Here is a 72,089-nt window from a genome sequence, read left to right as displayed (position 1 = left end):
TTTTGGCCAATTTTAGTGTTTGTAGTTGTTTTTATGGTTTTTGGCCTATTTTAGGGTCGTTTATATAGTGTTTGGCTAATTTTAGTGTTTGTAGTCGTTTTTATGGTTTTTGGCCTATTTTAAGTCGTTTATATGGTTTTTGGCCTATTTTAGTGTTTGTAGTCGTTTTTATGGGTTTTGGCCTATTTTAGTGTTTGTAGTGGTTTTTAATGTTTTTGGCCTATTTTAGGGTCGTTCATATAGTTTTTGGCCAATTTTAGTGTTTGTAGTCGACTTTTTATGGGTTTTGGCCAATTTTAGTGTTTGTGGTGGTTTTTTATGGGTTTTGGCCAATTTTAGTGTTTGTAGTCGTTTTTATGGTTTTTGGCCTATTTTAGTGTTTGTAGTGGTTTTTAATGTTTTTGGCCTATTTTAGGGTCGATATTTGGGATTTCGGCCAATTGTAGTGTTTGTAGTTGTTTTTATGGTTTTTGGCCAAATTATGGGTTTTGATCTATTTTAGGTCGTTTATATGGTTTTTGGCCAATTTTGGTGTTTGTAGTCGTTTTTATGGTTTTTGGCCTATTTTAGGGTCGATATTTTGGATTTTGGCCAATTTTAGTGTTTGTAGTCGTTTTTATGGTTTTTGGCCTATTTTAGTGTTGGTAGTGGTTTTTAATGTTTTTGGCCTATTTTAGGGTCGATATTTGGGATTTTGGCGAATTTTAGTGTTTGTAGTCGTTTTTATGATTTTTGACCTATTTTAGGTCGTTTATATGCTTTTTTGGCCAATTTTAGTGTTTGTAGTCGTTTATATGGATTTTGGCCAATTTTGGTGTTTGTATTCGTTTTTATGGTTTTTGCCCTATTTTAATGTTTGTAGTCGTTTTTATGGTTTTTGGCCTATTTTAGGGTCGATATTTGGGATTTTGGCCAATTTTAGTTTTTGTAGTCGTTTTTATGATTTTTGGCATATTTTAGTTTTGTAGTCGTTTTTATGGTTTTTAGCCTATTTTAGGGTTTTTGGCCAATTTTAGTGTTTGTAGTCATTTTTATAGTTTTTGGCCAATTTTAGTGTTTGTAGTTGTTTTTATGGTTTTTGGCCTATTTTAGGGTCGTTTATATAGTGTTTGGCTAATTTTAGTGTTTGTAGTCGTTTTTATGGTTTTTGGCCTATTTTAGGTCGTTTATATGGTTTTTGGCCTATTTTAGTGTTTGTAGTCGTTTTTATGGGTTTTGGCCTATTTTAGTGTTTGTAGTGGTTTTTAATGTTTTTGGCCTATTTTAGGGTCGTTCATATAGTTTTTGGCCAATTTTAGTGTTTGTAGTCGACTTTTTATGGGTTTTGGCCAATTTTAGAGTTTGTGGTGGTTTTTTATGGGTTTTGGCCAATTTTAGTGTTTGTAGTCGTTTTTATGGTTTTTGGCCTATTTTAGTGTTGGTAGTGGTTTTTAATGTTTTTGGCCTATTTTAGGGTCGATATTTGGGATTTTGGCGAATTTTAGTGTTTGTAGTCGTTTTTATGGTTTTTGACCTATTTTAGGTCGTTTATATGCTTTTTTGGCCAATTTTAGTGTTTGTAGTCGTTTATATGGATTTTGGCCAATTTTGGTGTTTGTATTCGTTTTTATGGTTTTTGGCCTATTTTAATGTTTGTAGTCGTTTTTATGGTTTTTGGCCTATTTTAGGGTCGATATTTGGGATTTTGGCCTATTTTAGTTTTTGTAGTCGTTTTTATGATTTTTGGCATATTTTAGTGTTTGTAGTCGTTTTTAATGTTTTGGGCCTATTTTAGGGTCGATATTTGGGATTTTGGCCAATTTTAGTGTTTGTAGTCGTTTTTATGGTTTTTGCCCTATTTTAGGGTCGATATTTGGGATTTTGGCCAATTTTAGTGTTTGTAGTCGTTTTTTATGGTTTTTAGACTATTTTATTGTTTGTAGTTGTTTTTAGTCTTTTTGGCCTATTTTACGGTCGATATTTGGGATTTTGGCAAATTTTAGTGTTTGTAGTCGTTTTTATGGTTTTTGGCTAATTTTGGTGTTTGTAATCGTTTTTATGGTTTTTGGCCTATTTTAGGGTCGTTTTTATAGTTTTTGGCCAATTTTAGTGTTTGTTGTCATTTTTATGGTTTTTGGCCAAATTTAGTATTTGTAGTCGTTTTTATGGTTTTTGGGCTATTTTAGTGTTTGTAGTGGTTTTTAATGTTTTTGGCCTATTTTAGTGTTTGTAGTCGACTTTTTATGGGTTTTGGCCAATTTTAGTGTTTGTAGTGGTTTTTTATGGGTTTTGGTCAATTTTAGTGTTTGTAGTGGTTTTTTATGGGTTTTGGCCAATTTTAGTGTTTGTAGTCGTTTTTATGGTTTTTGGCCTATTTTAGTGTTGGTAGTGGTTTTTAATGTTTTTGGCCTATTTTAGGGTCGATATTTGGGATTTTGGCGAATTTTAGTGTTTGTAGTCGTTTTTATGGTTTTTGACCTATTTTAGGTCGTTTATATGCTTTTTTGGCCAATTTTAGTGTTTGTAGTCGTTTATATGGATTTTGGCTAATTTTGGTGTTTGTATTCGTTTTTATGGTTTTTGGCCTATTTTAATGTTTGTAGTCGTTTTTATGGTTTTTGGCCTATTTTAGGGTCGATATTTGGGATTTTGGCCTATTTTAGTTTTTGTAGTCGTTTTTATGATTTTTGGCATATTTTAGTGTTTGTAGTCGTTTTTATGGTTTTTAGCCTATTTTAGGGTTTTTGGCCAATTTTAGTGTTTGTAGTCATTTTTATAGTTTTTGGCCAATTTTAGTGTTTTTAGTGGTTTTTATGGTTTTTGGCCTATTTTAGGGTCGTTTATATAGTGTTTGGCTAATTTTAGTGTTTGTAGTAGTTTTTTTATGGTTTTTGGCCTATTTTATTGTTTGTAGTCGTTTTTATGGTTTTTGGCCTATTTTATTGTTTGTCGTTGTTTTTATGGTTTTTGGCCTATTTTACGGTCGATATTTGGTATTTTGGCCAATTTTGGTGTTTGTAATCGTTCTTATGGTTTTTGGCCTATTTTAGTGTTTGTAATCGTTTTTATGGTTTTTGGCCTATTTTAATGTATGTAGTCGTTTTTATTGTTTTTGGCCTATTTTAGGGTCGATATTTGGGATTTTGGCCAATTTTAGTTTTTGTAGTCGTTTTTATGATTTTTGGCATATTTTAGTATTTGTAATCGTTTTTATGGTTTTTTGCCAATTTTAGTGTTTGTGGTCATTTTTATAGTTTTTGGCCAATTTTAGTGTTTGTAGACATTTTTATGGTTTTTGGCCAATTATAGTGTTTGTAGTCGTTTTTATGTTTTTTTGCCTATTTTAGGGCCGTTTATAGTTTTTGGGCAATTTTAGTGTTTGTAGTTGTTTTTTATGGGTTTTGGCCTATTTTAGTGTTTGTAGTGATTTTTAATGTTTTTGGCCTATTTTAGGGTCGTTCATATTTGGCCAATTTTAGTGTTTGTAGTCGTTTTGGCCAATTTTAGTGTTTGTAGTCGTTTTTTATGGTTTTTGGCCTATTTTATTGTTTTTAGTCGTTTTTATGGTTTTTGGCCTATTTTAGGACGTTTATATGGATTTTGGCCAATTTTAGTATTTGTAGTCGTTTTTATGGTTTTTGGGCTATTTTAGTGTTTGTAGTGGTTTTTAATGTTTTTGGCCAATTTTAGTGTTTGTAGTCATTTTTATGGATTTTTGCCCATTTAATTGTTTGTAGTCGTTTTTATGTTTTTTGGCCTATTTTAGGGTCGTTTTTATAGTTTTTGGGCAATTTTAGTGTTTGTAGTCGTTTTGGGCAATTTTAGTGTTTGTAGTCGTTTTTATGGTTTTTGGCCTATTTTAGGGTCGATATTTGGGATTTTGGCCATTTTTAGTTTTTGTAGTCGTTTTTATGATTTTTGGCATATTTTCGTGTTTGTAGTCGTTTTTATGGGTTTTGGCCTATTTTAGTGTTTGTAGTGGTTTTTAATGTTTTTGGCCTATTTTAGGGTCGTTTATATAGTGTTTGGCCAATTTTAGTGTTTGTAGTCGTTTTTATGGTTTTTGGCGTATTTTAGTGTTTGTAGTCGTTTTTATGGGTTTTGGCCTATTTTAGTGTTTGTAGTGGTTTTTATGGGTTTTGGCCTATTTTAGGGTCGTTTATATAGTGTTTGGCCAATTTTAGTGTTTGTAGTCGTTTTTATGGTTTTTGGCCTATTTTAGGGTCAATATTTGGGATTTTGGCCAATTTTAGTTTTGTAGTCGTTTTTTATGATTTTTGGCATATTTTAGTGTTTGCAGTTGTTTTTATAGTTTTTGGCTAATTTTGGTGTTTGGAATCGTTTTTATGGTTTTTGGCTAATTTTAGTGTGTTGTAATCGTTTTTATGGTATTTGAACTATTTTAGGTCGTTTATATGGTTTTTGGCCAATTTTGGTGTTTGTAGTCGTTTTTATGGTTTTTTGGCCTATTTTAGGGTCGTTTATATAGTTTTTGGCCAATTTTAGTGTTTGTAATCATTTTTATGCTTTTTGGCCAATTTTAGTATTTGTTGTCGTTTTTATGTTTTTTCGGCTATTTTAGTGTTTGCAGTGGTTTTTAATGTTTTTGGCCTATTTTAGTGTTTGTAGTCGACTTTTTAGGGGTTTTGGCCAATTTTAGTGTTTGTAGTGGTTTTTTTATGGGTTTTGGCCAATTTTAATGTTTGTAGTCGTTTTTATGGTTTTTGGCCTATTTTAGTGTTTGTAGTGGTTTTTAATGTTTTTGGCCTATTTTAGGGTCGATATTTGGGATTTTGGCCAATTGTAGTGTTTGTAGTCGTTTTTATGGTTTTTGGCCAAATTATGGGTTTTGACCTATTTTAGGTCGTTTATATGGTTTTTGGCCAATTTTGGTGTTTGTAGTCGTTTTTATGGTTTTTGGCCTATTGTAGGGTCGATATTTGGGATTTTGGCCAATTTTAGTGTTTGTAGTCGTTTTATGGTTTTTGGCCTATTTTATTGTTTATAGTCATTTTTATGGTTTTTGGCCTATTTTAGGGTCGATATTTGGGATTTTGGCCAATTTTAGTTTTTGTAGTTGTTTTTTTATGGTTTTTGGCCTATTTTATTGTTTGTAGTTGTTTTTAGTCTTTTTGGCCTATTTTACGGCCGATATTTGAGATTTTGGCAAATTTTAGTGTTTGTAGTCGTTTTTATGGTTATTTTTTTTTTAATTTTGGTGTTTGTAATCATTTTTATGGTTTTTGGCCTATTTTAGAGTCGTTTTTATAGTTTTTGGCCAATTTTAGTGTTTGTTGTCATTTTTATGGTTTTTGGCCAATTTTAGTATTTGTAGTCGTTTTTATGGTTTTTGGGCTATTTTAGTGTTTGTAGTGGTTTTTAATGTTTTTGGCCTATTTTAGTGTTTGTAGTCGACTTTTTATGGGTTTTGGCCAATTTTAGTGTTTGTAGTGGTTTTTTATGGGTTTTGGCCAATTTTAGTTTTTGTAGTCGTTTTTATGGTTTTTGGCCTATTTTAGTGTTTGTAGTGGTTTTTAATACTCTAAAAAAAATTGATAAAGCTATCCTTCAGGGATGCATGTATATGTATTTTGAATTCTTCTGGAATTCATAAGAAATAATTTATAAGAAGTTCTTCAAGAACTATATAACATCATTATAATGTAAAATTAATCATTTATGCAATTCTTCAGGAATGCATACAACATCGAGTTCTTCAGGAACTGTATAACATATATTATAATGTAATAGGAATACATATATTGGTGCAATCCTTCAGGGATGCAGAAATATATTGAATTATTCACGAGTTCTTCAAAAACTCTATAAATATAATAGATCTTATCAATTATTTTGTACATCCTTCAGGGATGTGTCCCAATTGAATTCATCAAGATTTCATGGAGAACAAAATTTGGAATTTTTAAGTTCTTTAAGAACTATATAATAGATCAAATCAGTTATTTTTTTCAATCCTTCAGGGATTGATATTTTAGAAGCGTAGGTTTATGAATCTTCAGGATTCATATTTTAAAATTTCATCATACTATGAATCTTCAGGATTCATATTTTAAAAATTTCACTACGATACTTCTGGATCGTAGGCTGTGAATCAATATGAAAAAAAACGAAAAAAATAGAATAAAAAATACAAGAAATAAAATTATCACCTTTCATGGTTGCTATACCTTTCTAGAGAGGGGAGAGAGACTATCGTGCTGATAACGTGTTATGAACTATTTCTAGAGAATAACTAGAATAGAGAAGAAGGAGAGAAAGGGAGAAGAGAAAGGAATAGACTATTGTATTGTTCTATTCAAGGTGTGTGTTTTACATTGTGAGATAGTCATATATATAGGAGATTACATGGGCCAAGAATATGGGCATAGACAAATGGACATCCACATTTATACTATTCATAACAATATATTTGTTTTTAATGAGTTTAATTGCACATGCCCATTTTTTTCTCTATAAATATGATCTTTGTGTGAGCATTTCATCTCATTCATTTTCTAACTCTTTTCTCTTTCTAACTCATATTTGTTGTGTTTACTTTTATTTTCTTCTTTCTTTTATTTTTTTCAATCTTTTGATGATTTTTTCTTCATCTATTTTTTCGGGAATATCAAGAACATCTTGGGATGAGTCACAAAATTGAAAACAATAATGACATACTGTTAATCTAGATTTTTTGTAGAAAAATATTTCTTATGTAGATGTTAGTGGAAAAAGTGGTTATGAGAAGATGAACAATCAAGCCTTTTGATTGATAATATATTGTTTACTGCACTATAAACTAACCATTTTGTTGCTAAATATTAATTAATAAAATAATTTATGTATTATGTATTTTTCTTTTTTAAAAAATAGAATAAAATAATATATACAGTTTCTATTTACTAATTTCTAATAAAATAAAACAGGTTTTGTGCTAATGTTGAGTGTTTTTTCATTTTAATATAATAATATGTTCCTCGGTTGAATAAAAAAAGAGTTAAATCTATTGACACTAAATGTTTAACCAACCTCAAAAGAGTTTTGTGTGCTGAAACATAAAAATTGAGACATGGAATTAAAATTGACAGAATTCAAGTGAAGTTATTCCCATTTTACTTGCAAAAAAACTATAAGTACAACGATAATAAGAAAAAAGAAAATGCATCACCAATAAAATAAGGAAATATTTAAAAGAAAATATTTGAAATTGAGGTGATGTGTATAACGAGAAATAAAATTGGTAACAAAAAAATTGAGATGATTTAGCAAATTATTAATGTGAAGAATTATATACGACATAAAAAAAATACTATGCTATATATAGTATATATAAATATGGTATTGTAGGTGATCATATATAATTGAAAAAAAATAAATTGAATATCATAAACATATTAAATTGGAAAATAGATGACAACGAATTAAATTAAAATATATTATTATATTATTTGGGACCATTTTTTCAAAGAAATTTGTACACATGACATTGTAAAAATGATTCTCTTCTCTTGTGCATTTTACAATTAATTCTCACTTAGTCAAAAACAAAACAATTAATTATCATATTAAATTAATTTCATCCAATGAATTATTTTCGGTTTTAACAATTATTTTTTGGTTTACAATTAAGGTATGTTTTAATTAGAATATGTCTGAAAATTCTTTAAAAAAAAAAGTATGTAATTTAAATTCAAGGAAGAGCGATGTTAATAATTAGTGTATTAACTAGACTATTACCCGTGCAATGCACGGGTCTTATGTAATGTTTTATACCGTAACATCAAACAATTATTTGTATAGATAGTAAATTTAAATCCAAACAATAGGTATTATCAAAATAATAATAACAATAGCAGTTATATAAATGTGATATAGATATCAAATATTGGTTTATACATTTGAAAAAACTTATTTATACACCACATTGAAAGTTACCTTTAATCCATTGGTTACCTTATCTAAATGTGATCTAGGTATATTCTTTATTAACATTGGTTAGCAATATCTTTAATCAATTATTTAATATAACTATATAATTGACCATGAGAAAAAGTTGATGTTGAAACATAATAATTTTTTTGTATTATAAATTTCATTGGAGGATTCTGAGTTGGATAAACTACTTCATTATTGAATTTGTCATTTATATTAATTTTGAAACATATCGGGACAAATATAAATCAATTTAACCCATACTCAAAATCGAATATGATAAAAATCACGCAGAGCATGCAAACCATCAGTGATTTTTTTTTACTAACACTTCAAATTGAATTTTATTTGGATCAACCAAAAAAACGTGACAATGAATTTGCATACCAAAATCATCGGTAAATAGTCCTGACAATTGACCAACTCCCTATATACACAAAGATTGGACAAAAGATTATTAACAAAAACATTAACTATTTTAAACCAAAAATAATAAAATGAACAAAAAAATAATTAAAATGAATAGTAACCCAAAATCCAAAACAACAAATAATAATAATAATAATATAATATTAATGTTAATAATAATAATAATAATTAGTACCACACATTAAATGAATGTAAGTGGATGATGTGGCTAAATGAAAGGTTTTCATTGATTTAAGTGAGTGATGTGGATTAGGGTTTAGATAGTCAATTGGATAACTATCTAGAATTTATATATATAGATAGATAGATAGATATTCTTCTCTTCTACCACATGGCATGCTTGCAGTAATCCTCTCTTCTCCTTGATTTGATAATTAGTGTAATAATATTCACAATTATTACATGTTGACCGACCTAGCATTCCACCATATCTCAACTCCTTAATTTATGCTATCAGTAAAAAATGATTTATTGATTGCATATTTTTAAATTTTAAATTTTAAATTGGTAAACATTTATATCAATTATAAATCACATTTATGTCAATTTTTTTTGTTAATTATAAATCGCATTGATGCACAATGAAAACTGTATCACATGTAATTGTAAAAAAAATTGATTCGATCCCTTCTCATCATGATATATATATATATATATACATATATTACCTGAGTGCAGTTCCCTATTGTAAAGGTTCAATATCCATTGGATTTATTTTTGTAGGAGTTATAGGATTATCTATGTGATTTAGTTTCTTTTTTACAATTATGTAATGTAGTTTATTATAGGATTATTTATGTAATGTAGTTTTTTTTTTCCTACCAATTATGTAAAGTTTATGGATATATATAATTGATAATTTTATAATTGATAATTTGGTTCTCTATTCAGAATTTTGTTTGGATTTGTCCCTACAGTTTTTAATGAGGTTGATGATAAAATAACTAGACAAAAACCAAACGTCCCATAATAGATATCATGTAAAAAAATTATTGGTCAACACATAATTTGGCCCCAGCAGTACAATTTGAAAATCTTAAAGTTTATTAGGGTGGACTTTGGTTATTTCTTATTACCATAGCTCCTTAGAGCCATTTGTATAAGCAAGAACCATTTATTTTTACGTTAAAAAAAACCATTTATTTTTCTTTTTTCGCAAAATTGGTGCTGATTGATATCAATTAATTGATTCACTCATCAATACATTTTTTTTTTATTTCAATTAAAATCATATATGGCAATAATTCAAAGAATTTTTTTTTGGGTACATATAATTCAAAGAATTCTAATTCTAATAAATGTTTACTAGCTCATTTTTTTTCAGCAAATAAAATAATGAAATTGAAATATATTAATATATTTGGGCGTAAATTAGCCACACGTTTTGTTTAATAAAAATGGAAATATCAATCTATATAATTATAGCAAATTCGAATTAAAAGTATGAATAAAAGAAAATCCTCTAAAAATAATTTTATATTAATCTTTGGCATAAAATAAAAAGCTAATTGAAAGAAGTATTTATCTAAATGATTTTTTTATATTTTAAGGAAAAGGATTTTAATTTTTGTATTGTAAATAAAAGCTTTTTAATAATTTTTATTTTTTAAAAACTATAGGTACATTAAAACGAAATAAATTTTTTTAAAATGAAATATTTTTTATAAATAATTATAGCTACACTAATTTCTTTTTATGAATACATTAAAAAAAAATTAACTGTAGTATATATATTTATTGACTGTAGTATATACATTAAATGATTTTTTTTATATTTTAAGGAAAAAGATTTTAATTTTTATATTGTAAATAAAAGCTTTTTAATAATTTTTATTTTTTAAAAACTATAGGTACATTAAAACGAAATAAATTTTTTTAAAATGAATTTTTTTTTATAAATAATTATAGCTACACTAATTTCTTTTTATGAATACATTAAAAAAAAATTGACTATAGTATATATATTTATTGATTGTAGTATATTTAAAATAGTTGGAAAACATATGGTAATGCAATATATTTTTGGAAATGTCAAATATTGGATGAACCCCATAAATTAAGGCAATTTCAAAAATTAAGGGATTAGTAAAAGCTTGTGGTGGTAAACAATTTCTCTATCATAAATTCATATTACTTTTTTTCATCAATGGTTGAGATGTAGAAAACCTTGCATTTATACATTTTTTCTTTGCCCGGGGGCTTTATTTTAACACGTTTATACATGATTTTATACTTTTACTCATATATTCATATATTGACCTATTTTTTTGTATTTTTTTATGGGGCTCGTGTTCATTTTTTTTTGTTATTTATATATGACTTTTTTTTTTGTTGTTGATTTACATGAAGACTATAAATTTATATTCATATATTAAGACAATAATCTATTTTTATTCTATAATTTATGTGAGACTTTTGTATTTATAATTTATATGGGCATATATTTTTGCACATGTATTATTTTGGGGCTATACTTACGTGGCGGTCGAACTCTGGATTATCAGATAATTCTTCCATGAGAAGAAGAGGGTTAATATCAAAAAAATATATTACTATAAGGACTATATCTGTACTTATATATTAACACAAAGACAATTTTTTTTTTTTAATTTATACTATATTCTATATTTATTTTATTTGGAGGATATTGATGTGAAAATTAACTAATATAAGATATATTCAGATAACCTTTTTAGGGTATTTTTGTTTCATATTTATTTTACTATGGATATTATGACTTTAGTTTAACTTTTTTTGTTTGTTTGGCGGGCGATTTTTTTTTAAAGTTTACACACAAGTCTATATTTTTTTTGTCTTAGATGAAGTGATAATCCACTGAAATTAAACTCTCATATAATTGTGAGATCCCGGATTCGAACCCGGGTCACGACGTCCGACGTAACAATTTTGACATTTTGTCAGTTGAGCTAGCTAGGACTTATGGGACCACAAGTCTATATTTTTACGTATAAGAGAAATGATTTATTTTTTTGTAATTTATACGGGGCCAACTTTTTTTTTGTGATTTACACAGGAACTATATTTATATATTAATACAGGATCATATTTTATTTAACTTTTGACAAATACAGGATCCTATTTTTTTATTTTATTTATTTATTTATTTTTTTATGTTATAGCTTTTCATTTTTCATTCTTTTTATTTGAGAATTATGAAAATTTTAATATTAAAGTGTTAAATTTTTGTTTCATTTTACCCGTGCTTGGCACGGGTCCAGATACTAGTTTAAGTTAAATGTGATGAAAATTGAAAATGAATACACATTGCAAACTTGCAATTAATCTCTTAAATTATTAAATAAATAAATAAAAGCATACGGGTTATTAAGAGAAAATGGTATGTGAGCTATAAAAAAAAGAACAAAAATGGTACGTGAGCTTAGTTCAATTAACAAACATTATATTGTATACATAGGGGTCAAAGTTCGAACTTCAATCATCCCATTTATTAAAAAAAATAAATGAAACACATATATATATATATATATATATATATATATATATATATATATATATATATATATATTTTGGGTAATATTGGTGAAGAGTAATCGACGAGATCAGAACTGGTTGTTTCTAAATCGAAATTAGGGAGAAAAAAAAAAGCTAAGAACAAAAACCCTAAACATGCGAATCAATTGTTGCCATTTTTCTTTAGCTTTCGTTCTCAAGTTTCTGAATTTTCTTCAAGCATTTGTTGGTGCTTCAATTCTTCTCTATTCCATATGGATGCTCAATCATTGGGATCATTACATTCCTCAACCACCACCTCTTCCCCATTTTTACATCTCTCTCCCTCGTTCCTTTTCCCCTCTTCTCACTTCCAATATCAACCTTCCCGCTCCCTGGTTCGTTTCTTTCTTTTTCACTAACAATTCAATCAAATTTCTTTTATTTATTGTTTTTATTTTATAGATAGATAGATAGATAGATTTAGTGTACTAATTGTAATATTTATTTATTTATTTATTTATTTTTGTCAATTAGCCTCGTGGTTATAATTTTGCACTAGTGAATAAGTGGAGAATCCATGTTCAAATCCCAATCCCCTGCATATATAGTACGGTGTTTCTACCAATTGAGTTATATTGACGTCGCTAGTAATACTATAGTAATCAGTGAAATGTTTTTTTGTATTGTCAGGTGTATTAAATGCTTTATTATTAAATGGTTCCTTACTATCAACTACTTTGACCCTTGGAGTAAATTCTCAAAAGTGAATTCACATTTAAGTTTCTATTATTAATTTTTCTTTTAATTCTATTTTGTGAATTGGGTGATCATGGAAGTTTTATAATAAATCTTGGTTACTACCAATTGAGGTTGGTCTAGTTAGTAATGAGTTGATTCATGCCCCGCAGAGACGTGGGATCAACTCCCACTGTCACTGTCGGCGGATGTATCTCAAGCAGTGGTAGGGGATCGGATCGTTTAAGCAAGAGGTTCAGAGTTCAGTTCCTGATGCTTATGAATAGAGAAAAGTATGTTGAAAGAGGTCCCCATTGTTCTTGATGGTACTTCGAGGGATTAGTCTCCAAAGTTGAGGGTGGAGAATACCGTAGTTTATCAATTAAAGAAATGTTGCTATAGTTATAATTAGATTGCAGTATCCCTAGTGAAATGGGGTTTGTTTTTGAGGTTTTGAAGGTTATTTGGTATTTAATTTTTTATTCTTTGCTAACCATGTTTTTCACTTGATGTTGATAGGTTCATCTATGGTTTCATGTGTGTGGGCATATTGGTGTGCTGCATTGCTTTCTTTGGTTGCATTGCAGCTGAGATTATTAATGGTTGCTGCTTGTGTTTTGTATCCCACTTAAAACTGAGTTATATTTATTTCTATACCTTGGTTTGGTTTCGATAATCTATTGTTGTTTGAAGAGTTAATGCGTGTTGAATACTTGGAAGTAAATCCACTTTTGTTCCAATTTTCCTTTTCATTCCTTAACCTTTTGAAAATGCTAGTACACTCTACTCATCACGGTACTTGTTTTACTTGAGGCTGCTTTAGTGGTATTCATTGCAATTGACCGTCAATGGCAAGAGGTTTGTCATGTCCACTCTTTATAAACACGGTTGTATCAGTTAACATCTATGCTTTTTTCTAATGACAATATTATGTTGATTATTACCTTTACAGGATCTTCCAGTTGATCCAACTGGTCAAATTGAGAGCCTTCGATCTTTCATTGAAGATAATCAAGATATATGTCGATGGGTTGGCATTGTTGTTCTTATGGTTCAGGTATATTAATTTCTGTTGCCTTTTGGTCTTGGCATTAGGCCGTTTTTTGTGACCTCTCACTGGTGAACGAGTAAGTTATAGACTATTGTTTATACATAGGACTGATAAGGGGGCTTGGTGGTTTGAGGGGAAGGACATATGGGTTGGAGTGATAATGGTCATGATACAACTCTCCCTAGTAACCAATTAATTTTGTTGTTAAAATTTTTATTTTTTATAGGCATTACAGTCATACTTTGGTTGTGGTCTTCATGTAATAGTTATAGCTATTCGAAATAAAAGAGGGTAAGCAACGGTTCAGAGTATATCCAATGGCTATTTTAGTGATCCTTCTTACATATTAGAGGCAACATAGATCAGTGTAGTGTGAGCTATGGATGTACATGGATTTTTCTCCCTAGGAAATTTGTTCATCTCAACCTTTTCTTGCCCCCCCTCTCCCTTTCATTTGGATTGATTTATTGTACGGGAAAATTAGTTTGAGTTGTGGAGGTTTTGATACGTTCTGCTTTGATTTCTAATTTTAATACTTTGGTGCAACATAGTAGTATTTGTGAAGTATGGGGAACAGACCAGAAATAGATTATGCTGTTCTGTTTACTTATTTTTTTGACAGGTCTGCCCTGTTTTTTTTTTTTTAACTTTGTTTACTTATTTCTTTTTTTTTGCCAACCAAACGAACAAAATAAGTAAAAAGACCAAGAGTTTAAAACCAACTATAAAGACACAATATTAAAGACCAAGAGTTCGCACAATAGATAAATCCAGCATAAAACCCCAAAAAAAACTATGACAAAATATAAAGATAAAATCAAAACCAAAATAGCGACTCTGAAAACTTAAAACCAACTAAATCACCCGCACTTTACTCATAGAAAGTAAAGCGCAGAAATCTAACGGGCACTGATAGGGAAATCTCTGGCGAAGTGACTAGATTCTCCACAGCTGTAGCAGCTTCCACCACCGCCTACCTGCCTCCACCAAGACCACCGCTGCTGCAATCCCTAGACATGTGGCCAGATTCACCACAGTTATAGCAGCCACCGCCGCCTCCACCATGTCCACCTCCTCGTCCACCACCATAGCCTCTGCCGTCGCCACTTCCATATCCACCTCCGCCGCTGTATCCTCCACCGCCATAACTGCCTCCACCTCGCTTGTAACCACCGCCGCTGCTAGCACGTCTGGCTCCCTGAACAGAAGCACCATTAGGTCCGGTAACACTAACAGTCTTCAAACGTCCATCATTATCAGATTCAATCTGATACTCAACAGTCTCTCCTTCAGCCAGGCTACGGAAACCATCAGCCTGGATCTGAGATTGGTGAATGAAAAGCTCCTCGGAACCATCATCAGGGGTAATGAAACCAAACCCCTTCTGAACGTTGAACCATTTCACCTTCCCAGTTGATCTCGAACTCATGATTTCCACTGAAACCTTGAAACCCTAATTCTCAATTCAAAGCTGCGCTTAAACCCTAGAATAGACTCTCCCTCCGGTCTTATTTATAAGCAACAAATAAAAAATGTACTGTACCCCTTAAGAAAGTGGGTTGACTGCATTTAAGTGATGCCAATAATAATAATATTTCCTATTTTGCCCTTAACTTTATCTTCAGTTAAATTAAACAATAAAATCTGCAATTTTTGGCATTCTTCCTTAATTTTTTGGATTTCTTATTAATCCACTTTGGAGAGTGATAACTCACGTCACGCCTATACAATCCTCTCTCATGATCATAGAAGTTCTGACGCTGTAGTAACTCACGCCTCTCCATGAAAATGTGTTGGAAAATGAACGTTTTTGAGACTTGCCAATTGCTTTTGTAAAAAAAAGACTTGCCAATTGCAAGAATGTTAAAAAATTGGAAAAATGAATATAAACTTTAATCAAGGGTAAATATGGAATAACTGCATTAATTATATTAATGAGATTTGAATTTTGCTTATATTTGAGACTAACAATTTGAGAGTTTTTGTTGTTATATACGAGACTGGAAAAAGTAAGGTTGAAATACGAAAACAGGCCAAAAATCTACGTAAGATTAGATGCGGTGCCTGGCATATTTCATCTGTGTGTGTGTTCTTGCGTGTGTTGTTACATGTTACAAGGACACCATGAGATTGCTATGAGAATATTGTTTGTATCATCATGACAATAGTATTATTAAGAACACAAAATTAAGAACACAAAGTATCATATAATAACTGCACTGCATGAATTTACATCATTTTCCGGGTTTCCTTTTTCATCCCTTGTTTTATTGCTACTTTTTTCCAACCTTAGGCATTATCTCTACTGGTAGCATTAATTTTACGAGCCACGGTTTCTACTCGAAGACAAGATTTTGATGATGAGGAGGAATATGATGCTAGGAGTAGATGTAGGGAGCCCCTACTAAATCCTCAGTCTGGCCAAACAGCTGGGTCAAGCAAAGGTGATATCAGAGGAAACCACTCTGACGTTTGGAGCTCACGGATGAGAGAGAAGGTATGATATGGTCTAAAGTGTAGTTTTCTGGATAATCATGAATGGATTTTGATGATACTAAAATAATTCCTAATTTTGTAAAGAGTTTGTCAAAAGAGAGGCTCAACTTTTATATCAACTATAAATAAACTACCAAAACTTTTGTTTTGACATCTTTGAATATCAACTATTCTATCATGATTCATAACAGAATGGATAGACAAATCTTTTGCACAGATCAAACTACTTTTTCACATACTAATATTTGTGTAAATAGGTTATTATCGAGTCCACTCGATACATTGATGTCCAATAATATTAGTAACGGAGGTATTGCCATTTCATGTTTTTTGCAGTACGGATTGAACAATGGTGATAAGCACAGTTACGAAGCATGAGTTCCAGGCAATGAGTGCAACTAGCCATCAAGTAATTCAGCGTGGTGTTAATATCTGAGTACATATGTATATCTTTTGTTTAAATGTTTTATTTTGTTTCATTTACTTCAAAAACAAACCTCTCCTTCCTTTGGTTTGTGGTTTGGGGCTTTGTGCTGATGATATTAAACATTAATTCATAGTCTTCAGTTTTTGTTTTTCCCTCAAGAAAATCCCAGTTTTGGACAGATTCTGGAAAAGCTTGACTGGCGTGTTGAATGTTGCAGTGTGGATAGCGAAATTTCTAAAGAATTCAAATACTTAGTTACATGTTTCTGGATTGTAAAAATATGCGCTGTTGTCTGCACTTGTTTTGTGCATGACATCTCTACATATTTTGAGATATGTAACTTGGTAGAATTAAGGAGTGCAGTTTTAGTTTTTTGGGGCGAGGGTGTATAACTGTAATGTATCTGTGTATTGTTGCTTTTCTCAATTGGATATGCACACTAAGTTATTGATACATCCGTGACTTGAATACTAAATTGGCTGTGTTGTTCATTGAGATGCCTTGAATTATGTTAATGGGTTGTTCCATATTGTAATCCACCTGATATTTTGTAGCTCAGTTTAATCATTTAATGAAAAATGTGTGTTGTTGCTTTGGATCATCTACTTCCTTGTAATTTGAACTGGTTTATTGGATTGTGGTAGGGATGTTTATTGCATCATTGGTTTTGAAAACTCTATTTGCTCTCTGATAGAAACCCTTAGACTATCTGTGAATATAGATTACATTTATTGAATTTTTGTTTTTGACAACATTACATTTATCGAATTAATCATGCATAATATATGCTATTTTGTATTTTCTGTTTATTCTGCTCCTTGTGTAACAGATCTCATCGTTGGATTTACTAAATAGACCATGATAACCTGTCATTGAACATGCCCCCTTTTATTTAAAGGGTGCTTCTAATATGATTCTTTTTTTTTTCTTTTTTTTTAAATGTTTAAAGTGCGACCCTTAAGGTTAACCTAGTAGTATGTTTCAAAAAAAAAAAAAAAGGTTAACCTAGTATAATAGGTTAATTTTTTGGGAAAATTACATTGACCTCCCCTAAGATCACTTAAAATGTCACTCACCCCCTTTATTTTTTAACTTGAGTCTAACCTCCCTCTTTTAACACTGTTAATGTGCCGTTAATTAAGAAAAGGGAAATAAGTCAAATAACTCTAGATTCTACAGAACAATAAATTCTCCCTTGTCAAATAACAACAACCAAAAAACTAGGGAGTGGATTCTCTCCCGTGGATAAAAAACTGGAGGAATTAATGTGCAATCTCATCCCTCTATTTTTTTTAATGTAAAATTAATGGTCATGATTAAAACACAAAGTCTAATGTCATTATGGGTCCACTTCTCTTCTCTTTCCTGATTTTTCTTCAACGCCCAAATTCCTCCCACCATTTGTGCGGTTGCCGGATCTTTGTAACACCATGCCTACAACATATTTGCAGCACGGTGGAGAGAATCTGCACAGCCACAATGACAGATGCCAGCAACACAATGGATTATGTGTTCATTCTTTCTTGTTTCTTCTTTCTAGCTCTAAATAATTGATTTTTTATTTATTTCTATTATTGCATTCTTCTACTACGTCTACATATGAACCTCTAAAATCAAAATGTATTTTTCTTCTTTGAATTTTGTTACAAGTTCCATAAACATTTTCTGTTTAATTTTTACAAACAGTTAATGAAAAACCCAATTTTTGAAAACATACTTGTGCAGTTCTTCATTCAATTAATAAAAATTCAATTTTTACAAGTTTCATAACCTCACTCATTCTCTATTAAATTTATGTTTGTTTCTGCAATTGTGATTTTTGGGGGTGATTATGATGGTGATTGAAGAACTGAAAAATGGTTGTTGAAGTCTTGAAGAAGATGGAAGCCTAGGGAGAAGAGACAAAACATGTTATGCTCTTTGTAATCCTGACCATTGATTTCTCATTGAAAGAAATGAAGAGTTGAGATTTATCAACATTATTTCCTCCAGTTTTTGGCCCACGAGAGTTGGTTCAGTGGTGATTGGCGCCAAACTTGGTAGGGAGAACCACGATTCGATCCCCCGCAACTGTGATCGGGAGGAGGCTGAAACCCCTTGATGCTAGAACTGACCCCCGAACCAGATTCAACCGTTAGTAAAAACAAAAAAAAAAATTATGGTAGTTTTCTCTACAACAATCATTCATATGTTGCAAATCTGTTTTTCTCATGCACAAATCTCAAATTTCTGTTGCTTCATATCAACTCTAATATCTGTTATGTCTTTTATTTGTTTCCTTTCAAAAGCAATGTATCGTGTTCATGAAATTGAACTTAGTAGTTAGTAGTGTTTGAAAAAAAATACATATCCCCATTATCAACCCACGTGGTACGCCTGCAATTTAGGATCTCAAAGATGCTGAACTGAAGTCACGGATCTTGACTTGCTGTGGAACACAAGTGTGTTGTCACAGGAATTTATTGTGCCTCAATCTTTAAGATATATATATATATATATATATATATATATATATATATATATATATATATATATATATATATATATATATATATATATATATATATACCATAGGATGAGATTGTAGTGATTTTTTTTACAGCAAGATTTATAGTGGTTGGAGATTTGAAGAATGGAGAGAGAAAAGAGTATCATAATTTTTATCTTTAAAAAAATTAGGAATTTATAAGATATCTTTCAAACATGAAAAGCTTAATCTTCAATTCTTTCCTAAGGATTTACAAACATTGCAAGTTTTGAATTTGTCAATGAATTGTTGAATGAAACAGTAAATCAAGAAAAAGTTTTGTTGAATATGGAGAGAAGAGTAATGCTATATGGCACGACACATTTGTCGCACCATATGCACGAACGCCTTTTATTCCTTGCATTTGCTTCATAAGAATCATAACTATTGGCCTTGTGAATCTCAAATTACCCTCTCACATGTTGTTAAGTGAAACGTGATTTTCTCACCTGTTCTCACCCAAATAATTTTATTTTTGATGAGGACACATAAGAAAAAATTGTTCGGAACACGAGTTTGATTTTTGAATGAAATATTAATTAGCATAAATTTTACTTATTTTTTAGTGGAACTCAAAATTATCATCAGAATTCACTTTTCTATAAATCAAAGGATTTCATCTAAATCTAACAATTAAAAAAATCATGCTTCATTTCACCTGAGAGGGAGGAATATGACAGAAGCACCACACCCCCTAATCAATTAACTAATACAGTATGAAGCAAAATGTGAGCGATAAAGCGGTCGTGCATATGGTGCGACAAATGTGTCGTGCCATTTATCATATTCATGGAGAGAAATGTTTTCTGGAAGTGGAAATTGGTGTGGGGAAAGAGAAAGAGTGGGAGAGTACGTAATTATGTGTGGATGGACTATTATATAATCTGTGAACTTTATTTAATCAATGTTTCAAATTGATAAGTCCATGTTGGACCAATACAAGTTTAGTTCCATGATATACAGACCCTATACCATAATTTTGGCTTATAGCGCGGTTAGAATTTTCCTATACCACCAAATTGCTGTTTGGGGAATATTCTTATACTTTTATGCAATTGGAATTCATCCTTCAGGTTGCAAAGAGACCACATGTCAGGAATCAGATTCCTGCCCCGGCTGCGTGATACTATACGATATGAATTTCAATAGTCCGATCTAAATAAATGACAAAAATTATTTAAAGTTAATTTTGTGAATGTGTAATATGAACCGTTCAAGCTCAAATTAATGACTATATTATTTATTTTCATGCAGTTACAGTATTGAATTAATATCCCTATATGTCACGGCCAGCATTATATGTGTAATATTCTCATTTCTCTCTCTCTCTCTCTCTCTCTCTCTCTCTCTCTCTCTCTCTCTCTCTCTCTCTCAATGTTATATTCTACAAGTTATGTAGTGTAATCAAAATCATCAAATAGTATCAGTTGACACATCCAACCATGTGATTATTTTTCTGGGCGTCCCTTTAGCCTTTGTAATCATAATCACAAATAATCTCTTTCTAGATATATGATATATATGACAGGAGATCAAAGAAAATTGTACAAGTATCATCAGTGTATTTGATTCCTTGGACAGCAATCTTATCATTTCTTTGACAGACACTCCATGTGTGGTTTGGTTGATGAATCTTGAACATGTCGCGGTTAGCCGGTTAGGTTACTAGTAGCTACCACCATAAATATGGCTTTGACCACCTGTCATTCTAATCTTCATGACTTGAAAATCATGGTTTATTGCTAGCCTACAAGATGTTGCAAGAGACAAGAGTACAACAATTCTGTTAAACTCCTGGTGCATGCTGCATATTAATTGTATTGAAAATGGTTATGGATAAATTAGTGTAGTAGCACCAACAATGACTGTGACTTATGATAAATGTTAGTATACAGTATTGTGATCTCACAGCATATGGATGAAATAATTTGCTGTGTTGATGTACCAATGTACATTGATTTTTTGCATAAATAATGTAAATCAGAGTCATTATAATAGATAGTATCAAATATGTACAAGTTGTTTCTGTAGCACTTAATAAATTAGGTGCATAGGGTCATGTCATGTGGATATATAATCAAATGCAACAATAATATAGTTACTACTACATTACAACGATATTTATTAAATTGTTATTTTTAAAATTAAAAGCAGAAAATTTGAATGCTGTTTAGTTTAAAATGCTGTAAAGTAACAGTTATAGCGGTGCTATAGCATTGTAGCGTAACCAAATTTGAATGAACTGCTATTTTTTTGCGAGAAAACCCTCATCTTCTTCCTGTAAAATCAAGCACAACATTTTCCACTAGTTCTTCTATTATCTTTCCTTCTATTTCCCTCCCCAAAGCATCAATCTCCATTTTCATAACCTCAACCAACCCAATCTGAACAACAACTTCTTTTCTAACAACATTTTCTACAACCAGGCTGTGACTGTCCCCACCCCAAACAAACCTCATCCCATTTGCTATTAATTCCTTCATTTGGGTCACAATGTGGTCCATCAAACATGAACCCTCTTGAACTAGGGCCTTCCTGTGGGTCCCACAGTACATCTTGAAGTAATTCTCTGACCCCCCATAACCAACAACTTCCAATAGTGCAGCATTAACACAATCAAATACAAGCTTCTGATTTGATCTCATTTTCCTTCTCTTGGCCTCATTTAGTGGCTGAGTACAATCCTTATTGTCCCTTAATGATGGATCCAATGGGCTTTCAAGGGAATGGAATCTTGTGTGAAATGAGTCATGTTGTTGTTCTTGATCATCATCTAGTCCAGACGCTGATAGTAGCTTTTGGACCAAGAGAAGCCAATCATGTTCCTCTAACTTGGTGTCTAAGGAAGAAGCCCTTGTTAACTCTGCAAAAGAATCTTCATCCCATGATAGTGTCCTAGCTACTGATTCTATTGGTGGTGATTTGTCAATTAAATTGGACTTCAGTCGCACCAATGATCCTATACATATAGAATGAATATGTTACACTCGGTTAAAAATAATGATAAAAGAGTTTAATTTTGATACATTGCCTGTGTAAAAAATTACGCTGTGAATCACCACTAATCACACGTGACTTTAAAAATAATTATGATTGGTGGTGTAAATATTTTTAACAGTGAAGGTATATATGACCTCTTGAAATGGAAAGACACTGATAAAGAAAGATGTAAGGCCTAATCATTACCCATGTGACCACCCTTCATGCATTCCAAGGACTCATGAGCTGTATTATAATCTTCAAATGGAGATTCTAATACTGAGATTGGACTTGGCCGATCCTGTTTTTCATTTGGAATCTCTAGCACCATAGACTTTGATTCAGTCAATCCAGGCTGTGAAAACAAACAAATCAAAGATTTCATTTGTATGTTTCTGGAAATGATACCATTACTATAATAAGTTTTCATGAAAAACACTTTGGAAAATATAATTATTTTTCTGATTGCACCGGAAAAAGAGGAAGTAGAGAAGTAGTGCACTAGCCTTTAGGCCTATGTGCTGACTATGAAAAGTTTTTATGAAGTTAAAGAGGTTCTATTAACTATTAACAAGTACACAACATGTTTATTAAAACAAGTTAAATTTGTTTCACCATTGCAACACACTCCAATATAGTTAGGAAAGAAGGGACAGAGATAGTAAAACTCAAGATTTCACAATTACGGACTGTTAGTTGATGGCTTGATGCTATTTATTCACCACAAACATAAAAGTTCACAAAAGACTTAGAAATACTAATACTGTATTTCCATTTGTTTTTTGTTTATTTCCTGATAAATTCTTGCATTTGGTTGGTGTATAATATGAAGCCAATTAGTGAAAACTCAAGCTACATTGAAATCCTTACTGAATATATCTTAATGCTATGATTGTTGCCTATACTCATTCGTTTTCAATGTTTTGTCCATTTTTCATTCCACTCTCTTCTAAAATTTTAAATAGATCCTAAAAAGTAATCACTAAAAGAAAGAAAACTTGCATAATGAACTAAAAGAATAATATGGAGAAATTTGCAGAGCAATTGTAGCTAGATATTACCTCTAGTGTAATCATGTCTTCTTGTTGTCCACAAGAAAATGAATCTGTTGATGTTTTACATGAAGAGTCACACAAAGCTGCAAGAGACTCTTCAAATCCACCAACGTTTGAGCTTTGAGACACATGATCTCCAGGTGAATTTACTGATGGAACCGATGTTTCGGTGACAATAGTTTCAGATTCATCTTTAGATTGAGATGAACTATATTTTTTCTTGGTTGATTTTTTACTCATTGAAAAGAAGAAACTTGCCACTTTCCCTTTAAATGATGATTTCTTACTCTTTGACTTTGCCCCCACCTTGGAGTCATCATGTTCTATGCTAGCATCAACACAGAGGCCGGGTTCATCGACAGTAGACGATGCAGGAACAGGATTTGCTGAAGAAACATTTTGAGATGAATCATCAGTGCTCATTTCTTCATCGAGAGATTGACTGCAAGAAATGGATTTACTTGGTTCTTCTTGGTGTTTATTAGCACTCTCAACCACAGAAGTTACAGATTTCTTTACAAGGGAAAGAGAAAGCATTTCACCTAAGGTAGAGTTTCTCGCTACACGCCTTTGTTCTTGATGATGTTTTTCTTTAGCTGTAACTGTATTCCATCTTTCAGAAAGCCGTTTCTTTGCCTCTATGCACACCGATGACTCGGGAGAACATGTTGCACGACCCATAGATTGCGTAGAATAAGGACTTCCACATACATTGATACAATCCCATGAATGCCTTGGCATTGGTGACATAGCTTCCAAATCATGATATGATTTGTTATATGAGCTATCATCACTAGAATAACCATTGGAAAATGCTGAGGAAAGTAATAACGTTTTATCCTTTTGATAGCTTCTTAGACCTTCTTGCATCTGCATTTGCATTCGAATCTCTTTAGCCACTTTTATGGATTCAAGTACATTATCATTTGCATTTCCCCGATAGAAACTTTGAGGTGATGGATTTGTTGGAGAAACTAAAGCCTTAAGTTCATTTGTCCTCCCAGGACTAGGTTTCAATACTACTATTCGAGTAGATTCCGGAGAGTATCCACGATTCATGTTCTCCCATACAGCCGTCTGATCAGAATCTGCTGGTTTCTTAAGCAATCTATCATTCTTCCTACCCTTTCCGGAAGATTTGTCATTTCCAAACATCTTCAAAGGTTTGATAAGGGTAATGCAGTTCGAATCGTCCGGTGGAGTAGAGGGAAGTTGATAAAGCTTTTGTGAATCCAAAAACCTGACTAAGAGATCATTGTTTGAGCTTAAAATATCCAATGCATCTTGAAATTGCTTGGATTGACGCAACGTCTTATCTGTCGACAGATACTTTGCTTCAATGAATTTTTTACGGACAAGAGCCATCTTCCCCTCATCAAAATCTTCTCTCCACCATCCTCTCTGAGATTGCAGCCATGGTTCATATCCATCTTTGTGGCCAATCTGTTCTGTGCTTGGATGATGAACTCCAAGAAGCATATCCTTATTATCCATCATAAACTTATCTTCCACCTTCCAATGTTTCAATGGCCATCCTAAATGAGCATACATGTCTTGAGAATAATCTTTTGTTTGGCTTCTAATCACAGATAAATTAGGCTCTCCCTTTGAAAGGGTTTCAAGCCCCATTAATTTGGCTACTACATTTGATGGATTGTGCTTGGACTTCATTTCTTTAGACATTTCTTGGTCTATTCTATATGCATCTTGATGATAAGTGCTCCATCATTTTTCTGATTGAGATTTTGAATGTGAAGAAGCTGCATGGCAATGCCAATTAGGTACTACAATTTAGTAATTTATGATTATCGGAATAATATAATAGCATAGCAATATTTAAACACAGAAATCACAAAGTACAAGTATTAGAGACAGCTTGGAAATAAATAAAAATAAAAATGAAGACAATTCAGAAACCTCCAACTTGGTAGCACAATGCTACTTATGAGACATGGAGATACAGATCAGCTAGAGAGAGAGAGAGATGTGGGGGTCTTGTTGTCCTTCCACTTCCTCTGTCTCTGCCTCTCTGCCTTTGTTTAAAACTCTGTGTTTTGTCCTCCATCCTCACTCTCTTTGTAAACAGTTTTCATCAAACTACCATTGATTTACCTTAATTTCTCTACTAATTTTGGATAGAGTTGGTTACAGGTTAAATTGTGCATGTTTGATATCAGAATTAGGCATTGAAACAAAAAACAAGTTGTTGTTATAAATTTATAGGCAAATAATATGATAAAATATCCAGTCACCTAACCTTTGGCCAAAGAGTATTGGTAAGGAAAGATAACATAAATGTTGAGTAAGTGATGATATATAGAAAAAAGAAAACTAATGAAATAAGGCAAATGTTAACATGCATATCTAAGACACATGTTAAGAATACAAATATAAAAATATTTTCTCGAAATATGTGTATTATATCTTTTAAGCATTAAATTCATTTATAATATTAAATGCAAATTAATAATTATAAAAACCTTAACATGTGTCCTATATGCACATGTTAACAGCACTCATGAAATAATATAACTTTTTTGGAATAGATTGACAAAATAAGTTACTTGACTTAATAACAGGCAACTTGTGACATTTTGTCTAGCTCTTTTCAAATATAAATGATTACCAATTAGATAGTGCCATAAGAAAATGAGATCCTTTTAAAGCAGATCCCTTAAAAAGGAGTAAAGACAACAAGAAAGGTATATAAACAAGTAAACAGAAAAGAAAAAAAATGTAAAATCGGTTGAGGCCCAACAAATTTTCCTCATTTTGTTAGCTTGACTTGGCAATAATTATTTGTTTGAGCTACCTTTAATGTGACAAGCTACACAAAACTTTGGGATTTATTGGTGAGTAAATACAAAAGATTTGTATCATAAGGTAGCCTTTAATCCGGGGAAAGAAAATATTGAATTGGGTCATGTATCGTTTTCTAATTTATGAGTGACGTACAAGTTGCACATGCAATTGAAAGTGACCCGTTAAATAGAACATACTAGTAAATCTAAATCTCACTTATGATGTTTGGTTTGTTTAATCATTGCATTAGAAAAGCCAAATAATTATAATAACCTCCTTAATTAATCACGTGCAACATACCCCACCCTCGTGCATCTTGCCTTCCAACTCCAACATAGAGTAGTTAAGAAGAGTGTAATAAAATAAATTCAAATGTTGAGTAGCATGAAGATCACTCCAAAGGATCCCCACAGTAAGAAGAATTTAGGGGTAGTTTTGAGTTCAAGTTTGGGGTTTACTTAAGTCGAGGGTCTTTCACGTGATAATGCTAAAAACTAGTAATAGTTTTTCCTACGGGAAAGTTTATTAGATATGTGACAATTATACATAATTAAAAATATAAGGAAAATTGTAAGCGTTTGAGTACTCATTTGTACAAATTGTACTCTCTTATAATAATAAAGTTTTGCTTATAAAAAAAATAATATAAGACTTAAATGCATTTTTAGTCCTCATATTTTGATATTTTTGAACTTTTAATCCCCTATTTAAAAAACTAACTTTTTGGTTTTATATTTTAAAATTCAACGTAATTTTGATGTGGCGCTGAGTTGGTGTGACTACGTTGAAATTACCTTTTTCCATGTCAGATTTATTTAATTAAAAAATATATTTAATTATATTATTAATTCATAGTAGTAATAATTAAAAAAACAAAATCACATGAATCTTCATCATTTTGCAGAAGCAAATTTGACAGAAGAAAATTTCTAAAATCCATGTCTAACACACATGGCCGGTTCCGAGATTTTGGAGGCCCGGGACAAATAATAAAAATAGACCCCTAATAAAATAAAAAATTAAAAAGAACGTCATTTATTTAAATTGTAAATAGTATCAACAACATCAAAAATAATTATTTATCCATGTAAGTAACATAAAGGAAAGGTCATTCCACAACATTGAAATTGAGCCGATAAATAAAAAATTAAGTGATATATCATTAAAAATGAACCGATAATTTTTAAAAACAAGTAATCTTTTATTTAAAGAAATAAAATGTAGTTTTTTTGGAACAATTGCGAAGTTTTTTTTTTTGGTCAAGGGAACAATAGCGAAATTATTTATAAGCTAATAAAGATATTCTTTTTTATAGAAAATTCATCATTTCTTAAAAAAATTGAAATAATTTGTGTAATGTTTGGACCGACATAGTTGGTTGTAAATGGTTTCAATTCTCTCCAACAACATTTCTTTCAATTTTTAGATTTCTTAAAATGAAATGAAATAATACACAAAAATAGACAAAATGACACCAAGCGGGACTTGAACTAGCTACCACAAGATGTTACAAACTTAGGGACAAGGCATGAACCACTACACCAACTAATATTAGATGTTAAAACATCTCTAGAAAAATACTTAACTCATTCTTTTAGTTGTGGGCTTCCAAAAAAAAATTGAGGCCCCAAAAAAATTGAGGCCCCGGGCTGTGGGCCTGCTTGCCTACCCTCAAAACCGGGCCTGCTAACACAATCAACTATATTGCTATTTCCTTTCGTTGGACTATACAGATCTAATAGAAGATAAGAAAAGAACAAAGAACGGTCGGTGGCCTGAGAAAGTCGATGGAGAACGGACGGTGGCCGTCGGAGTTGCAGAGGATCGCGTAAGTGATGGAACAAAGAAGAAAATGGGTCTACTGTAATGAAAGGCCAAAATTTTGGTGTTGACAAGCATATATCTAGGTATATTGATATTGGGGTTTATGCTTTTTTAAATCTATGGGTTTGAATTTGGACGGGATTGTGATGAGGTTATTGAGATGGGGTGAGTATTATTGAAAAGAAGTGTATAGGGGTGCTCAAATCCAAACAAATCCAAATAAAAATCGTAAATTGATTAAAAAAAATCGAAAACCGCAAAAAACCGAATATTTTTGGATGTGTTTGGATGTCCTTTTGTGAAAATCGTTGGATCGGATTGGATTTCGGATTAATTTTTCAAAACCAATCAAAACCGAACTAAACCGCATATATATATTTTAATATTTATTTATCTTTTTATTAGTATGAATATATATTGCATTAACCTATTTTTTGTTTATTTTAAATTTTGTTAATACTATTTGTTAGTTTAATTTAATTAATTTTTCACCTTTTGATATGTTTCAAATATAATTGACAATTTAGAATTCAAAAAAAAAAATATAATTGACAATTTTTGTAAAAAATAAATAAAATATAATTGACAATTGTCATTCCAAAATATTAACTTTTAATATATTATATGTTATTTCTTACATCAAACTAAATATTTATTTTGTCAAAAATGTCAAACTATTATTTTATAGTGTTTTTTATAATATTAATATTTAATAAAAAAAATTACATTTTATAATTTGGATATCCAAAAACCGATCCAAATTAAACCGCATAAAATTGGATCGGATTGAATTTTTTTGTTTGTCATCCAAAACCGAACCGAACCACAAATAAATTTATTTTTGGATCGGATCAGTTTTTACCTCAAAACCGATTCAAATCGAACCGCGAGCACCCTAGAAGTGTATGTGGATTAATGAGTGAGTGATGAATTGGAGATTTCTGTTCTAAGATTTTGTTTTTTTGGATGAGTTTGATAAGGTGCAGGTTAAGGTGGGAAGGTCCACTAATTTTCCCATGATGGGAAAGACAATTTGAACCATTGATATACTCTTTAAATATTTGATGGTTGAGATTTTAAGATGACTACTTTTATACAAATTACCTTCTTCATCTTCATATATTTATGAATATGGCCCTATACTTTTGTAGAACTTTACATTCTTACCAAAGATATTTATGCATTTATATTTATTATTTGAACAAAGGGATAAGGAGCAGGAGGTCCAGGGTTCAAGTCCTAGCAAATGAGAAAAAAATTAACATAACATTGTAATACTAACAACTAATATTACTTATAAAAAAATATTTATTATTTGAGCTAACTTCATCCAGTTTCCATCGTTCTTCCTCATTACTTTTTTATTGTTAAAATTGAACTTATTTAAATTCATTCAAATCATTTTAGACGAACAAAACGATATGTAATTATTTAAATTTGGTCCACATGAGATCAGCACATTTTATTTGGTTCATAATATTTTTATCTAATAAAAAAATGGCTTAACTATACATTTGGTCCCTTACGTTTATTTTAGGTTTTAATTTGGTCCCTTACGTTTAAAAAATATCAATTTGGTCCCTTACGTTTATTTTAGGTTTCAAGTTGGTCCTTTCCGTCAATTTTGTCACATGTGGCAGTCAATTTGCATACGTGGACTGACACGTGGCACTTGGACACGCTGACACGTGTACTGTTCAAACGGTGTTAGTGACAAAATTAACGGAAAGGACTAATTTGAAACTTAAAATAAACGTAAGGGACCAAATTGATACTTTTTAAACGTAAGGGACCAAATTGAAACCTAAAATAAACGTAAGGGACCAAATGTGTAGTTAAGCCTAAAAAAATATAACTCTTTGTCCACACATCCTAGCTCAACTGAGCGAAATGTCTTGCTAGTGTCGGACGACATGATCGGAGTTTGAACTACGGTCCCTCCACTTTGTGTTTGTGAGTTTTCAATAACTTTGTCATTCCGCCTATTACCGAAAAAAAAATCTAACTATTTTTTTAGGTAAAATTTTAGATATCTTGGTGTGTGATTGAATACCGTTACTTCCTAACAAAATTCATTTAAAATTTAAATTTGTTTTAAAATGAAGGTTAAATTGCAGTTTTGGCTCCCTATGTTTCGGAAACTTGCGATTTTGGCCCCCTATGTTTCAAAATAGCACTTCTAGCCCCCTATGTTTGCCCCATTTTGCAAAAGGTCAATTTTGATCAAGTCAATGCTGATGTGGCAAGTCACTTAAGTGACTCAGCTGCCACATCAATTTTTTTGTCACTTATAATTTTTAAAAAAATATAAAAAAGACTATATTCCCATATATTATTTATTTACAAAATCAGTAAAAAATAAAAAAATAACAAGTAAAACCTTGTTTCTTCTCTCTTCTCAATCGCAAAAATTTATCTCTTCTCAATCGTAAATCTCAAAACAATTATGTTGTTCGATTTCAACTGTGAATCAATCGTAAGGTCTGCTGTTCGATTTCTATCATGAATCAATTGCAAGTTTTGTTGTTCAATTCTCTCTTCCTATTGTTTTGAACCCCAAAGTGCCTTTATTGGAGATGAAGACCGTAAGTACGGCAGCGCCTTTGTTCTATTTTAAGTCATGTACTCTTGTTATTGTTATGTTTTTGTTCCTGTTATATCGTATGTTAAAATTCAACTCAAGACCTATACATCCTATTATATGTTTTGTTGAGAAATCTTTGGGATTGAGAAGAGAGAAGAAACAAAGTGTTATGTTTTTTTTTGTTACGTGACTTCTTCCTTTCTTATTTTTTTTATTTTTATTTTTTAAATTATAAGTGACAAAAAAATTGATGTGGCAGCTGGGTCACTTAAGTGACTTGCCACATCAGCGTTGACTTGATCAAAATTGACCTTTTGCAAAAGGGGGCAAACATAGGAGGCTAGAAGTGCTATTTTGAAACATAGGGGGTCAAAAGTGCAATTTAACCTAAAATGAATTAATATTAAAATGTAACGTAGTATATAATTTTTAGGGATGACAATGGGTAGGGTACTATAGTACCCATCCCCATACCCGCGGATTGAAAAAATACCCGTATCCATCCCCATACCTAGGTACCCAAACCCGTACCCGTTACCCGCATTTTTACTAAAAATAAATTGATCAATTATAAAATATCATATAATTTTAATAGAATTAAAAAAATTTCAAAGATTTTAATATTGACTAATGAAAATTAAAAACAAAATTATTACCAACCTTATGTTAAAGTTCATATTTATGTTAAATATTCACATTATTTTTATATTATGTTATAAATAAACATTTTTATTAAAAATATGTAATAGTTTATTAGAGTTGTATTGTTTTAAATTGATTTGCATATATTATAATATAATAATAGAAATAAAATAAATAAATATATATATATTATGCGAGTATGGGGCGGGGTGGGTACTAAGGTACCCGTACCCGCACCCATACCCGTTCCTTTTTACGGGTAATTACCCGCGTGTCCGTACCGAAAATGCGGGTTTTTACCATACCCGTTGTGGGTGATTTTTGCGGGTACCAGATGACATGCGTCATTACATGAAAATAAGACCAATTTCAAGTGTTTTTAGAAGAATTGTAACCCATTTCATGGAAGAATAATGCACTAGTTTGAAGATATTTGCAAAGGAAGAAAGTAGCTGAAGAATGAAGAAAAATCATCCAATATTCTGTTTTCACGCCCCAGGCAAAATTGTTGGTGCTCAGGCGAAAAATTTCTGCAGAAAGGCTCTCCTGCTTCTGTTTTCATGCCTGAGGCGAAATTGTTGGTGCCTCAGGCAAAAATCCTGCAGCCTGGGGCGAAAATGCTTGTGCCTGAGGTGAAATTCTCATTTATTGACCCCGGTTATAAAAGGAAAACGCATATCTGAGTGCCAGGATCGAAAAATTGGCATTGGAAACATCATTTTGAGGAACATTTGAAGATCTAGGAGCTTGGAGGCAAGGATTCAAGTGTGGAAACACATCAAGATCATCTTGTAATCATGCTTTCTTTCATTTCTTTGATTGTAATGTCTTTTATCACTATGTGTAACTAAATTTCCATGATTGATCCTTAGGGGATTCTTATTATTATTTCTCTTGAACTATTTCTCTTGAACTATGTGATTATCATATGTTATGATTAATGAATTACGAAGTTAGTTTCTTCAATCATTCCTTGTTCTTAATGCTTTGCATAACTTGATCAATTGTGTAATGTTTTCAATTATTTGTTTTACTATGACAATAGGAATGAATGATCGATCTAGGAACGATTGATCAATTAACTTTCACTTAAGACATTTCGGATCGTTAATTGAGATTAAAGGATTAAAGGATTAAAGGTTGTAAACCTCAATTGATCATAGATTACCTAATACATTAGGGATCGATGATCAAGAGAGAGGATTATGTTACCAAGACATTTGGCATAATCATTTTTGATTTAATCTAATCGTGAAACTAAATTGAGTAAATTCGTAATCATACATGAAATTACCAAGAGAAGTAGTAATTAGGTGAACCGAAAGGATCAATCGATTTTCTTCATTTGATTTAAAACCTAAATTATTTTGTCAGTTTATGATCAAACTTGAACCAAACAACCCCCCCCCCCCCCCCTTTATTATATTTAAAATTATATGTTTAAGTATGAATTCAATTCGTGTTTGAACTACAACAATCCATGTGGAAAGAACGATTTTTTATACTACTTGACGGCTATTTAGTACACTTGCTAAATTTCTATCAGTATCCTCTAGGTATGGGTCAAATTGCCATCCTTAATAATTTTATCTACATGATTCATGTATCCAAAGTCCAAACAAACTCTTAGTACTAGAGTGTTCGCAATTTTTAATATCAAAATCTTGCAATTTTAGTCATAGAAAAAAAAACTTGGACTACTTATTGTCCACCTAAATTAATTAGTATAAAAAATTGATAATTTAATCTCTAACAATAATAAAGAACGCGGTTCGATTCTCTGCGATACAAAGGGAACTAAAAATATTTGATACTAGAATTGACCCCCAAATCACAATAAACTGGTGGTGAAAATAAAATAAAAAATAAAAAAAGTAAAGAAAGAAATAACTCTACAATAATCAGAAAGTAAATATATCATCATAACTATAGATTAACTGATTATTTTATTTCTTTTACAATATTATTATATGTACCATGGAAAAAATACCACTATTTATAATTAGCTTAGATATGCAATATATTACTAATTTATTCTCAAATATCACTATTTTTAATCAGTGTGAGAATTTCTATTTCATCACTATAAAAATAAATGTGCAAAACGGTTTTAAAATTTTAAAAAATTATTCATTTATGAATAATTCTCTTTGATATAAATATACAATTGTACAATAGTCCAAGGGTACATTCATAAATAAGTATAAATTAACAAAGTAGTTGGTAGAAAAGATATCCACTCTTAAATCCAAGCCATTGAATATTTTAACAATATATCAATGGTAGATTTGAGTTTTTCCCATCATGGGAAAATTAAAAGACCCTCCCACCTTAACCTACACTGTTTGATAAATAAAGAACTAAAGGGAATCGAAGAAGATGAAAATTAGAGAAAATTGATTTTCAATAAATTTTTAATTATTTTAATATATTGTAAAATGACTAATAGAATTAATAAACAAAATAATGACATGGAAAAAAGTAATGCCAACACAGTCATGCCATCTCAGCACCACATCTCAATAAAGGAGTCGTGTCATTAAAATTGATATGATTTTGGGAGACCAAAAAATTGATTTTTGAAATAAAGGGGACCAAAACTTCAAAAATATTAAAATAAGGGGATCAAAAATGTAGTTAAGCCAAAATATAAATACTCGTGCAACCATTTGTTTTTCCAATTGACTTGTAGACGGAGTCCTTAATAATTAGGGATGACAAAAAAACCCAAACCCGAGAGACCCACCCGAACCCAAACCCAAGTCAACGGGCGAAACCCGATTTGACTGGGTTTGGGTTTGGGTGACACCCGATAATATGGGTGTGGGTTTGGTATCAGTCAAACCCACACCCGAAACCTATACACCCACCCGAAATATTTTATAATTACCTAATTACCCCCATAGTCTCTCTCAATTTCCTTGGAAGACCTTAAATTTTAGTTGTAATTTAATTTCTTGAAAGTCTATGTTGTAATTTCTTGAAAGTCTATGTTTGAATTTCCTTGGAAGACCTTAATTTTAGTTGTAATTTAATTCAAAGTCTATGTTGAAATTTAATTTCTTAAATTTGCAAATTATTTTCAAATGTGTTGCGGGTTTGGGTTTGGGTTTGGGTGGAAAAAACCCGAACCCAATGGGTGTGGGTGTAGTTTTGTCACCCGAACAGCCTTTGGGTTTGGGTTTGGGTTTGGGTGATGATTTCGGGTGTGGGTTTGGTAAGTGTCAAACCCGCACCCATGGGCGCCCGTTGCCATCCCTATTAATAATCCAAATTCGCAAAAGATCATATTCTAAAAACAATATTCCCAGAAAAGGCACACTAATATGGACAGTTCATCATGTAAACTATTGTCAAAAGGCTATCATGTAAACAAAATTAACCAAAAACATGTGATTAAGCACACCAGAGAATGTTAGACTCTAGAGGAGCATCTCATGCCTTTGCTCTTGGTCATTGATATTGTCACTGTCATCTAGAGAAAATGGGCATCCGTTGTCTCTTTGATTGGACATATGAAGAAATGAAGAGTTATATATTTCAACAAAGGCTTCACTTAAATGATAAAGAACTTCTCCCTGATCTCCATCGTTGATCTTGGGCTTGTAATTATCATCAATATGAAAAAGTGAAGACATATTCTCGCTTTCGGGTAGCTGTAAATTTCTAGTAATTGAACTCTGGTAATTTGAGTGGGAACTGGTTAAGGATAAACACCTAGGTGAAGACGAAAGCCAGGGTTCTTTATCAGGGTGATGATGGTAGTCACTGGAAACTGTTTCTCTAACCCAATGATGGTAAGGTGGAAGGTATATGCTGTCTTGAATAAATGAAGCATCGTCCTTGCAATTTTCTGACAATTTAAAGTAGTGATTATTGTGTGAAAAGGACAATGCTGTGTGGTTGAAATTCGTGTCCATTTCTTCATCCCATTTGTAAACATACTCTCCAAACGGGGAATTTTGATATCTGAATAAACCAGAATCCATTACTGAATTGAAGTCCTTTGGTAGTAATAAGGATGAGGGACGAAAGTGGAATTCATCTAATGAATCATTTGATATCTGCTCTTGGCCGTGGTCTAAAATTGACAATGCAGGGGCCATATATGGTTTTGCATACTTACAAGTGATAGGCAACTTTATCTCGTCTTTTTTGCAGTCAAAATCTTTTTCCATAAGAAGAGGAATTGGTTCTCTCTCAAGTTTCCCTGGCTCTTTGAAATGATCGAATGTGAAGGTTTCGTGATTTTTCTCATCATTACACTTACACAGAAATCCATAACTTGCATCATTCTTGTCAAGGTAAATTGGAGTTCCACCGAACTTTCTTTCAGCTTCTGTTCTGAACACAGGTCGAAACTTGTGAGGATCGATTGGAAAGTCAGTGTATGGAGTAATTGACTCGACTGATCGAAGGAACATAGGAGGCAACAAGTGATCAATGAAAGATGAGCTTGATTTGAGTTCAAGGAGTTTCCTCCTAGGTATTTGATGGAGTTCTGTACATTGAAAATCCAACTCTTGATAATCAAGCAAACTATATTCGGCAGCGTTTTCTACTTCGTTAAACAGAGGTCCAAGAGTTATGTCATCTTTGACAGAGGCACTGAAATTCGGAGTTCCACTCAGTTTGCACTCAGGTGCTGTTATATTGTACCGAGGTTGAAAGTTCCGAGAGTGATAGGTTGGAAACTCAGCATATGGAGTAATTCCCTCACCTGATTCGAAAAACGTAGGAGACAACATCTGATCATTTAAGTATGACCCTGATTTAAGTTCAAGGGGTTTCCTCTTAGGTTGGAGTTCTGTGCATTGAAAACCTAACTCTCGAGAATCAAGCAAACTATATTTGGGAGCATTTTTTACCTCGTTAAACAGAGACCCAGGAGTTATGTCATTGTCACCCTTGACAGAGGCACTGAAACTTGGAGTTCCACTCAGTTTGCACTTAGGTGCTGTTATACTGTACCGAGGTTCAAAGTTCTGAAAATGATAAGTTGGAAGCTCGGCATGTGGAGTAATCCTCTCACCCGATTCGAGAAACATAGGAGACAACATCTGATCATTGAAGTATGAGCCTGATTCAAGTTCAAGAAGCTTCCTCTTAGGTATCAGATAGTGCTCCTTAAATTGAACACCTAACTCTCGAGAATCCAGTAAATCATATATGGTAGACTTCTTTATCTTTCCTGGATTTGGATCCTCGTATTTCTGAACAAATAATCACTTTGGTCAAGGAAGGGAAGTCATTGGAAGGATTTATAGCATTACAAAGGGCTGCTAAAATAACATACATTTGTTACAGTGCTGTCAGTGGTCATTGGAAACAGCCGACTAAGGAGCAAAGAAACAATATCAAACCTGAAAAATCCCGATTTTATTCAAAATGGCAAGGACAGAAACATTTAATATTACTGGAAAAAAATTTCTAACCCTTTTGAACATGGTTTCTCTGTATCAGGAAATAAGGTATCTGCAGCACACTGTCGTAGTTTCTGTCTCTTTCTAGAGAAGATTTCTCCATGCGCATACTGGTTTCCTGAAGTAGCACAAAGAAAATTGTTTCACACAGACTGTATCAATACATTCTCAAATATAACCAGTAAATGGGACACCTTCAGCTGCATAATACACATTTTCCCTAAAATGATGAATTGAACATGTGAAGATTAATTAACAAATGAGTGGTACCCACTTAAAGATTGGCACTGAATACCCAGTAACATAAACTATATATATTCTAAGTTCTAATTGTTCTACACATTGTTTTCCCCTATAAATCCCTAGAACCGCAGCAGTAAACAATTAGAAGAAAATCAAACCTGCATGTGAAAATCCCTGGGGTTTGACGGTGTCGCCACATTCTTGGGAGTTTTTCAGCATTCTGCTCATAGAGTACATGTCTGCATACACCACCAGGAGGAAACAGATCTTTTGATACTTGATTATTATTGTTTAGCAGGAATCTGAAAACTGAAATTATGGAGGGAGGGAACAGTTTCCAACATTTAACACCTAGATCACATGATTTAAGTCTTCCCAATTCAACTGAAACACTGGTAAGCTTTATATTTTAATTTATGAAACAAGCATGTGCTGATTGATTAGAAAGCAACTAAAAAAACACATGAATAAATAGTAAATTGCAGAAGACATTGATAATTTAAGAAGACAGAAACAAAGTCACAAAGGAACACTATGAGTATCACATTTCCTATGTATTTGTATCATGATAGTAAGTATCAGTTTATCTCTGTGGATAGTGTAGTACAAAATTCTCTTCTAATACAGACCTGACTTGTTCCAATCTCCAACAGAAGGTGAAAGAAATGAATCCATCTTAAAAGTTGACACGTCCTGATTGATCCTTGAAGAGTTGCATTCCTTAGTGCCAACCCTAACATCATCAGTCCCCTCTGCATAACATAAAAGATACCCGACTGTTTCAATACATGTACAATTTGTGTTCCTTATTTTATTTAGTTGGTCCTTGCCATCATCATAAATTCTTAAAGTCCAAGAATGTATCAACCAAATTCCAACTTCTTATTAAAAGTGACGCATTAACCTGTAGCAAATGTAATGATGATAAAGGGAGTAGCTGATGACATTTTTAAACAAAAAGTTCCGGGACTTGTTTGGATAGACTTATTTGAGCTTGTTTACTGACATAAGCACTCATGAGACTATGAGCCTGTTTGGATTGACTTATTTGAGCTTATCTACTTACATAAGTTTTGTGAGACTGTTTGAGAGAACTTATGAAAACAGCTTATGACAATTTTCATAAGTTTGTTTCAGCTTATTTCATAAGTTCTCCAATATAGCCTATAAAAACAGTTTGTAGCATATACAAAATCAATTTATCTTTACTTTATATTTTGCTTTAAAAATAGCTTATGTAAGCTAATATACATAAGCGCGTATCATGATAAGAGCTTGTACTATAAGCTGCAAATAAGTTGTTTATCCAAACAGGCCCTATATCAGAGAGCTTATGAAAACAACATGTTTTCAGCTTATTTCCATAAGCTCTACAATATAATTTATGAAAACAAATATATAATATAAAAACATAAACACTTGTATGATAAGGGTTTAATAAAATTGTTTACCCGAACAGATACATAATTCAAGTCGAACCAACCTTTGGAACAGTCACCAGATTCAGGCTTCTTGGACGACCAGGAATCATCCTTTTTGACTGGACCTGAAGAAAACCTGAGACTTGCATCCTTCTTCAATTTCTTAAAGAAAGCATACTCAGAAGTTTTGGGATCACCTAAATTCACAATCACAAAATTCAATTTAATTAATTCTAATTCTAACACTCGTTATGAAATAATGAAGCAATGAATGAATTAGGTTAAATTAGAATCTTACATGTTGTAACAATTTCTCTCTGTAATGGAAGTTGAGAATGATCTGATTCTTCCAATCTGGAAGTTGATTTTTCATGATCGGCAATGAATTTAGCTTTCTTGTGACGAAGATAAGATGGATCATTGGGGTTAATTCGGGAAATTCCCTTTTTCTTCATTGCAAATTGCAATGCGGTTTCAGTCTGTCTAAGGGAACGAATGAAGGAACAGATCGTTACATTACATTACATACATGGTTGAGTGGCGGCGGCCATGGCGTTTGTCGATACACAACATTTCGCGCCTTTTTTTTTTTGGTAGATCGATCACTCCTGCACTTCATCTATCAAATCAAATTGTTCTTTTCTTTTCTTTTCTTTTCAAAAACAAAAATAATTTATTTAGTTGGATTTAATTTTAGTATTCTTTTTCAAAGGACAATTCTGACTTATGCTCTACAATTTCAGCAATGAATATATTTGTGAATTTGTAAATATCTAGGAACTATCATTTGAATTTTTTAAGGAGATAGTAAATGTATTATGTTCACACTCTCTATCTGGCAGGTAGGGGCGCTAATCCCTTATGCGTGCGTGCATCGTTACTTCCACGCACCATTCTATTTTAGCCTTTGATTCTTGATCAAACAGCCTTAGTGTTTCCACTCTCCTGATCAAGCATGAGTCGTCTGATTAATCAAACAGCCCAGATCATCCCCTTATTTTTTTTTGTTGCTACGCAGGGCCTTCTTGTGGGTTGGGCCTCTATTCTTTCATGCTACATGCACATCTCCTGCTTACTTTATCCACCGTTGTGATGTTATTTGTTTGTTTATTTATTTATTATCTAATTTATTTAATTTAAACCAAAAAATCAAAAAAATGATAAAAACCTACAAAATAAATTGTAATTAAATAATTTGGATTTAAAATGGGACCGGCGGGTTTACATCCGCTAAACCCTCGAATGACCGAACGTTGACCGTGCGCTTTGCTTACCGGTTGTTTGTCTTCCGCAAATAAAATTAATAAATAAAATTGGATTAAAAAGGGGACCGACGGGTTTACATCCGCTCATCCCTCGCTCATCCCTCGAATAATCGAACGATAAAGATAGACAAACTAATATTAATCCTATTTGGTATGTTAAATGGTTTCAAGATATTATACACTGAAACCATTAGTATTGTTAAATGGTTTTATATAAATAATAAGGTGGGAGAAACATATATATATATATATATATATATATATATATATATATATATATATATATATATATATATATACTATTTATGAAATATTATTCTGGAAACCATTATGCTTGTTAAATGGTTTCAGAGAGTTAAAAAGTGAAACCATTTGTATTGTAAAATGGTTTTATGTGTTTACCGAAACCAATATTGTGTTTTTATGGTTTTAAAAATCCTGGAAACCATTATGCTGGTTAAATGGTTTCAGATAGTTATACACTAAAACCATTTGTATTGTAAAATGGTTTTACACTGAAATTCTGGTACACAGTAGACAAGTGTTGTCCACGATGTTCGGACACTTGTCGTAACACTTGTCTTAGCAGTAAGAACAATAAAGCAGAGCATTAAAAACAGATACTAAAAAGCATAAACAACACACATAATTGTTAACCCAGTTCAGCCTAACAGCCTAATCTGGGGGATACCAATCCAGGAGGAAATTCACTATCAGCAGTATTAATTCAGAGCTAAACTCCCCCGTTTACAACTCCTCACTTAATCCCTACCCAATGCAACTTCTACCTTGGAACTCCTAGATATGAGACCCCGTCTCACTCCCCTCAACCTTACAACCAGTAAGGATTTCAATAACAACAGAATGGAGACACTCTCCTTGACAAAGATGAAGACACACTTCAATGACATTAACACCTAGCCAACGACTAAGTTCACAATTTGGAGTTGCTTAAAAGCTTCCTCCAATTACAATATTCAACTCATTACCTATAGGTTTCTGAGTGAGGACATAGTGACCATCTCACAACCCGAGTGGTTCACTTTTCACCAACTCTCCTAGAGAGTGGCTTAAAGACACGAAACCCTTAAAAGACTACATCTTTGATATTCTATTTTAGCTTTAAGTTTCGGTGAATAAAATAGGGTTACCATTCCTACCATTACTTTTGAGATTCATCTTTTCGTCTTTGTTCTCTATTAGCCAAGATGTAGCATTTACTCCCAAAGACATAGAAATAATTAACATTTGGTTTTCTCCCCTTCCAAAACTCATAGAGGGTATATGAGAACTCATGACTAATTCTTCATAGGAGCAGAAGTTAGAGAATTTAGCAGTTTCAAATTCCTTCCGATGGTCACTTCTGATCCTGACAATTACACCCTCCTTCTTTCTTTGAAGGCGTTGACAAAGGTCTTTGAAGACATGAAAAGTATTTGATTTTTCTTTAATAAAATTTACCCAAGTAAATCTGAAGGAATCATCAACAACTAAAAAGACATACTTCTTTCGACCAAGGTTTTCAACTTGCATAAGTCTCATCAAATCAGCAATCATCTCTTACAGACAACATCAGAGCTGATAAAAATATTTGGATGCTGATCAAGAATAATACTACAAAGCACAGTGGGAAATGTTGTTGGCATCTTCACAGCCAAAGACTTAGCATGCTTAGTAGTTTAAAAAAAAATATAAGAGTCAAAACCTCATTTGGTCTTGGTACCAACAATGTAGATGAAATTACTCAAATCTATAGCACAATCAGATAACTCTACCCCAGCTTCAGGATCTTCACTCCTGGCCAAAAACTTATTAATCACAGCAGGTGAAAATTCAACACATCAACCCATGTTAAAAAAATCTTTCATGAATTCCTTGCTTAAAGGATCATCACAGTCTTCAGTTTATTGGCTTCAACAGCTCTACTAGACTCAATAAAGTCAGTTACCATTTTCTACCTAGTGAGGGCATCAACCTTTTGTTGGACAGATGTACCTACACCGACATCTACATGTGTCCCAGACAGTAAATTCTTACTAACGATCAGCTTACTAGCCCTTCTACAGGGAACATCAGCATCCACAAGAATAGTTGGATGTTGGTCAAGTATAATACCACACAGCAGGGTTGGAAATGCTATGGGCAGTTGTAGAGCAAAAGAAACAGCATGTTCCAAAGTGGCATCAAACACATAAGAGCCATAATCAAACCTGACCTTTACTCAAGGTTTTTAGGGTCATCACAATTGTTAGCAACATTCACTACAAATTCCCTTACCAGCTTATCAAAACAGTCACCTAGATCAGACACTTTTCTCATCAAACCTTTCACACTTCTTAAAGATGTGCCACCAGATGTAGCTACACTTGTCTCTTTCAATGTCTGAATCACTAGAAGGGGTTCTTTTCTCTTTAAGCTCTTCTTCTTGACCTCAGAAGTTGGAATCACTTTGCTCCTGGTTCTAGGGGGACCAGTCACAGTTTCTTCCAAGCCATTTTAGCAGACTTCTCCGCCTCAGACTGATGGACAGGTGTACTAACAGTTGTCACACCTTTACCTGTCCTACTTCTAGTTCTTTTACCAACACCAGTATCAGGCACTTCTGTCACAAGTTTGTCGCCTGTAACATTTTCATGCATGAAGACAACATCAGGATCACTCACTCCCTTACCTTCAGATAGGGTCTTACTGCTTTCATCTGATTCAGAGTAATCCACAAGATTATTACTAGATTTTGCTACCACAGGATTTCCTTCTTTGTCAGTAGCATCATTATGAACAGTGTCACTTGTGACAATTTCAGGTACCCCAGATGTACCTACACTTGGTACAACATTTGTCTCCAATGTCATAGATGTGTCAACATCTGACACAACATCCGTCTCAAGTGCCACAGATGTGTCAATATTTGGCACAACATCAGTCTCAGGGACAGTTCCCTTGAGAGAATCAGCAACACATTCACTTGTGGTCTTAGTAGTTGCACCAACATCATAATTAACAACAGCAGGGGGGCCACAAGAGAATCAACCATCAGTAGTTGATCAACTTTCAATACCAAAGAGCAATAATCCTTTGCTCCCAAAAATAATAACTCCTCCTTGCTAGAAACAACTGAAATGCCTATCCTAGCTGATTTGGATGACACTCCAAAGTGCAGATAACAATTCACCCATTGGACATAGGTTGAAGCAGCTCCAATGTTCATAATCCCATGAAGCTCTTTTCACTACAACAGAACAAGAGTTCCATGCTCTCGTAGACTTGATAATATCAAGTTAGAGTAAACAACCTCCATCCTGTTTTAGAGAAATACCACTAGACATATTGAACAAAAAAAATAGGTTCTCAATATAAAGATGTCAAGACATTGAGTCTGACTTGTCTTCAAGATCTCACAGCTTCAGAATAAGGACTCCATATTAATAACTTCTCAGAGCACTCTAGAGAATTATACATTCTCCCCTTTAATAGTTGCACATCTAGTGGTTGGTATACACAAGTTACTCTCCTCCAAACAGAATCTGCTTCATGGCCATAAACAAGATTCCATAAATCTGGTTCCTTTGATCAGAAGGATTCTCCAGATGTCAGAGAGAATATCCTTGATATTTGAGCTTGACCTCCATATAAAGAATCTGAATGAGGTACCTTTATCAAGCTTCCACAGGAAAATCAAAACACACATCTGCACCACCACTTACTTGGATCAGAAATAAACTCACCCAAGAAGTCAACCATAAGTTTCTAGTGTAAAAATAGATCCAACAAGATTCTGCATACTGCTGGTCAGATGTACCAACATCTGGGAGCACATCAGTCCCCTTCTCAAGGACAATAATAAGAGATCCTTTATCAAAGCCACTGGAGGTTGGCTTGTAGGATTGAAAGCAAAAATAAATTGCTCATAACTTCCATCAGACCTCTCTTCAACAAACTCATATGTGAGTGCCTTTATGAGTGGACTTGAGATCACCCTCAAGTATCGTTGGCATCTCCAACAAGTTAGTTGAACCTCTCCAGAGGAGAACAGAGTGTTGCACACTCACATCCACCAGGAGTTTTCCCATCATATATATGCAGCGGAATTCAAACCAGAAAACTCCTCAACAAACTTCAGGCACACCATAATGACCTTTGCACAAACTCCACACTCCAGGTGCAACAGGTTAACATAAGTTTGAAAATAAATCAAACCATACAGTAGCTCAACACCAAAGCTACACACCTTGCCATGAATAGTCCATCCTCCACTTCTTGGGACCATTCAAACAAATATGAACTTCTCCAAGTCCAAACAACTTTTCAGTATTCCTTACTTGTTTATAACCAGAAAGTATATTCCCTAGGATCTCACCCAGATACAGAACAAGATGCCTGCTCTGATACCAATTGAAATTCTGGTACACAGTAGACAAGTGTTGTCCACGATGTTCAGACACTTGTCATAACACTTGTCTTAGCAATAAGAACAATAAAGCAGAGCATTAAAAACAGATACTAAAAAGCATAAACAACACACATAATTGTTAACCCAGTTCAGCCTAACAGCCTAATCTGGGGGATACCAATCCAGGAGGAAATTCACTATCAGCAGTATTAATTCAGAGCTAAACTCCCCCGTTTACAACTCCTCACTTAATCCCTACCCAATGCAACTTCTACCTAGGAACTCCTAGATATGAGACCCCGTCTCACTCCCCTCAACCTTACAACCAGTAAGGATTTCAATAACAACAGAATGGAGACACTCTCCTTGACAAAGATGAAGACACACTTCAATGACATTAACACCTAGCCAACGACTAAGTTCACAATTTGGAGTTGCTTAAAAGCTTCCTCCAATTACAATACTCAACTCACTACCTATAGGTTTCTGAGTGAGGACATAGTGACCATCTCACAACCCAAGTGGTTCACTTTACACCAACTCTCCTAGAGAGTGGCTTAAAGACACGAAACCCTTAAAAGACTACATCTTTGATATTCTATTTTAGCTTCAAGTTTCGGTGAATAAAATAGGGTTAGCAGCATGTAACACCCAAACCCATTATTTATATATTTCTACCTTTAGTAAAATCTTTTTCAAAATACGCGGCGGAAAATCAAAGTTTGTTATTATAAAAGTCATGGTTCGAGCATTACACTCTTCAATCAAAATAATACTAATGTAATTAATTAGTAAAAGCAGTGTTTATACAAATCTTTGAATCAAATAATGTATTTCTTGATTATACAAAACAACCTAGACAATAGACTTTATATACAATATAAAACCCTTTCCCGTGTCACAATCAGAGCAGAGCTTCACCGACGACTTGACATCGATAACCACAAAACCTGTGAATCTGGACCCCCAACGGTCCAGTACATAACACATAAAAGAGAGTTAGATAACATACTCAAAATATAAGTGTAAGTAAATGGTACTTAAACACTTCTCAATATTCATGCATATATCATACATCTATACATATTCACCAACATCTATCATTCCATTATAATCTACCAGACAAATTATAATTCAAACATCACTTATACGTCAACAATTATCACATAATCAATCATCCACAAAATTCAACAAACATATAGTTTCACGTCGTCTCGGACAATACCAAAACATCAACAAATATCACATAACTCAGTTACAAATAGGAATATACATAAAGTTCCTAATGTAATCTAACACCACAAATACATTGTTCAGATTATGGTCATGACGGACCCTGCGTTGTTCATTTTATAGTCATGACGGACTCTACTCCTCACATACGGATTAACAATCAACATTTACCAAGTATGTGTCAAACATCATTTATCATAAAATGCACACATAATTCCTAATGCAATCTAATGCTTCACATTCATGTTATGTCCTCTAGACACCTCTAATGCATGTGGTACCATCGTCTTTATCAGAGTATCTCACCTTCGATATCCGTCTTTATCAAACAAATATAGTTCGATATCCGTCTTTATTGGACAAGCCAATATCCCTAAATATTCATGATGCATGCACTCAAAACTCATGAATATATCCATCAACAATTTTGGCATATAGCCCATCAACAATAACGTGGAACACTATCCAACGTCCGTCTTTATTAAGATAATCAATACCTTAATATCCGTCTTTATCGAATAACATAATTCGATATACTTCTTTATTAGAATAACATAATCCTAATATCCTTCTTTATTAAGTTGATTAACACCTTAATATACTTCTTTGACATTTAAATAAACATCATCAACACAATCAACAACAATTCATCAACACATCATTATTCATCAACAAGCAATCAATCATGGTTACAAACACTTAATTGCATGTTAGGATACCTTAAATCCATGTTACAAGTGCCCAAATGCACTTAAAACAATTAACAAAAAATGCTGTCACAGAGGCCTTCGCTGAGCGAAGGCTCAGCGAGACACAGCGAACCACACCAGTGGGTCACCAGCTCATGGCGAGCTGCAGCGAGCTGTGGCGAGCTGTTCGCCACACATTCGCTGAGCGAGGGCCTAGCGAGCGCCTCCTGTCAGGACAGTTCAAAACCTGCGTTTTCCACACCAATTCACCCAAAAATCCCATTTTTCATGTTATAAATCCCAAATGAGTTTGTATTCAAGTGCAACAAACATATCTAAACAAAAAAGGACGGTTCATTTCACCGATCTACCATTTTTACTACGAAAAAGTAGAGATTTAACACTTTTACTCAAAACTCTCAAGAACACAAAGTTCTTGAGTTTAATCATCTATAAAATTCGTTTTTATCAAGTAAATCCGTTCATACATCATGATAAAAGCATGTTAAACATGTTATGAACCTTAGATTCGATTTCCATTAAGAAAATCCATCCAAAACTAAAACGAAAATGGGGTGGAGGAAGTTCGGGTGAGGAGAAATCGACATTCTCCCCTTCCTCGAGTCACCCACGAATATGAAATCTACTCTCTTACCTGGATTCGAAGAAAACTCGAAGATTGCTCTTGAATCTCTTCACTTTTCCCTTGCCCTAGCTCTTGAGCTCTCCCTTCTCTCTTCATCCTTCACAAATGTTGAGAAAATGAGTTTCTCTCTCTATTAAGGCCATAAGTAGCGCCCCCCACTCATGAGACAAGGCCCATTGGGCCTCAAGCCCAATTGGCTGGCCCAATAACGCATTAACTCTCACTAACTCGCGCGTTAATTAAATTTCTCGATAAATAACCTAAAGTTACTATCTTACATAAAAGTCACGTCACCAAATAAATAAACACTTACATAGTGAATAATAAATTTGGGTCGTTACACAGCACCCTGTAAATAGCAGAGCCTCGTGGGCTTTTCACAATGATCCAGCTCCAAGAAATCTTCTAGATGCAAAATATATATTTTTACCAAATCTTTCTTTGCATCAAATATTCCTCCCATAAATATATTTGTTGTAAATATATTTTAAAATTAAATCTTCTAATCTTCTTGAAGCACAAAGATTTATTTGAAATAAATCTTTTATATTTTCTGCAGCAATCTTCACAAGATATATTTTTGAAACAAATATTATATTTTCTAAAAGTTATTTTATTCCTTTAGAAAATAGAACTAGGGTTCAGCTGCCTTCTGAAACACATTGATCACGTGCGCCTTGTTGAGTAAGAAACCACGAAACAATTCTTCAATCAAATCTTCGAAAGATTGAGTAGAAAATAAAAACACTAGCTGGCGCGAACAATCAGACATACAAGTGTTGTTATATCTGTCTCAACACTTGGTGTACGCACATATGTCTCAACACTTGGCTAAAAGATGTTTTTGCAAAATGTAGCCAACATACAAAAACCCAACATACACTAAATGGTTTAATGATTTTAAATACTGATTATTACTGAAACCATAAGTATGGTTTAATGGTTTTGATAGTTTTCTATGTGAAACCAAAATAATTGTCTAATTGTTTTGTAATAAAACAAAAAACCAATGGTTTCGTCTAATGATTTATGTTAATTGTAATAAATTAAACCATAATTACGGTACATGTTTTAGTATGTAATTTTAAATTAAAATATGACTATATAATCATCCAACACAATTAATTGAAAATAGATTCTTAAAATATGTACTTCAAAGGAACAAAAGTTATTATTTAATTGGAAATGGGGGGCACGTTAGAAATTTGGGGGACGCACTAGAAATCTGGAGTAGGAAAAAAAATTGGGGGGCTCGTAAGAAATCTAGGGGAGAAAAAGAAAATAAAAATTAGGGGGTGCGCTAAGCAAATGGGGGGCGCAAGTAATGAGGTAGCATGTGGGGGCACAGAGTAAATGGGGGGCGTGAGAGTAATGGGGTAGCATATGGGAGTGCGTGGAGTAAATGGGGGGGTGCATTGAGTAATTTTCATTACTTATGCATGGTGCATAAGTTTGGCTTATGCACGATAACCAAACTCTGTCTCTTTTATAATACTACATCAGCGTCCTAACTCGGCCCTTTGCACTAAGACAACATTTATTATAAAGTTGAACATTTTTTGTTGTTGGTGTAAACTAAGTATCCTTTGCATGTAAAGATAGAATTTTTTCTTTTTATCCCAATAATTGTCCATCTATCCCAACATCTAAAACCTTGAAGAACAATATTTGGTTACCGGAACACTTTGGAAAAAAATGTTTTGGTATGTAAATTTTATTTTGGTTACCGGAACACTTTGAAAAAAAAATATTTAGGTATATGAAATTTTTCTAAATTTTTTTATTACCGGAACACTTTAGAAAAAAGTGTTCGGGTATATAAAATTTTTCTAATTTTTTTTTATTACCGGAACATTTGGAAAAAAATGTTGAGGTATATAAAAATTTTCTAATTTTTTTTTTGTTATCTGAACACTTTGGAAAAACGTGTTCAGGTATGCAAAAATTTTCTAATTTTTTTTTGTTAACAAAACATTTTGGAAAAAAATGTTCAGGTATGTAAAATTTTTCTAAAAACTTGTGACTGTTCTCGGCAAACATGTCTGCTTGTGATGCCCCAAACTTCGAATGAGGTGATACAAGTCAAGTAGATAGTAGAGTTTTACAGGTATTTCAGAAGAGTTTAGTGCAGGCACAAGATATTTTGAATCAAAATCGGCTTTTAATCAACGAGATTAACCAAAATCATGAGTCCAGGATGCCGGATATTTTGAGCAGAAATGCTGGTTTGATTAGAGACTCAATAGTAATATCAGAATGGCAGTTGATCTCTATGCTGATCTTTCGAGTTCTTTTACCAAGTCGCGAGAAGCTTCGTCTGAAGGAGACTCTAGTGGAACTCTCAAATCTGATGGAAAAATCAACCATAAGAGAATTAGATCCAGTTAACATGTTGAATTTGAGGTTTCATATTAGCCAGTAAAGTGAAGAAGTTGGTTTATTCTGATGCTGCAATGAATGAACTTTTCTAGTGAGATTATGTGTAAACCTCTCCAAGGTTTCTCCTGTGCCAAGTCCTTCCATATATATTCGTTTTATGTAACAAAAAAAAAAGTGTTTTGTTAAAAAAAAAATAAAAATTTACATACCTTACCCGAATACTTTTTTTCAAAGTGTTCAGGTAACAAAAAAAATTTAGAAATTTTTTATATACCTGAACACTTTTTTTCAAAGTGTTCCGATAATAAAAAAAAATTTAAATTTTTTTTATATATCTGAACATTTTTTTCAAAGTGTTCCGGTAATAAAAAAAATTTAGAAAAATTTCATATACCTGAACACTTTTCTAAAGTGTTACAGTAATCAAAAAAGAAATTTACATACCAGAACACTTTTTTCCAAAGTATTCCTCCAATAACCAAAAATTTTTCTTCAGGCTTTTAGTTTATATATGAGGATAAATTCGTCCATTCAAAATTAATGTTTGGATAGATGAATAATTGTTGGGGTAGAAAAAAAAATTTCGTAAACATATGGTTAAATCTTTTTAGCGGATATGATAACAATGAACAATAATGCTTGCCCTCAAGAATGTGATAATGTTGCTATATTTTCATGATTGAATTTGAAACTAGACTTAGATTATTTTTGAATAATTGTGGCTAATATTTATTTAGTGTTGTCAACTACTTACCTACGAAATTTTAGCAGGAAAATATTTAACTAAATATTACTTATCTCTCGTTCCTATTTCAGATTACCAGAATCCCTTCTACCATAATTAGGAAGAATAGCATTAGCGACAAAAAATTTACTCACAATTCTTCAAAGAAAACTTAAAAAAAAAAAAAAATTGAGACTTTTTTAAAAAAGAAAATAATTTCATGTCTTCTTCATCCCTTGTAAAAAAAAAAGTCATAAATATAATATACAGTACTTTTTTTTGTTTGACAAAATAGACATCATTTACTTGAAATTTTATTGGCTTAAATGCAGTTTTACCCCCTATTTTGAATAAATCAGAATTTTACCCCTATTTTAAAATCCGGAATTTTATCCTCCTATTTTATAATTTTTTGGATTTTACCCCTCCAAAATTCTGCACAAAATATTCTTCTGAGCCTCAACTTCAAAGTTTCTCATATAACTCAATTTGGATCAATAATTCACCAAACTAGTACCCAAATGATTGTAATCGAGTTAGCTATCCACATAATCAAACTGAAGGTGTGAAAACACAAGAAGGGGGGGAGGGGGTGTTGAATTGTGTTTTAGATAAGTTAAAACTTTTTCAAGTTCTCAACTTAACTAAGATAGCAGCGGATAAATAAGCGAACACAATAACAGAGATCAGAGGGAGAGAAAGCACACAACAAATTTATACTGGTTCCTCTCACAAAACGAGAGTAGTACAATCCCCTTGCACTTCCAAGGGATTTCACTATAATCACACAAGATTACAATTGCTCAAGCACACAGCAAGAGACTTCCCTACAATGCTCAAGCACACAGCAAGAGACTTCTCAAACTTAAGAAAGTAAATAAAGTTTGTTGATTGTAATACAATACTCTTAAAGAACCTTAAAGATAAAATACAATGAGTACACAAAGACTTCAAAGTATTTTGAATAAGAAATGAATTTCTTGGTTCAGAGGTTGAGAGCTTGTATTGTAAGATTGAAAGCTTGTTTGTGTGTGTGATGATGTTTTGCAATACACTTCTTCTAGTATTTATATTACTGAAAAGCTTTGTCTTCTTGTATCTGTCTTGATGCAGTTTGGATGTTACTAAAACAGAGTAAGAGTTTCAGTAACTTTGACCTGGTGTAGAGAAGACTTTCCTTATTCAGCTAAGAAACCAGACAAGTCACGTTCTCCCTTATGGATAGGCAAAATGTAAGAAGTTGTTCTGATCAATGTTGAAAGGTCCTTTTCTTCATTGGTAAAAGAGTTGACCCTCAATTTCTAATCTTCACACAATCCAAGATAATCATTAGAGTTTGATTGGCTTCAGAGTTAACAAGTTCTGAGGTCTTCAACCTCTGATACACATAACTTCTGAAGTTCATATCCTCTGAGATATCAAGAACTTCTGAGAACTAAACTTCTGGTCTTGCTTCAGAACTTTCCTGTATGATAGTTCTGCACACTTAAAATAAATTTTTAGTATCTCCAATTGTACATTTAATACTTTGTTATCATCAAAACCTTAATGGATTTTGGGGGCAACAATTTTAAATCAATTTTGTTCCAACAATCTCCCCCTTTTTGTTGATGACAAACATAAGTATTAATTGACAATTGTTGTTAAATTAATTTATCATGTTTCTCTTAGGTTTATGAGTTTTGCAAGCTCCCCCTAAGATTGATACTCCATAAAGCCTTAGTTTAAGTATTATCCATGATATTTTAATTTAGTATAAGATTAAGTTGTTTTAAAATGAAATAAGATTTCATATTTTTCTTTAGGATGAGAGGTTTGCAAACTCTCCCCCTAAGTCTCATAAGGTTAAGTTAAGATTGCACTCTTTACTTATCCTTACATATGAAAATTTATTTTTCAGTTTTAAACACTTAGTCTCCGCATAAAAAATAAGAAAAAGTAACAAACTTTATTAACAAACTTATGCGTGGTTTCAGGTTTTGAGACATATCAATTAATGCGTAACTACTCCCCCTTTTGTCATTATCAAAAAGTAACAGTCAATGGTCAAAAGTGGAGAATTCCAAGACAGTCAAAGATAAAGATTGGTTGTTACGAGAGGAGAAATAAATTTAAAAGATAAAACCAACGCGCCAAATAGTCTATAAATACGTTACTTGTCTTCCCTTGTTACTCACCAAGTAACAAACCAAGAAAGAGCAACTAACAAAAAAAAGATGAAAAGATTTAGCATGAGAATCGCAGAGTTCCATCGTAAGAAGGAAGAAGAAAAAGAGAGAGACAACAAGCAGCAGCAGGAGCAGGAAAAGAAGAAACAAGAGGCTGAGATTATAGTAATCTCATCAGAATCAGAATCTCAAGAAGATGAAATTGATGCTGATTACGCTGAGTACTTGGCCACATATGTTCTTGAGGAAGAAGAAGACCCTATAGAGATCTCCTCAGATGAATCCGAGAAAAAATCTTCAGAGCCTGAAGAATCTGAGATTTCCTCAGAGTAGTTTCTAGGTTTTCTTTTCAGTTACTTATGTACCTAAGTATTTCAATCATTAATAAAAAAAATTCTTGTTTTCCTTTAGCTGCCTCTTTAGATGCTTGTTGAATTTACGTTATATAAAGAACATTTAAAACATTAAGACCTCAAAAAATTTCCAAACAAGTACACAAATAAAAAAAAAAAATCAAGGTTGGAATGTGCAAGAATAAAATAAACAGAACAATCATGAGTGCAAAGACATAAGAAGCATAGGGTTTAGATGAGAGGAGGGCAAGAATCTTGTCAAATTTTTCATGAAGACCATCCACTTTGGTGTCCAGAGTGTCCATTTTTCCTGCAAGTTGTTGATGGTCAGACCTTTGATTCCCAATTGCTTCCTCCAGAACCTTGAGCTTATCCTCCATTACTGAATCCATAGGAGCTTTTCCTTTATCAGATGAAGAACCAATAACTTCAGAATACTCAATCAACAAAGGCTTCTCAAGAGCGAGCCTTTCCGCTTCAATACGCTCTGCCTCTAATCTGTTTATCAATTCAGATTCTAATCTGCATCTCCTCAAAGCTTGAAAAATACTGTCCTCTTCAGCCTTTCTATCCTCTTCAGCTTTTCTGGCAGCCTATGATCTTGTAAACTCAATTTCTGCATGACTGAGAAGAGGTAAGAGGTTGTTGTTTTTCTGGTTATTGGTGTTTCTTTGGAGATTTTTGTGGTTGAGAGGTTTCATGAGTGAATGTGTGTGTGTTTAAAGTGTCTGGGCTAAGATGTTTTTCTAGTTCATGGAGAGGGTTGTTAGAAGAAACTTGTTTGTCCAACTTCTGAGACTTATCATTAGAGGTAAGTTTTGAAAGCATTGTTTTACCTCCTTTGATGAGTTCATCAGTTGAACAACTTTGTTCCTCTGAGTTGTCAGATGAGGAAATATTGATGGGTTTGGATGATTCAGGATGAATGGTTTGGAGAGGTTTAGAATAGCCTAATTCCTTATCAGTTTCAGAGGTGAGCTTAAGAGACTTACCTTTGTTAGCATGAGCTTTCTTCTTTTGCTGAAGCCTTTCACCAATTGTCTGCTCATCTGTATCAGTTTCCTCAAAGTCTTCAGCCTCATCATCAAGCTGTAATTTCCTCTTCTGAGGCGCAGAAGGTTCTGCAGCAATCTTCTTAGCAGGAGTTTCATGCTTCTGCTTAGTCCTCTTCTCATCTTCCTTTTCAACCTTGATCTTCTTTTGCTTCAGAAGATCTGACTGAACTTCCTCCTTCTGAGTCTCAGCCTTTCTCTTAGATCCTCTTTTTCTTAATCCATGAGGATCAAAAGTTGGAGCAGGAGGTACCATAGCCCTTGTAACCTTGTGACCTTGTTCTCTTAGGTTTGCTAAGAAGTTCTGAATTACTTCTTCGCAATCAAGTTCTGAGATGATGGGGTAGTCATCCAAATAAAATGGGTCACCAGAATTGACTAGAAAATCTTGCTGAGGCTGAACCACTTTAGTGCTGATAATGTGCATCTTGGTCAAGAAGCTAGCAGACAGAACTTCTGGTCTGACTTCCGTAGCAACTAGATCAGGATCAAATTTCTTCATAAGCTTGACAATCCTGCATTGAAAGAAGAGCTCAGATAGAAGTCTAGGATGAACAATGGAAGTTCTCCTCTGAGTCTTACTAAGATGAATGGCTTCGCAGATCCTTTCAAACAAATAATCTCCTAGATTAATCTTTTTCTCAGTCAGAAGGAAATAGATGAGATGACATAGGGGTGTACATGGGTTGGGCAAATCCGGTCGACCCGGTCAAACCCACCCAATCCAATTCAAAAAAGTGGGTTGGGTCGGGTAAGTGGGTGGATATGGATTTCAAAAATGAAAAACCCATTAAAAAAATCGGGTTTCGGGTAAAACCGGACCCAACCCAAAAAACCCACTAACCCACTAGTGCTATGTTTCTTGAAATTTTTTTATAAAAATACTAAAGATTTTTTCATTTGATTATTAAATATTTTTATATTGAAAATAAGTTATACTATTTTTTACGAAAATAAAAAAGATTGAATAATTTTTATGAACAAATATGATAATTTTTCGCATTATTTTTTTAAAATTTAAAAAAATTGAATAATTTTCATAAACAAATATAGTGATTCATGGTTTACTCATTTGATATTAAAAAATGCAAAAACATCATTTGGATAACACGCTATCACACCCGGAAAATAGTGGATTTGCCCAACCCGGCCCAATGTTATAACGAGTGGTTATTTTACTAAACCCAACCCGGAGTACCATATGTGGTTTGGGTTTTGGTTTTGGCCAAACCCAACCCAATCTGTGTTGGAGTAAGCCCTAAAAGCCAATCTATTTTGATAGAATCATCTTTTGTATGATGACTTTGATTTATATATTTAATATATATAATAAGGCATTTCTTTATTATGTTTGTTTCAAACTAATAAAGTCCCTAGAATAACTAGTCTAATAAATGGAACATTAAGTGTGACTTAATAGTGAGACTCCATTAAACATAAAGACATTATTCTTAAAGTATCCATAGTCAAGTTTTACTGTGATGTGGGATAACAGTAAAACATAGAGACTATTATGTGAGTAGACTGATGACTTCATCTCACGAGTCATGGATATGAGATATCAAGTCTTCACATAGATATAAATATTAGGAGTAATATTTATATTGGATTGACCCGCCATGAGAATACTGCATAGTATGTTATGAAAAGTGTCATAAGTTATTCTCATAGTGATAATGGTGTATACCACCCTTCGACCTGAAACCACTATGGACCCTAGATGTGGAGTAGAGTACTTAGTTGCCGTTCAAACATTGTCCGTAACAGGATGACTATAAAGTCGGTTGATGGGTACTCTACAAATCATGCTGAGGGACATGAGTGACCTAGATGGAATTTGCCCCTCCTACATAACAGGAGCAATATCTGTAGGCCTCTTGATGGAATATGACTGATAAAATGCGTGGCCACGCCGAACTAAGTCAATATGAGATATTGAGCTTATTCGTTGTTCAGTATATTCTGGGATCAAGAAATAAGATATTGAACCATACAAGGGTGACACGATCTATGTGATCGCTGTCGTACGCGGTCAAAAATAAGTTTTATAAAATATAGTACAAGGGAGTTAACCTTGGTCGTCTCACAAGGACCTCTAATTTAATAATTAGTAAAAATAAGAACAATGAATAACACAATTAGATGGGGTTTTGGTTTTTAGATTGAAAAAGTATTTGAAATTCAATTGATAAAAAAAGACGATCAATCCATTGGTTTTAGGCAAACTTCGTTCATTATATATCCATCATAGGTTACTGATATATTCATTCAAAGGTCTATGCTTGGCTGGTTACTAAACTAATTAAACAAGCGATAATCAGGTTCGTAGGAATTCATTCGATTAAGCAAGGAATGTGTTCAACCAACCATGGGTAATGAACAAGCGCCATTAGAACACAGTTGATATCATTACAAAATTCAGCCAGCCCTTTTGGTAAGCGCAAAAGCTTATATCAATTTTATTCAAATTAATTTAAACAAGCGGAAAACTAATTCGAATAATCTCAACGGCATAAACCCATCACAAAATAATTAAGCATCATTAGCAATGAAATTCATACAGAATAAAGAGACATGAAATGATATAAGACAGCATAGACATGTAAACAAAATTATAATTAGAATCCGAACCTCAAGAACACATGAACGAAGTTTCCATATACCAATGAATCAACCTAGGGTTGCTAGTTCTCCATGAGAAAGTAGCAGCCTCTCTTTTCTATTTTACGTCAACTCTGCATAATGAACCCTAGGCTGCGTTTTTTGGCTTTTATAATACATGGGAAACGGGCTCTAAAAGTATCGGGCCGAAAATTAGAAGTTTAACCCGAAATTACATTATTATCACTAAGTCTGGAACATAAATGTGAATAAACGACTCCTTTTCGCTCTGAACTGGATTTCGACATCAACATGAAAGTTGTAGCTCTTTATCTTAGCTTTCCAACACATCTTCCCGCGCCTCAATCCGATATCCGTAGCTCAAGTTATGGTCTGCGCAATGAGAAGGTGTCAATATGTCATTAAATACGAAAATTGGTCAAATAAATTCATTAAGGCTCAATTGTGACCCAAAACTTAGAAACATAATAAAAACTCGATATTATTGTAGAAAGACTACTAAAATTGCTAAATTATAATACTAGAAAATATGTGCCAAAATGCACTGATCACTATGCCTTGTGTTCAATATAGATATAAGGGCAAATGGGTAATTATACATACGATCGTTATCACGGAAAGGTTTCGTCAGATCACATGACATTCTCGTCACTTGGGTAGCAGTGATGTGTTGCTAGATACCGCTCATTGTTTATAATATTAAATATGTGATTTAATATTATTGCCAACGTTACGAGAACCTATAGGGTCACAAACAAAGGACAGATAGATGAAAGAAATAAATAAGTAAGACTTATTTATAAAATAATAAGTAGGACTTATTAGTAATTAAATAATTAAGTATGACTTATTATTTAATTTATGAAAAATAGAGAAATGCGGTCCACCGTAAGGTACGGTGCAGTGCTTGGCTTGATGACCACACAAGTGGTTCTATAAATAGAACCCTTGTGATGAAGTTTTAAGAGCTTAACCTAATTCACAAAGTGAAACCTAGCCGCCGCTCTCTAAACCCTATTCTCTCTGAATCTCTGGTGGAATTGGCTAGCACCGGTCATCAGAGAAGTTCTGTTCGTGTGGACTGAGTAGATGCATCGCTTCTTTGCTTTGCTCGTGATCAGAAACAGTTTCTACCTCAAAGGTTCTGCACTTCAAGAGGTAAACACATAAACTTGTGGTTTTGTGTTCTTTGATTTGTGATTAATGGTTTAATCAAGATCCGTTCATCGGGATTGTTCCGCTAAGAGAATTAATTATTTTGAAAAACCCCTCTTAAATCCCTTCAGTGGTATTAGAGCTTCGGTTCAGATTAAATCATTATATTCAAATTAATACCGATATTTATACAATAATATAAATGTGATTTATATGCCTTTGTATGCTATCGGTCTTGGCTGTGATGATTCCGTGATTTTCTATTATCGACCGATGTTTGTTTTCTTTTAAAATTATATCTGAATGTGGATCTTAAAAGAATAAAACCTGCAACTTGTTTTGTTATATATTTAATATCAAGAGACTTTTCATATATGATATGATCATAGTCGACGTCATATAATGCTTGATCATGCTAATTTGCTTTGAATTTGATTCAAACAAATTTTATAACGAAACAATATTATTTTATTTATTTATTTGATTGTTGATTCAATTAATTGATATTGAATAGTCATATAAACTGCATTCCGTACCTAAGTTATTATGAATATTGTTTTTGAATGCCCAGTACCTTAATTTAATTGGTTTCAATTTTGAATATGATTCAAAGGTAATATCGATTACGTAAATTTGAAACCAATCGCTCGTAATTTGTTATGACAGGCTTTTAACGGTTAAGAGTTAATTTGGTACTTCTAAAGCGATCATGAGTCAAAGAGTTTGATTCTGTTTTAAAAATAATTATTTAATTCAAAAGTATTTTGGTTAAATAAATTGTTATATATATATATTTAATAATTGGAGAATTGTTATTTAAAAGAAACATTATGCAGATCATTATCACATGAGATGTGATTTTTGATTAAATATAATTGATTGATAATATATTAACTTTCCAAGAAAGAATAGTTCAAATTTGGAAGTGCTGTTTTTCTTTCCTTTTCAAAAAATTTGGAACTGCCATATATATATCAATAAATTATATTAGGCATGTTTTGAAATAGCAAATCAAATTCAAAATTAATAGGTTTCATTGTTTTTAATGACCGGAATCCTATTTTGGTCTTGGAAACCAATTTTGACCAATTATAGTAATTTCTTTGAATTAATAGTTAATTCAAATAATTAAAGTGTTATTTAATAATTATTGTTAAATAATTTTGTGATGCGCTAATTATTTATTTAATTTTAATTAGTTATTAGAGGTGTATAGTTATGGCCATAGCGTGTTTGATTTTATTTTGTTTGGTTTAAATACGACCTGCGTGTCGTGGTTATTATTTTTTAAATACGACCTGCGTGTCGTGACAATTTATTTACTTTATTTATTTATTTTAAATAATTGTAATTGCTCGTGATGACGGGAGACAAATCCAAACAAAGGATGCCGATGGAGAAACTTGAGAAGTTTGCTCGAGGGTCAAAGAATTGTAATAAATTAGTTTATTTAATTCTTTCATTTTAGGAGGCCATAACTATACTACCTTAGTTTATTTTATGTATGTGATGCATGAGATGAATGTTTTAATTATATATGTCTTGAATATTTTATATAATTGTTAAACATATATTTACATGAGTGTCATGTAAATTGAAACACGTTTTGTATGAGATACAAAATACGGTGAGATTAAATTTAATTAAAATCCCTTAAAAGAAATATTAAGTTGAAAGCTTTCCAACATTTATCACTCATATGTTGGAACAAAATTGATTTAAAAATGTTTGCCCCTAAATCTATTAAGGTTTTGATGATAACAAAGTATTAATAAACAATTGGAAGGGCTAAAAATTTAATTTAAGTATGCAGATATTAGCTTCAGATAAGCTCTGAGTGAAGCTCAGAAGATATGTATTCAGAAGTTTACAAACGCTCAGAAGATGTTGAACTTCAGAAGTTACATTCTTCAGATGATGAAGTCGTCAGAACTTCTTAAGTGTCTAAAGCTTCATCAACCTCTGAAGATCTTCTTGAAGTCTGTGAAGATTCTTTTTTGCAAGTCAACTCTTCTACCAATGAAGAAAAGGACCTTTCAAGCTTGATCAGAACAGCTACTCTCATTTTGTCTGTCCACTCTTGAGAACGTGGGACATCAGACTTGTTAGCTGAATAAGGAAAGTCTTCTCTGCACATGGTCAAAGTGTCTGAAACTCTTACTCAATTTTAGAAACAACCAAACTGCATCAAGACAAGTTGCTTGAGGACAAAAGGCTATCTACTTCAACGGTCATTTCTGCAACGACTCTTTTCTAGCTGTATATATACTTGAAGGATCAGTTGTATCAAAAAGAATTTTTACATCAAGGATTATACTGCGCTCGAACAAACTCTGAACTGTGAATACAAGCTCTGAACCTCTGAACTAGTGTTGTTGCACTCTTAGTCCAAATACTTTGTATTCATTGTATTTGCTCTTTAAGGTTCTCTTAAGAGCAGTTGTATTCTTTCAACTATTTATTATCTCTAGTACTTGAGGAAACTTAAGCTTGTGTGCTTAAGTGTGAAGTCTTAAGCTTGTGTGCTTGAGCATTGTTGTGAAGTCTCTTGCTTGTGTGCTTGAGCATTTGTAATCTTGTGTGATTATAGTGAAATCCCTTGGAAGTGCAAGGGGACTGGACTACTCTCGTTTTGTGAGAGGAACCAGTATAAATTGCTTGTGTGCTTTCTCTCTCTTTATCTTGTTATTATTTGTGTTACTTATCCGCTGCTAACGTAGTTAAGTTAAGAACTTTGAAAAAGTTTTAACTTGGCTAAAACACAATTCAACCCCACCTTCTTGTGTTTTCACACCTTCAATTGGTATCAGAGCCTGGTTTGTTACTTTCACTTAACAGTGAGACAGTAAAGATCTTGTGAGAACACTATGTCTGGAGGAGACGATAGTAGTACTAGAACAACTGGTGAGGCCAGTGATGCTGGTGGTGGTCCTAGAAATGCTTTTGGTTTTGACTACTTGAGTAATGAATCACATGAACATAGTGGCAATAGAAAAGCCCCTATATTCAATGGTGATGCATCATTATTTGAGTGGTGGAAGGAAAGACTGTATAGCAATATTACTGCTATTGATCATGAGTTGTGGGATTTGGTTGAGCTGAGAGTAACTTTTGAAAACTTAAATGAACATGGAAGATTGTCCATTGAGCACAGAAAGTTACTCACACCAGCTAACTTAAAAATCTACACTAAGCATCATAGAGTAAATGACATTGTTGTTGGTGCTATTAGACATGAAGATTATGTCAGAATAGAAAACAAGTCTACTGCTAAATCTATCTTTGACTCTATGTGTGCTACCTATGATGGTAATGAAAAGGTTCAACAGGCTAAGGCTAGTCTCTTGATAAGGCAATATGAACTATTCACCATGCAACAAGATGAAAGCATTGAGACTATGTTTACAAGGTTTCAAATCCCCTTGTATCTGGTCTTAAAGCTCTTAAGAGGAGTTATTCCACCTATGACCATGTTCAGAAGATTCTGAGAAGTCTTCCTATTGCTTGGAGACCTAAGGTCACTGCAATAGAAGAAGCTCAAAATTTCAAGACTCTGAGTCTTGAGGCTCTGATAAGCAATCTCAGAAGCCATGAGATGGTTCTGAATGCTGATTCAGAAGCTAAGAAGAAGTCCAAGTCTGTGGCTTTACAGTCAACTAGGACTCCTTCCAAAGCTCTTAAGACTCAGCTTCTTGACATTGAAGAGGAATCTTCTACAGATGGTCAAGAGGAGGAAATGGGTGAAGATGAGTTTGCTTTATTCACAAAGTTTCAGCAATGGAACAGGTTTAACAAAAGAAATTTTAGAGGAAACAGCTCAAGAAATTTTGTCAGCAAGAAGGATGATCAGAAGAACTGCTTCAACTGTAAGAAGCCAGGACACTTTATTGCTGACTGTCCAGAAATGTCTGCTAAAGACAAAAACAAAAGATACAGCTCAAAGAAGCAACAATTTAAGAGCAAATTGAAAAAGAGTCTGATGGCTACTTTTGAAGAGCTATCATCTGAGGAAGAAGTTGAGGAAGAGGAAGAGGCAAATCTAGCCCTAATGGCTTCAACTGACTCAGATGCAGACTCAGAGGATGAATCAGAATCAGAAGTTACAGATGAGGTATTTTCTGACTGTTCTAAATCTTAACTTATAACTGCACTTATCAAGGTCATTGAGAAACATCTCAGAGTGTTAAGTAAACAAAAAGCTTTACAAGAAAAGCTTAACACTCTGACTGAACAGACAGACCATTTTCAAGGTCTATATCAAGAAACTCTGAATAGAGTGAATGATTTTGAAAAAGGTTGTGCTGTGTGTCACAAACCTATTGATGAGCAGGAAATATCTCTTCAACAGTTTGTGCATCTCAACCTTGGGAAGAGCAAAGCTGCAAACAAAATTTATAATGTTTTAAGACATAGAGGAGAAGGACTTGGCTATGAATATGGTAGAACATATTCAAAGCTAAAGACCTTTGCCAAAAAGGTTGGAAAATCTTGGGTTTATTATGTTGCTCCACCAAGTGAAGAGGGAAAGAATCCTGGTACTCTGGAAAGTGAGGATGATGATCTGAGGAAATTAGAAGCTGACAGCTCAGAGGAACCAAGTTCCTCAGGATCTGGAAAGAAAAGTTCAGAAGATAGAAGTTATTCAGAACTTGAGAATATTTGTTCAGATGTTCTGAAAACTTCAAAATCTGAGACTTCAAATTCTAGAACCAAAGGAACTTCAGTACCTGAGGCAGGTCAATCTAAAGATTCAGAAGTTTTTAAAAGAAAAAATTCAAACTCCAAACCTCAGATGCAATATAGGACTCAGATTATTTATGATTCTAGAGTCAGTAGATATAACCAATCAGAACAAAGGATTGGTGATAAATACAAACTCTGGAGTCATAAACAATCCAAATCCTGGAATAATAACAAATTTCAAACAAAGAAAAAGTTTCAAAAATGTTATTATTCCAAACCAAGATCTTTCTCTAACACTCAACAACATAGTAAGCATTTGTGGACTAACAAGCGTGGACCCAGAAGATGGGTACCAAAAGCTGAAATAATGTACCATTCAGATTTACCAACTAGGAAAGGATATGTCCTACCTAGAGCATGGAAACAAGTCCTATGCAAAGGAAGAAGGGCTTATGTCCTAGACAAATGGCTGACAAGTTCTCAAGTTACCAATCAGAACTTGAGAAATGAAGAGGAAGAATACTGGGATGACTTTATCATTAACTATGATGAAGAATTCTACCGCAATGATTAAAGTTGTTTCTCATACAGCCTACCACTCAAAGAAGTATCATGAATCACTCATGGTATCTGGATAGTGGATATTCAAGGCATATGACTGGTGACAAACAACTATTTTCTAAGCTGACTATGAAAGAAGGAGGATCTGTTGGCTTTGGAGGTAATCAAAAAGGAAAGATAATAGGTACAGGTACAGTAGGTAATTCTTCCCTTTCTATTAATGATGCTTGGTTAGTAGATGGACTCAAACATAACCTATTGAGCATAAGTCAATTTTGCGACAATGGTTATGTAGTTGTCTTTAATAAGGAATCATGTATTGTGTCTAAACAATCTGACAACTCCATTATATTCAAAGGTTTGAGAAAGAACAATGTTTATAAAATTAATCTTTCTGATTTGAATGAACAAAAAGTGATGTGTCTTTTGACCTTGAGTGAAGAAAAATGGATCTGGCATAAGAGGTTAGGCCATGCTAACTGGAGGTTAATCTCTAAGCTTAGCAAGCTTGACCTTGTCAGAGGTTTACCTAAAATCAAATATCACTCAAACACACTTTGTGGTTCTTGTCAAAAAAGAAAAATTACAAAATCTTCTTTTAAACCTAAAAACATTGTTTCTACCTCAAGACCATTGGAACTTCTTCACATTGATCTGTTTGGGCCAGTTAACACTGCCTCTATCAATGGAAAGAAGTATGGATTAGTAATTGTTGATGATTACAGTAGATGGACTTGGGTAAAATTCCTAAGAACAAAAGATGAAGCTTATGATGAGTTTAGCATCTTCTGCAAACAAATTCAAAATGAAAAAGGCTACACTATTTTAAAAGTGAGAAGTGATCATGGCGGAGAATTTGAAAATGAACCTTTTGAAAATTTCTGTGAAAAATATGGCATTCTGCATGAATTCTCTTCTCCTAGAACTCCTCAACAAAATGGGGTTGTAGAAAGGAAGAATAGAACTCTGCAAGAAATGGCCAGAACCATGATGCATGAAACTAATGTAGCAAAGTTTTTATGGGCAGAAGCTGTAAACACAGCATGTTATGTTCAAAATAGAATCTATATCAGATCTAAGTTGAACAAAACTGCTTATGAATTGTTCAAAGGAAGAAAACCTGACATTTCTTATTTTCATCAGTTTGGATGTACCTGTTACATCTTAAATAACAAAGTCCATCTAAAGAAATTTGATGCTAGAGGTTATAAGGGTATCTTTATAGGATACTCTGAACGCTCAAAAGCATACAGACTGTATATTTCTGAAACACACACTGTGGAAGAAACTATGCATGTCAAGTTTGATGACAAAGAGCCTGACCAAGTGTCAGAGCTTGTGGAAGGTTTGTCTAGATTTCAGGTATCAGAGGATCAGTATTCAGATATTCCAAACTACTCAGAACATCCATTCTCTGAAGAACCTCTGAACATGACAGTTCCTACAGACTCTGAACATCAAAGGACTGAAGCAACTGCTGAACCTGCTGTTGATGAGTCTGAAGATGATGAACCCCCAAGAAACACTTTCAAATACAAATCATCACATCCAGAGGAACTGATCTTAGGCAACAAGGATAGTCCAAGGAAGACAAGATCTCAACTGAGAAATGAGGAATCTTTAGTTGGTCTTATCTCAATGATGGAACCTTCAAAGGTTGATGAAGCTCTGAAAGATGATGCTTGGATAGTAGCAATGCAAGAAGAGCTGAATCAATTTCAAAGGAATGATGTATGGACTCTAGTGCCTAAACCTTCACACAAGAACATTATTGGAACAAAATGGGTATTCAGAAACAAGCTGAATGAACAAGGTGAAGTGGTAAGAAACAAGGCTAGATTGGTTGCACAAGGTTATAGTCAGCAAGAGGGGATTGACTATACTGAAACCTTTGCACCAGTTGCTAGACTTGAGGCTATCAGGTTACTTCTATCTTATGCTGTTAATCATGGAATAACTTTGTATCAGATGGATGTTAAAAGTGCCTTCTTAAATGGTTTTATTTCTGAAGAAGTGTATGTTAAGCAACCTCCTGGTTTTGAAGATGTCTCAAACCCAGAACATGTCTTCAGATTGAAGAAATCACTGTATGGTCTGAAACAAGCTCCAAAAGCTTGGTATGATAGACTCAGTAATTTCCTTCTTGAAAAGGGTTTTGAGAAAGGGAAGGTTGACTGCACACTCTTTAGAAAAACAACCAAAGAAGATATTTTGATCATTCAATTTTATGTTGATGATATTATTTTTGGTTCAACTAATGCTTCCTTGAGCAAGAATTTCTCTAAGATAATGCAGGATGAATTTGAAATGAGCATGATGGGAGAAGTGAAGTTCTTTCTTGGAATTCAAATCAATCAGAAGAAGGAAGGAACTTATGTTCATCAATCAAAATATACCAAAGAACTTCTGAAGAAGTTCAACCTAGATGATTGCAAGATAATGAACACTCCTATGCATTCAACTACCAACATGAGCAAGACAGAAGATGAAGGCAAAGTAGACCAAAAGGTCTACAGAGGTATGATTGGTTCCTTACTCTATCTGACAGCCTCTAGGCCAGATATTTTATTCAGTGTTTGCTTATGTGCAAGATTCCAGTCAGATCCTAGAGAATCTCATCTTACTGTTGTAAAGAGAATCTTTAGGTATCTGAAAGGAACAACTAATCTTGGACTTCTCTATAAGAAATCCAATGATTATGTGCTAAATGGATTATGTGATGCTGACTATGCTGGAGATAAAATTGAAAGAAAATCCACAAGTGGCAATTGTCAATTTGTTGGTGAAAACCTTATCTCCTGGGCTAGTAAGAGACAAACTACTATAGCTTTGTCTACAGCAGAAGCAGAATACATTTCAGCAGCTAAGTGTTGCACACAACTACTCTGGTTAAAATATCAGTTAGAAGATTATCAGGTAAGCAGTCACAATATTCCTTTATATTGTGATAACACTGCAGCCATTCATTTATCTAAAAATCCTATCCTACGCTCTAGAGCCAAACATATTGAAATTAAACACCATTTTATCAGAGATTATGTTCAGAGAGGCATTATAGATATTAAGTTTGTTGATACTGAAAATCAATGGGCTGACATATTTACTAAAGCCTTACCTGTTGAAAGATTTGATTTTATAAAGAAACATCTGAACATGTTTTCAATCTCTGAATGAAAAATTTTATTTGGCAATTAAAGTGTAAGAGGTTATGTATATCAGAACTTATGATTCAGAACATCTGAAACACAAGCTCTGAAATACTTAACTCTGATAGATTATTTTAAACTCAGAGGCTCTGAACTATTTAAGTGGGAAACGTTTAGTATTCGCTGCTGAACAGTTGTCCATTAAAATAGCAGTTACCAAGTAAACTTCTGCACGTGGTCTACGTGTGTCAGGTAGTGGGTGGTTAATGATGACTTTTAGTATTCAAATTTTTGTCAATAAGCGTAACTTCCCAAATTTGCCATTTTTGTGTTAACTGTACGCTTTTAAATAAACTTACACAATACACTTGCACACTTTTCACTTTCACAACCTACACTTTCTTTTCTCTCTAAACCTTCAACAAAAATCTTCTTTCTCTCTCTTTAGTTCCTACCCGAACCCTAAACTCCATCATGGCTGGTTCTTCTTCAACTCCATCAACCAAGATCCCTCCGTTTATGTTCAAACATCTTCAGATTGTTGGGAACGAGATGGAATTCCCAGAATCTCAACTAACGTTACTTCCTGAGAAGATGGTCGACTTTGATAGTCTGAAGGAAAATGGGTATGATGTGAAGCCGTTTTTCTCTGCTCAAGGATGGGATAAGTACTTCGACATGTTGAATGGTCCTATCTACCCAGATCTTTTGAAGAAATTCTGGATGAAAGCAAGAGTCTTTTCTAAGTATGAAGCTAAGCAAGAAGAACTTGCAGCAATCGAAAGAGATCCTAGTCTGAAAGGAAAAACTAGGAAAGAGATGGGTTTATTGGAGTTCACCGGTACACAGATTAGGTCTAACATCTGTGGTATCAATCTTACTTTCTCTCCAATTTACTTTAATGCCTTGCTGGGTTTGAATAACTCTGGGTTAGTACTGGATGATTTTGAGAAGGATACAAGATTTAGAGAAGAACTTCTGCACAGGATGTGCATTGATATGAAGATGAAGGGAAAGGTTAAAGGTCTGACAGAAGAATGTAGGGTTCTTTTCAAGATTATTTTATCAACTATCAGTCCAAGAGTTGGTGGCACTGATACTATCTCATGGCCCCATCGCCATCTGATATACTTCCTTCTGACTGAGAGGAAAGTCAATCTGGGTAAATACTTCTTTGAGAGGATCTGTGAAGCCATCTTCTTAAGCAAGTCTCAGAGGAAAACAACCATTGTTTATCCTAGACTGCTTTCAGATCTTCTTTTCCAAGGTCACATCGTTCAGAATCTGAAGAAGTTCTATCCAGAACTTATGGCTCAGAAGTTCTCTCCAGAAGTTCTGAATGCAAGTTTTCTGACAAAGATGCATCTAATCAACACCAAGCTGGTTCAACCTAAACAAGAGTTTAAAGTAAGTCTTGAAGATCGTCTGTATGTAGATGGATTTCTTGTAATCTCTGAATTGGATGCTGAGCACATCATTCAAGATTATCTGAAGGTTCTTAAGGATGAAGGTTATACTGTTGATAGGAGTATGGTTCCAAAGGCTCCAGTAAACATGTATAAACCTAAGAGGAAACTCAAGAGGAAAGCTGATTCTCAAGAAGATCAAGTCAAGCCAGATCTTCTTGCTCAGAAGAAAGTTAAGGTTGAGCAAACTCTTGATGAGCAAAGAACCAAGAAGAAACATGAAGCTGCTACTAGTAAGACTGCTGAAGCATCATCTAAAATGCCAATTATTATTGAGGAGGATAGCTCATCAGATGAGACTGAATCTGATGATGAAACTGAATCTGATGAAGAAACTCTTGGTGCCAGGCTGCGTAAGAGACAAGTTCCTGATTCTAAAGGTAAGACTCCTAAGTATACCTTTAATGAAGCTGAAATTGGAATAGGTTTTACCAAACCTCTTAGAACTATCCATCCCAAATCTATTAACATTTCAACTTCTGATAATCCCCTATCTGAACTAGAAAAACATCTTAGCCCTGACCCCCTAAATAATCAACCTTTTACTCATGAAACCAACAAATCTTCATCACCTCCTAAACCAAAATCACCTCAACCCCAACCACAACAAGAATCACCTGACATTCCATCATCTGAACCCCAACCAGATATTCCTACTACTGAACAAGCCTCTCCCACCAAACAACCCTCTCGTAACAAATCTCCTGAACCAACCTCTGAACACAAATCTCCTGAACCAACCTCTGAACACAAATCTCCTGAACCAACCTCTGAACACAAATCTCCTGAACCAACATCTGAACCTAATCCTAACCCAAGTGCTGAACATGTTTCTCCTAAACGTATTCACACTTGTGCTCCTAAACCTTCAGAAGCAGATGTTGTTATCATTGACAACCCTGCTAATGAATCACCAACCCACTCTCCCATTCCCAATATCTCACCCTCATCCTCTGACCTATTTGGTAACCTCTCCAATCAGCTTTATGATGATTTACTTAGGTTGTCACATATTAAGGACAGGTTCTTGGTGTGTCCCTCTGATGTGGATATGGAGGTATCACTTCTCAAGGCAAAAATCTATAATGCTCTGGATGCAGTGGGTGATGATATCAAGTCTGTTATTGGAAAACGGGATATGGAGGTGGTTCATCTGATGAAGGAAGGCTTAGCAAGGGCTGGTTTGAAAAGGCTAACTATGTATAGTCATGAAGAGAATGAGCGTGCCAAGTTTGCTGCTGTATCTGCTGCTGTGAGGCGTCTGACTGCTTTTAAGGATTGCTGGGTTGATTCCAAACTTTTCAAGAGTCTTGAAGATCAGAGGATTGAAAATGAACGATTGGCTGAAGCTGCTGCAAGGATTGCCCAACAAGCTGATGAGATGAACCAAGAGGATGCTCCGGATGCTGATGTTCTTATGATTGATTATCAAGAGGATGGTGAACCCTCCTCTAATAAAGGAAAAGCTCCTATGGATTCAGATCAGCTAAGGGTTCTTCAGGATGCATTGAGGCAACAACAAGAAGCTCTTGAGAGACACAGATCAAATCATCAGAATCTGGAGTCCAAGGTGGATAAGCTTGACTCCAAAGTGGACTCCTTGAACGACAAATTTGACATCCTCTTAGCTTTTCTTCAAAAACCTTGGGATTCTATGCACCTTTATGACTGTTTATTTATCTTTAGTATCTTCTGAACAATTTTTTTTTTTTTTTCTTTGGATTTTTCCTTCAATATTTGGTTCGTTAATTCATATTTGTGTGTGGTTTACCTTCATTTATTAAAATTTTTTTTAGACAAGAAAATAAGAACACAAGCAGAATTTAAAAGAAATTTTTTTATTGATGATCTGAAAATGCTGAGTACATTGGTAAAGAGAAAAAGACGACCTAATCCTAGTCAGATGGATAGTACTCAGAAGAAATCTCAGATTTCTCCTCAACATCATCTGATGATATTTCTATCGGATCTGGGTTCTGCTCTTCTTCTTCTTCGTCTTGTTCTTCTTCTGGAACATAGCCAGCCAAGAACTCAACATAGTCAGCGTCAACTTCATCTTCCTCAGCCTCAGAGTCTGACGAGATGATAATGATTTCAGCGTCTTGTGGCTTCTTCTTGTCTTCTCTATCTTTCTCATCTCTTTCGCGTTCTTCTTCTTCTTTCTTTCTGCGAACCTCAGCGATACGAGCACTAAATCTTTTCATTTTTCTTAATTTCTTATATATCTTGCTTATATTTTGTTGTGAAGAATGTTTGTTAACAAAGTTCTCCTTTTATAAACTTTTTGGCGCGTTGGTTTTCGTTTTTGAAATAAATTCACCTTTGTAACAACCAATTTCCTTCTTTGACTGTCTTGGTTATCTAATTTTTTTTTTACTTTTTGATAATGACAAAAGGGGGAGTAGTTACGCATTAATTGAAAGTTGATAAGTTTCAAAAAGCTGAAACCACTTTTGTTTGTTAAGTTATTAAAAGTTATCTTTTAATTGTTTTACGTATTTCAATGCGGAGATTAAGTAATTTAAAACTGAAATTAAATTTCATAAGTAAGGATAAGTTAAAAGTGCAATTTTAACTTAGCCTTATGAGACTCAGGGGGAGAGCTTGCAAACCTCTCGCTCTGAAGAAAGATATGAAATTTGTTTTACTTTAAATACTTAAGTCTTATACTAAATTAAAATTTCATGGATAAAACTTAAAGCTTAGGCTTTATGGAGTATCAATCTTAGGGGAGCTTGCAAACCTCATAAACCTAAGAGAAACATGATAAGTTAATTTAATAACAATTGTCAATTAATACTTATGTTTGTCATCATCAAAAAGGGGGAGATTGTTGGAACAAAATTGATTTAAAAATGTTTGCCCCTAAATCTATTAAGGTTTTGATGATAACAAAGTATTAATAAACAATTGGAAGGACTAAAAATTTAATTTAAGTATGCAGATATTAGCTTCAGATAAGCTCTGAGTGAAGCTCAGAAGATATGTATTCAGAAGTTTACAAACGCTCAGAAGATGTTGAACTTCAGAAGTTACATTCTTCAGATGATGAAGTCGTCAGAACTTCTTAAGTGTCTAAAGCTTCATCAACCTCTGAAGATCTTCTTGAAGTCTGTGAAGATTCTTTTTTGCAAGTCAACTCTTCTACCAATGAAGAAAAGGACCTTTCAAGCTTGATCAGAACAGCTACTCTCATTTTGTCTGTCCACTCTTGAGAACGTGGGACATCAGACTTGTTAGCTGAATAAGGAAAGTCTTCTCTGCACATGGTCAAAGTGTCTGAAACTCTTACTCAATTTTAGAAAGGTTTATATTAGCAATTTAATGGGTCTTCCGTCTTTTAGATTTCATTAAATCCATTGCACTCTTTTTCCCTTATCCTTGGTTTTATCCCTTGGGGTTTTCCAGGAAAGGTTTTTAATGAGGCAGTGGCAGGTTCCTTGTATTTTTGTTTCCTTGGGTTTTGGTCTAGTCCCCCCAAGTTTGTTTCTTTTTTCTTTCTTTTTAATAAATTTTTTAGGGTGCTGCAAATGATAGGTGATGATTATGGGGTGCCAACATAGTTGGGATGTCATGGTTATCATGTGATGCTTGTGCACGCTAATGTTTTATAAAAAAAAAAAGCATCAAGACAAGTTGCTTGAGGACAAAAGGCTATCTACTTCAACGGTCATTTCTGCAACGACTCTTTTCTAGCTATATATATACTTGAAGGATCAGTTGTATCAAAAAGAATTTTTACATCAAGGATTATACTGCGCTCGAACAAACTCTGAACTGTGAATACAAGCTCTGAACCTCTGAACTAGTGTTGTTGCACTCTTAGTCCAAATACTTTGTATTCATTGTATTTGCTCTTTAAGGTTCTCTTAAGAGCAGTTGTATTCTTTCAACTATTTATTATCTCTAGTACTTGAGGAAACTTAAGCTTGTGTGCTTAAGTGTGAAGTCTTAAGCTTGTGTGCTTGAGCATTGTTGTGAAGTCTCTTGCTTGTGTGCTTGAGCATTTGTAATCTTGTGTGATTATAGTGAAATCCCTCGGAAGTGCAAGGGGACTGGACTACTCTCGTTTTGTGAGAGGAACCAGTATAAATTGCTTGTGTGCTTTCTCTCTCTTTATCTTGTTATTATTTGTGTTACTTATCCGCTGCTAACGTAGTTAAGTTAAGAACTTTGAAAAAGTTTTAACTTGGCTAAAACACAATTCAACCCCCGCTTCTTGTGTTTTCACACCTTCAATCAAGACTAATATCGAATTATGTGGGTTCGCCAAAGCGAGATGCATTTTCTATACTAGTAAGGTGCGATAGGATAATTGTAATATCCGACTGCTATTTTTTTGGGTTAACTTAACTAAACTAAATATAATACGATTATAAAAGTTTAGAAGCAAGAGTTGGGAACAATCTATATGGTGGATTAGAATAAGGAGTTATTCACCCAACTAAGTAATATTCGAGAATTGTATAGGATACAATTGGAAGGATTCCTACCTAAATAGCTATGTTTTGGGTGATCAGCCAAAGCTGACTCAAGACATGGTGAAATACGGATCTCGACCCACTAGAAAATCATCCAACAGGATTTTCCGAATTAAATGTGAAGGGTCATTTGGTTTGAGTAAAATAGTGGGAGCATATTTAATTAAAGACCTAGTTAAATATGTTTTAATCATGATACAAATATTCTTATTTTCGTAGTTAGATATATTTGGCATATATTTTATATTTTACTGTAAAATGTCCTTACGAAGGATAAATAGTTCAGAAAGGAGTTTCTGAATTGGTACATGTATTGAGAATCGTTCTCTCAAATACGAGAAAAACTACTAATGATTTTGAAAGAGTTAAAATTGAAGAAAGAAGTAAGACTTCTTCATAGACCTTGTTATAGAAAGTTAAATTATCCACTTTTTATCTTAGGTATATGATACCAGTTGTTAATTTCATATTTGTTGAAATATGAAGTTGTTTTAAAGAAGTGAAAATTTGACCATAGATAAAGTCAACCTACGTTTAGAATGAAATAGTTTCATTGATAGTAGAAGTTGAGTTTGACATGAAACCAAATAATTGTTATTATGTTTCATTTAATAATAGAAACATTGGACCTAAACCTTGTATTGACAAGAAAAATGACTGCTTGTTTGAATAATAGACAAGTGTTGTTTCATTATCCAAATAATGTTTTCTATTCTATTGTTCTAATTGAGTAATGGAATTGAGTTCCATCAACTTGATAACCTTATCTATAACAATGATGAATAAGGATCAAATAAGATTTGAACCTTGTAAATTAGTAGCAATATTGTTTAGTATTAATAAGTGAGACACACATTTCTAGATTCCATAGATAGGAATTTTGGACTCATTTGATTTATATCATTTGAAGGATGTGAGTTCCATTTTTGAAAATAGTTCGGTATGTCAATTACCAACTAAGGCAAAGTGACATTTGATCTATTTGAAATATATACATATGAGATGCATATGAACCACTAAACTAATTATTTGCTAGATATAATTTTATTTCTG

The 72,089-nt window shown here is 33.3% G+C and overlaps 5 protein-coding genes and 1 pseudogene across 10 annotated transcripts in view; 3 read left to right on the top strand and 3 right to left on the bottom strand.

The window, feature by feature from the left end:
- The window catches only part of LOC123895010, a 17,475-nt gene extending 11,765 nt beyond the window's left edge, over nt 1-5,710 (top strand). The window contains exon 2 of the mRNA XM_045945185.1: nt 5,673-5,710. Within this exon, the coding sequence (XP_045801141.1) occupies nt 5,673-5,710 (38 nt within the window). The remainder of the gene's footprint in view (nt 1-5,672) is intronic.
- Nucleotides 5,711-11,888: 6,178 nt separating this feature from the next.
- On the top strand, nt 11,889-17,124 carry LOC123885010 (tetraspanin-20-like). Its single transcript, XM_045934246.1, has 6 exons — nt 11,889-12,209; nt 13,069-13,168; nt 13,327-13,407; nt 13,502-13,606; nt 15,894-16,097; nt 16,433-17,124. Exons 1-6 carry the CDS (start codon nt 11,989-11,991, stop codon nt 16,472-16,474), a joined length of 753 nt encoding a protein of 250 aa, XP_045790202.1. The 5' UTR covers nt 11,889-11,988; the 3' UTR covers nt 16,475-17,124.
- On the bottom strand, nt 14,333-15,089 carry LOC123885022 (annotated as a pseudogene).
- Nucleotides 17,125-20,992: 3,868 nt separating the features above from the next.
- On the bottom strand, nt 20,993-25,900 carry LOC123898281. 5 transcript variants are annotated; one of them, XM_045949221.1, is made up of 4 exons: nt 25,711-25,900; nt 23,091-24,844; nt 22,237-22,384; nt 20,993-22,009 (listed from the first exon to the last, which is right to left on the bottom strand). In XM_045949221.1, exons 2-4 carry the CDS (start codon nt 24,765-24,767, stop codon nt 21,318-21,320), a joined length of 2,517 nt encoding a protein of 838 aa, XP_045805177.1. In that variant the 5' UTR covers nt 24,768-24,844; nt 25,711-25,900; the 3' UTR covers nt 20,993-21,317. The 5 variants fall into 5 exon arrangements, with proteins under 5 accessions (XP_045805177.1, XP_045805186.1, XP_045805162.1 ...); XM_045949230.1 differs by lacking the exon at nt 25,711-25,900 and adding an exon at nt 25,649-25,687; XM_045949206.1 differs by lacking the exon at nt 25,711-25,900 and adding an exon at nt 25,342-25,400.
- Nucleotides 25,901-34,215: 8,315 nt separating this feature from the next.
- LOC123902978 lies at nt 34,216-38,805 on the bottom strand. Of its 2 annotated transcripts, none has more exons than XM_045952825.1 (7): nt 38,322-38,805; nt 38,086-38,220; nt 37,232-37,354; nt 36,761-36,841; nt 36,372-36,477; nt 36,233-36,299; nt 34,216-36,149 (listed from the first exon to the last, which is right to left on the bottom strand). In XM_045952825.1, the coding sequence occupies exons 1-7, from the start codon at nt 38,476-38,478 to the stop codon at nt 34,359-34,361; spliced, it is 2,460 nt and encodes an 819-aa protein (XP_045808781.1). In that variant the 5' UTR covers nt 38,479-38,805; the 3' UTR covers nt 34,216-34,358. The 2 variants fall into 2 exon arrangements, with proteins under 2 accessions (XP_045808781.1, XP_045808782.1); XM_045952826.1 differs by having other exon boundaries at nt 36,233-36,272; nt 38,322-38,773.
- Nucleotides 38,806-65,812: 27,007 nt separating this feature from the next.
- On the top strand, nt 65,813-68,251 carry LOC123895000. The gene is made up of 4 exons (XM_045945173.1): nt 65,813-66,251; nt 66,357-66,788; nt 66,888-67,247; nt 67,656-68,251. Exons 1-4 carry the CDS (start codon nt 65,813-65,815, stop codon nt 68,249-68,251), a joined length of 1,827 nt encoding a protein of 608 aa, XP_045801129.1.
- The last annotated feature ends 3,838 nt before the right edge of the window (nt 68,252-72,089 follow it).

This window comes from Trifolium pratense, linkage group LG1 (assembly GCF_020283565.1).
Source record: "Trifolium pratense cultivar HEN17-A07 linkage group LG1, ARS_RC_1.1, whole genome shotgun sequence".
Classification (NCBI taxonomy): Eukaryota; Viridiplantae; Streptophyta; class Magnoliopsida; order Fabales; family Fabaceae; genus Trifolium; species Trifolium pratense.
Note: the sequence above shows the minus strand (reverse complement) of the source record. Positions and strands in the feature narration are given on the sequence as shown.

Coding starts and splice junctions, on each gene's coding strand:
- LOC123885010 (XM_045934246.1), top strand. CDS start 11,989: ATGCGAATCAATTGTTGCCATTTTTCTTTAGCTTTCGTTCTCAAGTTT. Junction 12,210..13,068: donor ATCAACCTTCCCGCTCCCTG/GTTCGTTTCTTT, acceptor TGATGTTGATAG/GTTCATCTATGGTTTCATGT. Junction 16,098..16,432: donor GCTCACGGATGAGAGAGAAG/GTATGATATGGT, acceptor TGTTTTTTGCAG/TACGGATTGAACAATGGTGA.
- LOC123898281 (XM_045949221.1), bottom strand. CDS start 24,767: ATGTCTAAAGAAATGAAGTCCAAGCACAATCCATCAAATGTAGTAGCC. Junction 22,385..23,090: donor AAGACATGATTACACTAGAG/GTAATATCTAGC, acceptor TTGTTTTCACAG/CCTGGATTGACTGAATCAAA. Junction 22,010..22,236: donor CATGAAGGGTGGTCACATGG/GTAATGATTAGG, acceptor CTATATGTATAG/GATCATTGGTGCGACTGAAG.
- LOC123902978 (XM_045952825.1), bottom strand. CDS start 38,478: ATGAAGAAAAAGGGAATTTCCCGAATTAACCCCAATGATCCATCTTAT. Junction 36,478..36,760: donor CCAGGGATTTTCACATGCAG/GTTTGATTTTCT, acceptor GTGCTACTTCAG/GAAACCAGTATGCGCATGGA. Junction 36,300..36,371: donor GAGAAACCATGTTCAAAAGG/GTTAGAAATTTT, acceptor GGGATTTTTCAG/GTTTGATATTGTTTCTTTGC.
- LOC123895000 (XM_045945173.1), top strand. CDS start 65,813: ATGAAAGCAAGAGTCTTTTCTAAGTATGAAGCTAAGCAAGAAGAACTT. Junction 66,252..66,356: donor TGAGAGGAAAGTCAATCTGG/GTAAATACTTCT, acceptor TTCTTTTCCAAG/GTCACATCGTTCAGAATCTG. Junction 67,248..67,655: donor TCCCACCAAACAACCCTCTC/GTAACAAATCTC, acceptor CTCTGGATGCAG/TGGGTGATGATATCAAGTCT.